This window comes from Pseudophryne corroboree, chromosome 1 (assembly GCF_028390025.1).
Source record: "Pseudophryne corroboree isolate aPseCor3 chromosome 1, aPseCor3.hap2, whole genome shotgun sequence".
NCBI classification, from domain to species: domain Eukaryota; kingdom Metazoa; phylum Chordata; class Amphibia; order Anura; family Myobatrachidae; genus Pseudophryne; species Pseudophryne corroboree.
In genome coordinates, this window is record NC_086444.1 from 1,024,806,604 (window position 1) to 1,024,878,692 (window position 72,089).

Consider the following 72,089-nt stretch of genomic DNA (forward strand, 5'->3'; position numbering starts at 1 on the left):
GATCTGAATGAATGAAATATTCTTATTAAATACTTTGTTCTTTACATAGTTGAATGTGCTGACAACAAAATCACACAAAAATTATCAATGGAAATCAAATTTATTAACCAATGGAGGTCTGGATTTGGAGTCACCCTCAAAATTAAAGTGGAAAAACACACTACAGGCTGATCCAACTTTGATGTAATGTCCTTAGGCACGTGGAGGCCACACACACTACTGAGCCTCATTTTGACTTGTTTTAAGGACATTAATAGAATAACAAAATAAGCCACTAATTCTGACATTTTAATTATGTATACATATTTACTAAGTAGGACAGTTTACAGGGGCAGTATATGCATGTTCTACCCATTTACACTCCACTCAACATGGTATATGGTACAGTACAGTGGAAATATTTTGCAGCTACCAGTACTTTTTGGGCTGACAGTACCAACACAAGAATCCAACTGTTGCCCCAAAACAAGTGAAACCCCTAGACACGTGCCACATATGACTAATGGTAAATTTGCCGCTGGTCATCACAAACCCTCAATGGTTGCACAGGAACCACTCCAACAGACAGCCACCTGCTGCATAAATTCCTTCATCCAGCAACTTGGTAGTCTTCTTCTGTATCTGCAGGTGCCAACAGACCAATCTCGCATTTGTTTTTTATAGAAATTGCTCGTCCACAACACCAAACTGAAACCAGGGTCTGATCCATCTCTACTTTTTACTGAGTCTTTTTCTGATTATGTACTGTCTCTTTTTCTGATTAAGTTGGTTAAATATATTTTAGTGTCAGTATTCTGAAGTCAGATTGTGGAAAGACAGAAATATGAACTTTGGGTGTCCCTACATCCTAGGGATAATATACCGAATTTCAACCTTGGCCCCATAATATCCACTAGGATTTGGAGAGTCGACAATTAGTACGAGAAGAAGCAATATATGATGAAAGGGTATATAATTGCATATGATTCTAAGAGGAAAAGAGAAGCCAATGAGAGTTTGCTAGGTCTGAATGGCAAGCTAACAGCAGCATATCAGACGAACAAAGGAAGAGAAATGGAGCAGAACAAGCAGGTTTGGCAGAACATCAAAAAAGCTCATGAGAGTCTAATAGATGAAAAAATAACTTTTGTGGCCTCCGCCATTGCTGCTCTGCTCTTTGTTCCGCCCTGGCGGTTTATGTACGCCACTGCTGTTATGTTGTCCGACTGAATCAAGACGGGCAGACCGCGAAGAAGATGTTCCGCTTGCAGAAGGCCGTTGTAAATGGCCCTCAATTCCAGAATGTTTATGTGCAGACAAGCTTCCTGGCTTGACCATTTTCCCTGGAAATTTTCCCCCTGTGTGACTGCTCCCCAGCCTCGGAGACTTGCATCCGTGGTCACCAGGATCCAATCCTGGATCCCGAATCTGCGTCCCTCTAGGAGGTGAGAACTGTACAGCCACCACAGGAGAGAGATTCTGGTCCTGGAAGATAGGATTATTTTCCGGTGCATGTGCAGGAGAGACCCGGACCACTTGTCCAACAGGTCCCACTGAAACACCATGGCATGGAACCTGCCAAACTGAATGGCCTCGTAGGCCGCCACCATCTTCCCCAGCAACCGAGTGCATTGATGAATCGACACTCTTGCTGGTTTGAGAATCTGTTTGACCATGTTCTGTAATTCTGAAAGGCTCTCTGTAATTCTGTGTCCAGAATCATACCCAAGAATGACAGCCATGTTGTCGGAACCAACTGTGATTTTGGCAAGTTTAGGAGCCAACCATGTTGTTTCAGAATTGTCAGGGAGAGCGTAGCGTTTTTCAGTAATTGCTCCTTGGATCTCGCCTTTATCAGGAGATCGTCCAAGTACGGGATAATTGTGATTCCTTGCTTGCGCAGGAGAACCATCATTTCCGCCATTACTTTGGTAAAAATCCTCGGAGCCGTGGACAGACCAAACGGCAACGTCTGAAATTGGTAATGACAATCCTGAACAGCAAACTTCAGGTAAGCCTGATGTGGAGGATATATGCGGACATGTAAGTAGGCATCCTTTATGTCGACCGACACCATAAAACCCCCCTCCTCTAGACTGGAGATCACTGCTCGGAGAGATTCCATCTTGAATTTGAATTTTGTTAAGTAGAAATTGAGGGATTTTAGGTTCAGAATCGGTCTGACCGAGCCATCCGGCTTCGGGACCACGAACAGGCTCGAATAAAAGCCTTCTCCCTGCTGTGACGGGGGTACCGTGACAATGACTGCATCTGATAGTGGGGCGTTTTCTTTTATTGTGCAGGGACATAAGGTAGAAATTATGACTTACCCGCGGTAGCCATAGATACCAGGTCAGCAAGGCCGTCACCAAACAAGACACCACCTTTATACGGCAGAGACTCCATAGACTTCTTAGAGTCAGCATCAGCATTCCATTGATGAATCCACAATGCCCTCCTAGCCGAGACTGCCATGGCATTGGCCCTTGATCCCAAAAGGCCAATATCCCTCACAGCTTCCTTTAGGTAGGCTGCAGCGTCCTTGATATAACCCAGTGTCAAAAGAATGCTATCCCTATCCAGGGAATCTATATCAGATGACAAGTTATCTGCCCACTTCTCAATAGCGCTACTCACCCATGCCGATGCAACGGCAGGTCTGAGCAGCATACCCGTAGTGACATAAATGGATTTCAATGTATTTTCCTGCTTACGATCCGCAGGATCCTTCAGGGCTGCCGTGTCAGGAGACGGAAGCGCCACCTTTTTGGAGAGACGCAATAGAGCCTTGTCCACAGTGGGAGTTGACTCCCACTATTCCCTTTCCCCAGAGGGGAACGCATATGCCACCGGAATTCTCTCGGGAATCTGTAACTTTTTGTCAGGATTTTCCCAAGCCTTTTCAAAAAGAGTGTTCAGTTCATGAGAGGGAGGAAACGTTACCTCAGGTTTCTTTCCTTTATACATACAGACCCTTTTCTCAGGAACAGCAGGGTCTTCCGTTATATGTAATACGTCTTTTATCGCCACAATCATGTACTGAATGCTCTTAGCCAGTTTAGGATTCAACCTGGCATCACTATAGTTGACACTGGAGTCAGAGTCCGTGTCGGTATCTGTATCCGCTATCTGGGTAAATGAATGCTTCTGTGACCCCGAGGGGGTCTGGACTCGTGACAATGCATCCTCCATGGATTTTCTCCATGCCTGGTTCTGAGACTCAGATTTATCTAATCTCTTATTCAATCGAGCCACAGTTGCATTCAAAACACTAAAAAAATGTACCCGCTCAGCAGTCGGCGATGCCGACAAGGTCACTCCCACCGTCTTTTGTGTCCCCACTCCATCCTCCTCCTGGGAAGAGCACTCAGCCTCAGACATGTCGACACACGTGTACCGACACCCACAACCACACTGGGGCTATAGGGGACAGACCCACAGCAAAGCCTGTTAGAGAAACACAGAGGGAGTTTTGCCAGCTCACAACCCAGTGCCTATCCCAGTTATGAAACGTTTCATATAATGCCTCAGACCTGTTAGCGCTTTTAATATTAATAAAACAGCACCAAATTACTGTGCCCCCCCCCTCCCCGTTTTGCACCCTGTTACTTGTACAGCAGTGTAGGAGGTCAGGACCAGTGTCTCTGCAGCTCTGTGAAGAGAAAATGGCGCTGATTAGAGCTGTGAGGCTAAGCCAAGCCCCCTCAATGGCGCGCTTCAGCCCCCCTATTTTCCAAATATTTATACTGGTGGGGTTCTGGTTTTAGTGCCCAAGCACTTTATACCTCTTTTGCCAGTCCATTTGTGAGGTTTTATGCTGGCCAGAGCCCCCCCCCCCCCCCCCCCCCTGCGCCCTGCACCCTGTAGTGCCGCTGTGTGTGTGGGAGCATGGCGTGCAACACGCCCGCTGCGTGGTACCTCAAAGCCGTCACTGAAGTCTTCTGATCTTCTACTCACCCATCTTCTAACTTCTGGCTCTGCAAGGGGGGTGACGGCGCGGCTCCGGGAACGAGCATCTAGGCGTACCTAGCAATCAGACCCTTTGGAGCTATTGGTGCCCAGTAGCATAAGAAGCAGAGCCATGAAACTCACAGAAGTAGGTCTGTTTCTCCCCCTCAGTCCCACGAAGTAGGGAGCCTGTTGCCAGCAGGTCTCCCTGAAAATAAAAAAACCTAACATAAAGTCTTTTTCAGAGAAAGTCAGGAGAGCTCCTCAGTGTGCATCCAGTCTCACTGGGCACAGAATCTAACTGGAGTCTGGAGGAGGGGCATAGAGGAAGGAGCTAGTTCACACCCATTCAAAGTCTTAAAGTGCCCATGTCTCCTGCGGATCCCGTCTATACCCCATGGTTCTTGAAGCGTCCCCAGCATCCTCTAGGACGTATGAGAAATGAAAGCTGAGGATTCAGCGGGATCCTGCCACAATAGGGCAGTGAGTACTAAGAGCAGTGGGACTGCTTAAGGTGCATATTGTGGGAACATACCATGGGCAATAACTGAATAGCTCTGGGGTCTTAACCCAGGAGCAAGAAGCTCACGATAAGTTTCACGGATAATTGACTTCCTCCCAGTGTGCATAATGGTAGCACTGCAGGACAGATAAAAGGGTATTTCAAACACCTGTACCGGGCTCGGATGTTCAGAGTGACCCTGAGCCTTGATGGCCGCAGTGTCAACTGTCTAAATGTGAATTAGAGGTTGCACTGGCTGGTTGACTGGGTGGTGCAATATTAAACAAAAACAAACAAGCAAAGGTAACCCTTCCCAATTTCTCCTGTTCCTTAATCTGCGTCTGCTGTGGCGGCATAATTATGTGCGACTTTGAACTGCAGCGGCACTTTCCTGTCCCTGCTGTGTGGCCATCTAGGAGGAGCAGGAGGAGGCATGATGGGCATGTGCAAAAGCGCAGTGTGGTATGGTCTGCAGCCAACCAAGCAGCAGCATTCAACAACACCCACTGTACAGCAGCACTGCAGACACCCTCCCCACCCCTAAAGCAGTCACAGCACAGCAACAGACATGGTACCAGGCCAGCAGTGCCTGCAGGGGGGAACTCCCAGAGGCAATGGAGACACCTGCCTCAGGGCTCCAAGCCCTGCATGTACAGCAGCACCTGTGTGGTTTATAGCAGGACTGCTGTTTCAACAGAGCTCTGCGACGCATCTGCTGCTGCTGCTGCTGCAGAGTTAATCAGCTCTGTCCCAGGAGCCCTGCTAACTCCGGCAAAAGGGGACAGGGCGGCTCCTACCTAGTACCGCTTAGCCTGCACTGCAGCAAGCAATGGTGCACCCACTGCTGCTGCTGGACTGTGAGATGGGACCCACTCTTGAATGCTGATTTTGCATGCTGCAGGAGGCTGAATCTTGTGAGTCTGACCTTGACCTACCGGCCGTTGTCACACAGTGGGCCCAGGTCCCTGTAGACCGAATGAGAGCGCTATATCATTTTGTCATTAGTGTGCATATATATATATATATATATATATATAGCGTCCAGTGTGGTGTCCGGCACTCTCATGTAAAGAGACGACTTGCTGCGGTGCCTTCCTCATGAAGAAAATAATTCCCATCAGATAGAAAAGCGAGATAAACAGGCGGCACTCGTCAGGCTGAATGAACGTGGTAAATTTATTGGCTAAAGGCCGACATGTTTCGGAGATAGCTTCTCCGTCCTCAGGGCCAGAAAAACCATATATATATACACTGCTCAAAAAAATAAAGGGAACACTGAAATAACACATCCTAGATCTGAATGAATGAAATATTCTTATTAAATACTTTGTTCTTTACATAGTTGAATGTGCTGACAACAAAATCACACAAAAATTATCAATGAAAATCAAATTTATTAACCAATGGAGGTCTGGATTTGGAGTCACCCTCAAAATTAAAGTGGAAAAACACACTACAGGCTGATCCAACTTTGATGTAATGTCCTTAGGCACGTGGAGGCCACACACACTACTGAGCCTCATTTTGACTTGTTTTAAGGACATTAATAGAATAACAAAATAAGCCACTAATTCTGACATTTTAATTATGTATACATATTTACTAAGTAGGACAGTTTACAGGGGCAGTATATGCATGTTCTACCCATTTACACTCCACTCAACATGGTATATGGTACAGTACAGTGGAAATATTTTGCAGCTACCAGTACTTTTTGGGCTGACAGTACCAACACAAGAATCCAACTGTTGCCCCAAAACAAGTGAAACCCCTAGACACGTGCCACATATGACTAATGGTAAATTTGCCGCTGGTCATCACAAACCCTCAATGGTTGCACAGGAACCACTCCAACAGACAGCCACCTGCTGCATAAATTCCTTCATCCAGCAACTTGGTAGTCTTCTTCTGTATCTGCTGGTGCCAACAGACCAATCTCGCATTTGTTTTTTATAGAAATTGCTCGTCCACAACACCAAACTGAAACCAGGGTCTGATCCATCTCTACTTTTTTTACTGAGTCTTTTTCTGATTATGTACTGTCTCTTTTTCTGATTAAGTTGGTTAAATATATTTTAGTGTCAGTATTCTGAAGTCAGATTGTGGAAAGACAGAAATATGAACTTTGGGTGTCCCTACATCCTAGGGATAATATACCGAATTTCAACCTTGGCCCCATAATATCCACTAGGATTTGGAGAGTCGACAATTAGTACGAGAAGAAGCAATATATGATGAAAGGGTATATAATTGCATATGATTCTAAGAGGAAAAGAGAAGCCAATGAGAGTTTGCTAGGTCTGAATGGCAAGCTAACAGCAGCATATCAGACGAACAAAGGAAGAGAAATGGAGCAGAACAAGCAGGTTTGGCAGAACATCAAAAAAGCTCATGAGAGTCTAATAGATGAAAAAATAGCACTCAAGCTGCATTACCAAAAGATCCATTACTTTCCGTAACAAGTCAGGCAAATTAACGGTGAGCCTGATACCTGTCAAGATCGGGCTACAGTCGTAGCAAGAAAAGAGAGACAAATACACATTGTAAAATATGCATCTGATCTTTCCGAAAGTTTACAGTAAATAGATGAAGGGCACATGATTAATCAAGGTAGACTATATGAAGTGCCCTTTAATTGCGTAGAACTACAAAGTAATAAACACAGATTGAAAATACAAAGTCCTGCGGAACAGGTGCGCATTTTGGCAGGTTGACCCTTCCTGGCAGATAGCAATAAGTAATCATTGGTTTGGAACAGTCATTTGAAACTACTCCAAGTGTTCCAGTTTAAAAATGTATTCTCTGTAATGGATGTTTTTGTAAAGAATCTACAGGGCATTATGTGTTTACAACTGGGGCAACAACATGTATGATTAAGATACAAGAATACTCACAGACAGGCTCCAAGCCAGGCTCCCCACAAGCATGCTTGACACAAGAAATCGTTAGAGAAGTAACTTTATTGCAAACTCACTTTATTGCAAACTCATTCAGCCATAATCTATAATATCAATCGTGCTTATGAATAAAAATGTGGGAATGATATGTAAAAAGTATGACTGCCCTAGATGTAGGACACTATATATAAATTTTTTGGTGAGCCATATCCATCATAATTTGGGAAAGCAAAATATCTTGCCTGGAAACCAGATGCAAACAAATGCTTGTTTGTTATTTTGTTTTTGACCTTTACATTACAACACCTCCCCACTTGATTCTAGCAGACTGCCCCACTCTCCCACTGCCAGGAAATCTGCCCTGGCTGCCAAGACTGACGGAAGGTATATACGTTGCATGTTCTTGCCACTGGATTGCACTAGACTTAAGGTAGATGTGTCCACTTACATCTTTGCTATTTTGCTAAATTTGGCACAACATGCAAAACATGGCTAAGCTTTTTTCACGGGTAGCAAGTGGATGGATTTAAAAATTTTTGTTTGCCATAATAGAATATGTATAAAGTAACATATTAAAGAAGCAAATTAAGAAAAATGATGTATTCCTACGATAGGAGGATGCAATGTCCTATCTCTTCAGGGGGTATATTTACTAAGATGTGACTTGCAAAAGCAGCAGCCACTCTGGCTCTGCATGTTAAAGTAGCAAATTTAATACACAATACTTTTCACACTGTGTTTTGCTTTAATAGTGTTTAAGTTTTATATATCCTACTAAAACCTGCAGAGAAGAGACAGCTTGCTAGTAAATTTACCACCAGAAGTAATAAGCATGTGGTATACCCAATGTGACATGACAGGCCCCCACAGCAGACACTGTCCATTTGCAGTAGTTCTCAAACTCTCTCCTCAGGACCCCACACGGTTCACGTTTTCCATGTCACCCAGCAGCTGCACTGTGTATCCCCAACTGTCACATTTAAAAAATCTACAGGTGACCTGCAAAACATGGACCGTGTGGGGTCCTGAGGACCGAGTTTGAGAACATGTGCATTAGAGCATGCAGGGGGAGTTTTTGAGTACCCACAAACCCCCTGATGGACCAAGATTTTTTTTGTGTTTTTTTTATGGAGACAGCTCTGTCTCTAAAGTGACTTGTGGTATCCCACAATCGCCAGGTGCCCATTCATCGGCTTGCTGGCACCGCTCAGGCTGCTACAGCGTAATTAACTTCTGCCGGACAATTCACAAGGCTCATCTAGGGAGATGAGAACATGCACAGCCTGAAGTGACAGGTAGAGAGAGGGCAGATAGTGACAGTTTCAGCTGAGGCAGAGCTGGATAAGCATGTGCTGGTTGATCTGCATGAGAGAAAGAGCGCCAAGACTTTTTAAAAGTGGCAATCATTTACAAGGCATGGTTTTGCTTTGTACATGATTGCCGCTATATAAAATCATCCAAGTTTGGCCGAGAAACCACCCAATTCGGACTTCATAACTTCCAGCCCATGGTATATTACTGTAGGTGCAGTGGTCCTTTAATATTGACTCAATAAACCTCCTGTGTTTTAGCGAGAATCACTGTGTGTTACCCCCAGAAAAATAAATTGTTATGCCAAGTATTTTTTAGTGCAACTAAAGCAAGTGTATGAGGATTATTTATCTTAATATAGGAAATGGGGGGGAACCAATATTTATCTTGCCTCCGGGCAACTGTGGTGAACTTACGCCACTGAGCGGCCTTCAGCTCTTCTGCATTGTTCGGTCTCATGTCTCTCATCTTGATTATACTTTTCAGAGGGCCGACATTTCTGTATTTAAAATCCTTATTTTATTGATTTTATGTAATATTCTAATTTTCTGAGATTTTGGATTTGGGGTTATGTTAAGCTGTAAACCACAATCATCAAACTTATAACAAATAAAGGCTTGAAATATCTCACTTTGCATGTAATGAGTCTATATAATATATTAGTTTCACCTTTTAAGTTGAATTACTGAAATAAATGATATTTATGCACAATATTCTACTTTTCTGAGTTTCACCTGTATCAATCCTGTTATACCAGCCTTTGCTAACTGGGAGTTGCAGTGTTAGGGCTGTATTTCTGGAAACATTTTCTAAAAGTGACTTAATAGAAAAATGGTTTAGCAATTATTTTAACCTCATCTGTTTAGCGAGGCATGCTTACATTTATGGAACTATGGGAAGAAATAATTTGTACAGAATAAGATAAGTGCTACAACAAGAGTTCACACAAACACTACAGAATGCTTGAAAGTCTCCTTGAGGTAGTGTGAAACAGAACAGTAATAGAACTGAAGGGCACTACATCATCAGAACAGTTTTATTATATATGTACAGTACTTCTAAATGTTTTTTCAAGGTCATAACACTTAATGTTACATAAGCTTGCATAAATAAACTGCCAGGTTAAATCTTTCAGAAAGTTTTATTGATTTGAAACCCTGTTCTTTATGAATCCATTTTTGTCAGTGTTGCATTGCATACTTGTTTCTGCCTTTCTCCGGAAAACAAGAACCCAGATCATGTTACACTACAGACTAAGGGGCCTATTTATCACCATCCGCATCCAGCATGCAGTTGGCTTGTGATAAAATCTCCCAAACTCGCACTGCGATAATTGATTACATCCCAGGGATGTATCAATTATCGCATGCAGGGACAGATCTTGTGAGCAAGCTCTGTTCCTGCGATGACACTCTGCAGCATCATCGGGGTATTTTTTGTAAAAAAAAAGTACCCTGATGTCCTGCTGCGCATGCGCCGCTGCCGGCATCGCTGCCGCCCGGTCGACTCCCCCCACCCATCACCGTGGACCCTCCCCCACAGGATAAAATACTTACCAGTCCAGGGAGCCAGTCCACACTGCTCCTGCTGGGCTGCCGGGCGCCGGATCCTATGTGCTATGGTGACCCCTGTTGCTGTAAAGTGCGCTGCCGCTTTGCAGCGTCACTTTACTGCACCGGGGTCACAGCGCAACATATGAGGGACCCATTTTGTCAGTGTTGCATTGCATACTTGTTTCTGCCTTTCTCCGGAAAACAAGAACCCAGATCATGTTACACTACAGACTAAGGGGCCTATTTATCACCATCCGCATCCAGCATGCAGTTGGCTTGTGATAAAATCTCCCAAACTCGCACTGCGATAATTGATTACATCCCAGGGATGTATCAATTATCGCATGCAGGGACAGATCTTGTGAGCAAGCTCTGTTCCTGCGATGACACTCTGCAGCATCATCGGGGTATTTTTTGTAAAAAAAAAGTACCCTGATGTCCTGCTGCGCATGCGCCGCTGCCGGCATCGCTGCCGCCCGGTCGACTCCCCCCACCCATCACCGTGGACCCTCCCCCACAGGATAAAATACTTACCAGTCCAGGGAGCCAGTCCACACTGCTCCTGCTGGGCTGCCGGGCGCCGGATCCTATGTGCTATGGTGACCCCTGTTGCTGTAAAGTGCGCTGCCGCTTTGCAGCGTCACTTTACTGCACCGGGGTCACAGCGCAACATATGGGGGACCCGATGCCCGGCAGCGCTCACTAGAGTAGCGGACACAGGCTTCCTGGACTGGTAAGTATGGTTTTTTTTTTTACTTTTTATTTTTTACACTTTGATCACCTTGTGTGTCTATCGGACACACATAGCTGATCACTGGAGCCTTGTCCCCGCTCAGCTTTCTCTGCCAGGGTCAGAGAAAGCTGGGCAAATGCCTGCCTATCGCAGTGCTACCCTGTGATCTCACCAGCCTGAGCTGGCAAAATTATCACATGGCACAGTGTGGTACTTTTTCACATATTTTTTTTAAGTAAATTCGTCCACATCTCATTTCCCATTATAACTATGGGAATGCGATGTGGATTACTAAAAAAATAACGAATTAAAGAGTTTGGAGTAGCTTTTCATGAAAACTGCACTAAATGCCCTTTAATACATTGTAGTGATACTAAAATAATTTGAAAAGGGTGTGAAAACACAATTTTTCACTTTATTATAGTAAAAATAATGTTAATATATTGGCCCCTAAGGCAGTTGTTTTTGTGGCATAGATAAAAATGCACTTACTCAACAGGCATCAAGCTTGGACTGGGTATTACATGGCTTACACAGAAGCAGAGGCATTGCTATTGTGGTGTGAACTCAGAACTGTCCATAAGAATTATGGTCCCTCAGACAATTTTTGATCACAAGCCATCGGCAAACGCACCTGTGGCAAGCAGCTTAAATTGTGACCATACTTGCAATACTGTAGTATGTACCGTAATACGGTTACTTGAGCTGCCACCACAACATGCAGTTTATGGGACAGAACAGAGCTGCTGCACATTCCCACTTCTGCCAAGTTTGCTGTGTGTGTGGATCTGAGAACCCAGTCAGTGCACTAAACCAGAGAGTAGCTGCCAAGAAGAAGGGACAGTACCTTACCATGAGGCGGGAAGAATTTGTGCTTGCAAAGTGCTACAGGTTCTATTATGTATCTGTATTTTTAAATGATGGTATGTTTAACATTTTCCTGACCACTTATGTTATTTATATATTACATATATGTTTGATACAGCCTATAATATAGACCATTTATATATTCAGTGCATAAAAAGAACAATGTGTACTGTCGAAGTTGGAAAAAGAAGACAATACAAACTACACACAGACTGGTGCTTCTCGGTGGTAGCATAAGGACGCAATTGACGTGTATGGATGCACCATGCCTCTTTACTATACATCATGCATAGAGTCGCACGGCGTGCGTGTTGCAGCGTGGTGGGTGTATATATGGTAAAAGGCGCAATTACTGAGAAATGCCATAAAGACGCACACAAACACATATTTCATACAACACATAAATTACACATAGACAAAACATGTCCAACACCAGACTGGTATTAAATCGTATTTATATAATAGAGTGTAAAATCAGATATATATGTATTATTGGGATGGAACAAGTTAATTATATCATGCTTAGTGTCAGAATGATCAGGAGAATGTGTGGATTAATTTGATAGCTATGAGTAAATTGTAGCACATTGCAACGATTAGTTATTATTAAATGTATGAAATCTAAAGTCACTCTTATGGGAACAAAGAAATTCCTGAAGAAAGCATGTGTGCAGAAAACCAGTGGCTAACCTCTATAACTGCATCTTCAAACTGGACATTGCTTGCATATGAACTGACCAATAACACACAAGGAATGAGAGACCTCCCTCTCCTGGGCCAATGGAAGGAAACCGAAACCAACAACCTGTTAACTCCCACTTTTTGATATAGGCAGTTTTGTAAGGCATAGTTAGTTGCTGTTGCTTGCTGAGAAGGGATGGAGGAAAGTTCTATGGGACAGGGTGACGTATGTTGGCTGTATCTGCTTCTTATGTAATGATAACTCTGTACCACCTACTTAGGCATATTTATGTTATACTGAATGATATACTGTACATATGTTATTTTGTATGCATAACTTTTATTAATAAATACATATATATATCTTAACGTTGGACCTCAGTATACCATGTGTGTAACATAGTAACATAGTAACATATTATCTAAGGTTGAAAAAAGACAATTGTCCATCGGGTTCAACCTATTTGTGGTCTCCTATGCACAATTATTTTGTATAAAATTTTGACTGAAGTTGCTGACTGACGTTCCGATTAACCCCTCTTTTTTATAATAACCATAGTGCGTGACTATGCCCCGTAACCCTGGATATCCTTATCCATTATGAATTTATCTAACCCATTCTTAAAGGTGTTGACTGAGTTGGCCATTACAACTCCCTCAGGCAGGGAATTCCAAACACGTATCGTCCTTACCGTAAAAAAGCCTTTACGCCGTATTGTGTGGAATCTCCTCTCCTCTAACCTGAGCGAGTGTCCACGAGTTCTCTGTGTTGATCTAACCAAAAACAGGTCCTGCGCAAGATCTGTATATTGTCCCCTTATATATTTGTAAATGTTGATCATGTCCCTCTTAATCTCCTCTTTTCCAGTGTAAACATGCCTAGTCTTGCAAGCCTTTCCTCGCATTCCAGCGTCTCCGTACCCTTAATTAGTTTGGTCGCCCGCCTTTGAACCTTTTCTAGCTCTAGGATATCCTTTTTGTAGTAAGGTGCCCAGAATTGTACACAGTATTCAAGGTGTGGCCTCACAAGTGATTTATATAACGGGAGTATAATACTCTCGTCTCTAGCATCAATTCCCCGTTTTATGCATGCTAATATCTTATTAGCCTTCTTTGCTGCAGTCCTACTTTGGGTACTACTGCTTAGTTTGCTATCTATGAGGACACCTAAGTCCTTTTCCAGTACAGAATCCCCTAATTTTACCCCATTTAGTAGGTAGGTGTTATTTTTGTTCTTGTGTGTGTGCTTGCTTTCTCTTAAGGGACATAGTGCTGCGATGTTCAGCGCACTTTTATTGTATATGGTAATAAGATGCGCCTTGCATCCGCAGTATATATTAACGCTGGCATTTAAATGTTTATTTAATATAATGGAAATTCACAGTTGGGTGCTCGTCCGGGATATCATGTACTTAATGATGTGCAGTATAGACATGATGTGGTCTACCAGCTAAGGATGGATGCTTCTAAATGCTGATGAACCACATCTGTTTTTATTTTGCGTTATCAGTAAGGCGCTGATATGAATCAAGGGACAATAGATTTCTTTGCTGCATGTGAGTGTGACAAAAATGCTCAATATTAGAAATGTTACAGCGTACTCTTTATTGTTGCTAACAAGGTTCAATAAGTCATATTGTATTTGATTCAGATTGGATTGTTTATCTGTTAAGTAAATTTAAAGAGCGTTTAAAAGTTGGTGCATGCATCTAATTCGCATAGTACGTATATAGCTGTGTTAGCATGCTGCGTCCTATTACATAGTGCTAACACAGGCCTGAAGTAACAAAGCTTCGTTCGCGCTGAGAAAAGCAGCGTGTGGAAACATTGTTACCATGCAGTGGGAATTGTCCTTCAGGATAATTATAATTTGGGATTTATTTGTGACAAAGGATAGAGTGTTTGTGTTCTGGCCGCATAGTTTGGACACCATTTTGTGTCCAAGCACATGGCTTGGGGGGGAGGAGCAGTGGCCATTTTAGGTTTAATGTAGTACTACACAATCTGCATTGGTCTTAAGCCCACCTAGCTAGCAGCTGACTTTCAGCTGTTCCTGATAGCCATTGTTAAGCAATCTGTTTCCTTTGTCACAAATAAACAATATGTACATATATATATATATATTAGAGATGAGCGCCTGAAATTTTTCGGGTTTTGTGTTTTGGTTTTGGGTTCGGTTCCGCGGCCGTGTTTTGGGTTCGAACGCGTTTTGGCAAAACCTCACCGAATTTTTTTTGTCGGATTCGGGTGTGTTTTGGATTCGGGTGTTTTTTTCAAAAAACACTAAAAAACAGCTTAAATCATAGAATTTGGGGGTCATTTTGATCCCAAAGTATTATTAACCTCAAAAACCATAATTTACACTCATTTTCAGTCTATTCTGAATACCTCACACCTCACAATATTATTTTTAGTCCTAAAATTTGCACCGAGGTCGCTGTGTGAGTAAGATAAGCGACCCTAGTGGCCGACACAAACACCGGGCCCATCTAGGAGTGGCACTGCAGTGTCACGCAGGATGTCCCTTCCAAAAAACCCTCCCCAAACAGCACATGACGCAAAGAAAAAAAGAGGCGCAATGTGGTAGCTGTGTGAGTAAGATTAGCGACCCTAGTGGCCGACACAAACACCGGGCCCATCTAGGAGTGGCACTGCAGTGTCACGCAGGATGGCCCTTCCAAAAAACCCTCCCCAAACAGCACATGACGCAAAGAAAAAAAGAGGCGCAATGAGGTAGCTGTGTGAGTAAGATTAGCGACCCTAGTGGCCGACACAAACACCGGGCCCATCTAGGAGTGGCACTGCAGTGTCACGCAGGATGTCCCTTCCAAAAAACCCTCCCCAAACAGCACATGACGCAAAGAAAAAAAGAGGCGCAATGAGGTAGCTGTGTGAGTAAGATTAGCGACCCTAGTGGCCGACACAAACACCGGGCCCATCTAGGAGTGGCACTGCAGTGTCACGCAGGATGTCCCTTCCAAAAAACCCTCCCCAAACAGCACATGACGCAAAGAAAAAAAGAGGCGCAATGAGGTAGCTGACTGTGTGAGTAAGATTAGCGACCCTAGTGGCCGACACAAACACCGGGCCCATTTAGGAGTGGCACTGCAGTGTCACGCAGGATGTCCCTTCCAAAAAACCCTCCCCAATCAGCACATGATGCAAAGAAAAAGAAAAGAAAAAAGAGGTGCAAGATGGAATTGTCCTTGGGCCCTCCCACCCACCCTTATGTTGTATAAACAAAACAGGACATGCACACTTTAACCAACCCATCATTTCAGTGACAGGGTCTGCCACACGACTGTGACTGATATGACGGGTTGGTTTGGACCCCCCCAAAAAAGAAGCAATTAATCTCTCCTTGCACAAACTGGCTCTACAGAGGCAAGATGTCCACCTCATCATCACCCTCCGATATATCACCGTGTACATCCCCCTCCTCACAGATTATCAATTCGTCCCCACTGGAATCCACCATCTCAGCTCCCTGTGTACTTTGTGGAGGCAATTGCTGCTGGTCAATGTCTCCGCGGAGGAATTGATTATAATTCATTTTAATGAACATCATCTTCTCCACATTTTCTGGATGTAACCTCGTACGCCGATTGCTGACAAGGTGAGCGGCGGCACTAAACACTCTTTCGGAGTACACACTTGTGGGAGGGCAACTTAGGTAGAATAAAGCCAGTTTGTGCAAGGGCCTCCAAATTGCCTCTTTTTCCTGCCAGTATAAGTACGGACTGTGTGACGTGCCTACTTGGATGCGGTCACTCATATAATCCTCCACCATTCTATCAATGTTGAGAGAATCATATGCAGTGACAGTAGACGACATGTCCGTAATCGTTGTCAGGTCCTTCAGTCCGGACCAGATGTCAGCATCAGCAGTCGCTCCAGACTGCCCTGCATCACCGCCAGCGGGTGGGCTCGGAATTCTGAGCCTTTTCCTCGCACCCCCAGTTGCGGGAGAATGTGAAGGAGGAGATGTTGACAGGTCGCGTTCCGCTTGACTTGACAATTTTGTCACCAGCAGGTCTTTCAACCCCAGCAGACTTGTGTCTGCCGGAAAGAGAGATCCAAGGTAGGCTTTAAATCTAGGATCGAGCACGGTGGCCAAAATGTAGTGCTCTGATCTCAACAGATTGACGACCCGTGAATCCTTGTTAAGCGAATTAAGGGCTCCATCCACAAGTCCCACATGCCTAGCGGAATCGCTCCGTGTTAGCTCCTCCTTCAATGTCTCCAGCTTCTTCTGCAAAAGCCTGATGAGGGGAATGACCTGACTCAGGCTGGCAGTGTCTGAACTGACTTCACGTGTGGCAAGTTCAAAGGGCATCAGAACCTTGCACAACGTTGAAATCATTCTCCACTGCGCTTGAGACAGGTGCATTCCACCTACTATATCGTGCTCAATTGTATAGGCTTGAATGGCCTTTTGCTGCTCCTCCAACCTCTGAAGCATATAGAGGGTTGAATTCCACCTCGTTACCACTTCTTGCTTCAGATGATGGCAGGGCAGGTTCAGTAGTTTTTGGTGGTGCTCCAGTCTTCTGTACGTGGTGCCTGTACGCCGAAAGTGTCCCGCAATTCTTCTGGCCACCGACAGCATCTCTTGCACGCCCCTGTCGTTTTTTAAAAAATTCTGCACCACCAAATTCAAGGTATGTGCAAAACATGGGACGTGCTGGAATTTGCCCATATTTAATGCACACACAATATTGCTGGCGTTGTCCGATGCCACAAATCCACAGGAGAGTCCAATTGGGGTAAGCCATTCCGCGATGATCTTCCTCAGTTGCCGTAAGAGGTTTTCAGCTGTGTGCGTATTCTGGAAAGCGGTGATACAAAGCGTAGCCTGCCTAGGAAAGAGTTGGCGTTTGCGAGATGCTGCTACTGGTGCCGCCGCTGCTGTTCTTGCGGCGGGAGTCCATACATCTACCCAGTGGGCTATCACAGTCATATAGTCCTGACCCTGCCCTGCTCCACTTGTCCACATGTCCGTGGTTAAGTGGACATTGGGTACAACTGCATTTTTTAGGACACTGGTGAGTCTTTTTCTGACGTCCGTGTACATTCTCGGTATCGCCTGCCTAGAGAAGTGGAACCTAGATGGTATTTGGTAACGGGGGCACACTGCCTCAATAAATTGTCTAGTTCCCTGTGAACTAACGGCGGATACCGGACGCACGTCTAACACCAACATAGTTGTCAAGGCCTCAGTTATCCGCTTTGCAGTAGGATGACTGCTGTGATATTTCATCTTCCTCGCAAAGGACTGTTGAACAGTCAATTGCTTACTGGAAGTAGTACAAGTGGGCTTACGACTTCCCCTCTGGGATGACCATCGACTCCCAGCGGCAACAACAGCAGCGCCAGCAGCAGTAGGCGTTACACGCAAGGATGCATCGGAGGAATCCCAGGCAGGAGAGGACTCGTCAGAATTGCCAGTGACATGGCCTGCAGGACTATTGGCATTCCTGGGGAAGGAGGAAATTGACACTGAGGGAGTTGGTGGGGTGGTTTGCGTGAGCTTGGTTACAAGAGGAAGGGATTTACTGGTCAGTGGACTGCTTCCGCTGTCACCCAAAGTTTTTGAACTTGTCACTGACTTATTATGAATGCGCTGCAGGTGACGTATAAGGGAGGATGTTCCGAGGTGGTTAACATCCTTACCCCTACTTATTACAGCTTGACAAAGGGAACACACGGCTTGACACCTGTTGTCCGCATTTCTGGTGAAATACCTCCACACCGAAGAGCTGATTTTTTTGGTATTTTCACCTGGCATGTCAACGGCCATATTCCCCCCACGGACAACAGGTGTCTCCCCGGGTGCCTGACTTAAACAAACCACCTCACCATCAGAATCCTCCTGGTCAATTTCCTCCCCAGCGCCAGCAACACCCATATCCTCCTCATCCTGGTGTACTTCAACACTGACATCTTCAATCTGACTATCAGGAACTGGACTGCGGGTGCTCCTTCCAGCACTTGCAGGGGGCGTGCAAATGGTGGAAGGCGCATGCTCTTCACGTCCAGTGTTGGGAAGGTCAGGCATCGCAACCGACACAATTGGACTCTCCTTGTGGATTTGGGATTTCGAAGAATGCACAGTTCTTTGCTGTGCTGCTTTTGCCAGCTTGAGTCTTTTCATTTTTCTAGCGAGAGGCTGAGTGCTTCCATCCTCATGTGAAGCTGAACCACTAGCCATGAACATAGGCCAGGGCCTCAGCCGTTCCTTGCCACTCCGTGTCGTAAATGGCATATTGGCAAGTTTACGCTTCTCCTCCGACAATTTTATTTTAGGTTTTGGAGTCCTTTTTTTTCTGATATTTGGTGTTTTGGATTTGACATGCTCTGTACTATGACATTGGGCATCGGCCTTGGCAGACGACGTTGCTGGCATTTCATTGTCTCGGCCATGACTAGTGGCAGCAGCTTCAGCACGAGGTGGAAGTGGATCTTGATCTTTCCCTAATTTTGGAACCTCAACATTTTTGTTCTCCATATTTTAATAGGCACAACTAAAAGGCACCTCAGGTAAACAATGGAGATGGATACTAGTATACAATTATGGACTGCCTGCCGAGTGCAGACACAGAGGTAGCCACAGCCGTGAACTACCGTACTGTACTGTGTCTGCTGCTAATATAGACTGGTTGATAAAGAGATAGTATACTCGTAACTAGTATGTATGTATAAAGAAAGAAAGAAAAACCACGGTTAGGTGGTATATACAATTATGGACGGGCTGCCGAGTGCCGACACAGAGGTAGCCACAGCCGTGAACTACCGCACTGTACTGTGTCTGCTGCTAATATATAGACTGGTTGATAAAGAGATAGTATACTCGTAACTAGTATGTATGTATAAAGAAAGAAAAAAAAACCACGGTTAGGTGGTATATACAATTATGGACGGGCTGCCGAGTGCCGACACAGAGGTAGCCACAGCCGTGAACTACCGCACTGTACTGTGTCTGCTGCTAATATAGACTGGTTGATAAAGAGATAGTATACTCGTAACTAGTATGTATGTATAAAGAAAGAAAAAAAAACCACGGTTAGGTGGTATATACAATTATGGACGGGCTGCCGAGTGCCGACACAGAGGTAGCCACAGCCGTGAACTACCGCACTGTACTGTGTCTGCTGCTAATATATAGACTGGTTGATAAAGAGATAGTATACTCGTAACTAGTATGTATGTATAAAGAAAGAGAAAAAAAACCACGGTTAGGTGGTATATACAATTATGGACGGGCTGCCGAGTGCCGACACAGAGGTAGCCACAGCCGTGAACTACCGCACTGTACTGTGTTTGCTGCTAATATATAGACTGGTTGATAAAGAGATAGTATACTCGTAACTAGTATGTATGTATAAAGAAAGAAAAAAAAACCACGGTTAGGTGGTATATACAATTATGGACGGGCTGCCGAGTGCCGACACAGAGGTAGCCACAGCCGTGAACTACCGCACTGTACTGTGTCTGCTGCTAATATAGACTGGTTGATAAAGAGATAGTATACTCGTAACTAGTATGTATGTATAAAGAAAGAAAAAAAAAACACGGTTAGGTGGTATATACAATTATGGACGGGCTGCCGAGTGCCGACACAGAGGTAGCCACAGCCGTGAACTACCGCACTGTACTGTGTCTGCTGCTAATATAGACTGGTTGATAAAGAGATAGTATACTCGTAACTAGTATGACTATAAAGAAAGAAAAAAAAACCACGGTTAGGTGGTATATACAATTATGGACGGGCTGCCGAGTGCCGACACAGAGGTAGCCACAGCCGTGAACTACCGCACTGTACTGTGTCTGCTGCTAATATAGACTGGTTGATAAAGAGATAGTATACTCGTAACTAGTAGGTATGTATAAAGAAAGAAAAAAAAACCACGGTTAGGTGGTATATACAATTATGGACGGGCTGCCGAGTGCCGACACAGAGGTAGCCACAGCCGCGAACTACCGCACTGTACTGTGTCTGCTGCTAATATATAGACTGGTTGATAAAGAGATAGTATACTCGTAACTAGTATGTATGTATAAAGAAAGAAAAAAAAACCACGGTTAGGTGGTATATACAATTATGGACGGGCTGCCGAGTGCCGACACAGAGGTAGCCACAGCCGTGAACTACCGCACTGTACTGTGTCTGCTGCTAATATATAGACTGGTTGATAAAGAGATAGTATACTCGTAACTAGTATGTATGTATAAAGAAAGAAAGAAAAACCACGGTTAGGTGGTATATACAATTATGGACGGGCTGCCGAGTGCCGACACAGAGGTAGCCACAGCCGTGAACTACCGCACTGTACTGTGTCTGCTGCTAATATAGACTGGTTGATAAAGAGATAGTATACTCGTAACTAGTATGTATGTATAAAGAAAGAAAAAAAAACCACGGTTAGGTGGTATATACAATTATGGACGGGCTGCCGAGTGCCGACACAGAGGTAGCCACAGCCGTGAACTACCGCACTGTACTGTGTCTGCTGCTAATATATAGACTGGTTGATAAAGAGATAGTATACTCGTAACTAGTATGTATGTATAAAGAAAGAAAAAAAAACCACGGTTAGGTGGTATATACAATTATGGACGGGCTGCCGAGTGCCGACACAGAGGTAGCCACAGCCGTGAACTACCGCACTGTACTGTGTCTGCTGCTAATATAGACTGGTTGATAAAGAGATAGTATACTACTAATATTATATATACTGGTGGTCAGGTCACTGGTCACTAGTCACACTGGCAGTGGCACTCCTGCAGCAAAAGTGTGCACTGTTTAATTTTAATATAATATTATGTACTCCTGGCTCCTGCTATAACCTATAACTGGCACTGCAGTGCTCCCCAGTCTCCCCCACAATTATAAGCTGTGTGAGCTGAGCACAGTCAGATATATATATACATTGATGCAGCACACTGGGCTGAGCAGTGCACACAGATATGGTATGTGACTGAGTCACTGTGTGTATCGTTTTTTTCAGGCAGAGAACGGATATATTAAATAAAACAAACAACTGCACTGTCTGGTGGTCACTGTGGTCGTCAGTCACTAAACTCTGCACTCTCTTCTACAGTATCACAGCCTCAGGTCAAACTCTCTCTCTCTCTCTCAACCCTAATCTAAATGGAGAGGACGCCAGCCACGTCCTCTCCCTATCAATCTCAATGCACGTGTGAAAATGGCGGCGACGCGCGGCTCCTTATATAGAATCCGAGTCTCGCGAGAATCCGACAGCGTCATGATGACGTTCGGGCGCGCTCGGGTTAACCGAGCAAGGCGGGAGGATCCGAGTCTGCTCGGACCCGTGAAAAAAACATGAAGTTCGTGCGGGTTCGGATTCAGAGAAACCGAACCCGCTCATCTCTAATATATATATATATATATATATATGTACAAATCCATCACCATTTAAAAGCTATTTTAAATGAATTTAACTAACCCATGCCATAGTCAATTATAAATAATGTTTCAATTAGACCTAGTGAGATTAATAGTGAGATAAATACTTAGCTTGATGTAAAAATTACACACAGATGAGAGTTTTTCCATGATTTGTTTTAGACTTGGAAGATACTGAGTGTGTATAATGAAACCCTCTGCTTGTTACAAGATCTAAACAATTGAAATGTTAATTAACTTGTTCAACGACTCTGGAACGGGGTAGAAAATGTGGACATCTGTTGAGATGCAAATTAGGCTGCTGTGGAAACATTCATTCAGTATATGTGTATAAAAATATATGCTGTGTGAGGGTTTCAGAGAGTATAATAAATTAATGTGTATGTATATATATATATATATATATATATGATATATATTATTCTATGGATATATGTATATTTATATCATTGTATGTTCTGCAAGATAGCTATCCAATCTGAATCACAGCATTTAAATTATAGTCAATAGCCATATTGAATTGAAGTGTAATACCTCTAGGGAGATGTTATCAATCACTGGTAAAATGATTCTTTTTTTGTACAGAAAATATTGTGAATTCGTGAGGGGTGGAAAGTAAGTGTGAGTGGATTGAACCCCAGAATTCGGGATCCCGTAGGTTGACACTCAGCTGGGAGATGCTGCGGTGGCATAGTGGCTCACAACCACATGTTAAATATAGGATGAGGTATAGTAAACCATCCAGGTGTGGAGTTAGCTCATTTATAAAACACTCCAGGTGACGGAGACATAGCCTACTGATAAAAATATAATTGTCTTCATAATCGTAAGGCACACAAATAACAAGTATTTGTGAGTCATGCGATTTGACCGCATCTCTGCTTATGTGATACGCGTCACAACATGATACGGTTTTTGCATCATTTTGCGCACATAGCGTCATCATACACACTGTGTTAGCATACGCAGAGGTGATTGAGTAAAGAGTTAAGAACTTCACTGATCTCCCAGGAAGATTCTTGATGGACATTCATTGGATGGTGTGGTGTCACTTCCCACATGGAATTCCAGTGGATAGAAACCCAAAAGAGCAGGCCTGTAACCTCCAATGAAAAAGGCGGGGTATTAATTTATTGCTGTTAATACTTCATACTTCCAGTGCTGAGGGGTCTGGTAGGGTCCTCACTGGGTACGCGGGGCGACCACTACTGGAGTGGACCATGGTACTGTCCAGAGGAGATGGAGCAGGTGAAAAGCGCTCAGAGGTCTTTTCACCGTCGTCTTGCATTGGCCACTTAGTGCTTATGTTTAAAAAGTCCACAATGGGAGCTAAGTGTGCACGCAAGAGGCATTGAGGAGCCAGGGTTCAGGCTGAGGAGAAGGGGCCGAAAAGGTGCGCTGGTTATGTGTAAGGACAGGGCCGAAAGGGTCTACTGGTTATGTGTAAGGACAGGGGCCGAAAGGGTCCGCTGGTTATGTGTAGGAAGGACAGGGGCCGAAAAGGGTCTACTGGTTAAGTAAGTTCCGGTGGAAGTCTGCTAGATGGGATGATCGATAAGTTGTTTCCCCCCAGGAATTCTAGTGGAACAAAACCCAAGTAACATTGACAGGAAGTATGTTCCTTACACGGATGCTTTTTTTTTGTAATGATTGGGTAATAATGACGATGAATGAATCAATGTTATTTTCCAGTGATTGGTAGTTTTGATCCTAAGGTATTGCAGGTAGTATGAAAACAAATATGTTTAACCAAAGTCATATAAGAACGAAAACATAATAGCTGATTAAATTCGTAGCAACAAAGAGGAAGTAAAAAAAGAGAAAGCAAGTACATCACCACCGCCATAGTGGATGTAGAAGCAGTTACAGCCAGTAAACGAACTATAAAAATAAAAATATGAAAAATATTAATGTAACCTATAATATGTACTAATGAATGTCAAAAGTTTTATTCAGGAGGAGATGGTGACCCGACTCTGGTTTCAGCCATTTCTCATGCACTCAAAGGAGTAATATCCAACCGGTAAAAGAGGAGCTATAGCCTGCAGGGGAAGTGGCTGAGACCAGTGGAACTGGTAAGTATGGAGCCATTCATGTACATATATAGTAAGACCCAAAAATAAAATAAAAATCAGGAAAGTAATAACACAATTGGAGAATATCCTGTCCGCACATTAGTATTTCCTGGTAGGAAAGCGGACAGAAGAGGGGGTAACCCCAAGGGTGCTTCTTTTTAACTACCACATAAGAAGTATTCATTTCTAGGAATGCCCTAGTCTAGAAGAGCTCGGTAAATGTTTGTTGGACCATGTACAGACCCTTAATATGGGATAAGAAGGATTAAATGAATACTTTGCATGACCTAGAAGCTTTTTTTTTGTAGTACTATGAAATTATGAAATTCTCTATTAGGAAAAGATCACAGGTAAACACCAATTCTGCAAATGGGAGTAACGAGAGAAGTGCAACATTACCCTTTGACAAAACCTGCTGAAGTTACGAGTGGGCCTTTATGATGCTAAACCTTGGCTCCTGACTAACTTAATCGACAGAGATTTTGTTGTGTTAATTGAAATGTGTAATACATATATTGTACTCCCGTTCAGGAAGTACAAGGTATGTTAGATACTCCTCAAAGACTAATGTTGCATTCCACTGGTCTAGATTCTTGTCCATTACAGGTAGAGGAAATTATCTCGCAGATACCAGGATCCCTATGAACTTAGGATGGACACAGTGCCGTTTCTAGCGGCGGGCGAGCCGTGCAACCGCACGGGGCGCCCGCCGCGGCACTTTGTTACTCCTTCTCGCCTCTGCCGAGCGCTCCTGCTCGGGGGGCGGAGTTTCGCGGAATGACGACGCAACGCGTCATTCCGCGAAACTCCGCCCCCCGAGCAGGAGCGCTCGGCAGAGGCGAGAAGGAGATAAGCATGAAGGAGGAGGCGGCCGGCGCGAGGGACGTGAGGCGGCGGGACCGAAGAGCGGGAAGACGTAAGTATTCTCTCTCTCTCTCCCCCCCTCTCCCCCTTCCTTCCCCTCAACTTGAAACCTGCCTGCCTGCGTACTGTGTAATATGGGGGCACCTGCCTGCGTACTGTGTAATATGGGGGCATCTGCCTGCGTACTGTGTAAAATGAGGATATCTGCCTGCCGTGCTGTGTAAAATGGGGGCACCTGCCTGCGTACTGTGTAAAATGGGGATATCTGCCTGCCGTGCTGTGTAAAATGGGGATATCTGCCTGCCGTGCTGTGTAAAATGGGGATACCTGCCTGCCGCACTGTGTAAAATGGGGATACCTGCCTGCTGCACTTTGTAAAATGGGGGCACCTGCCTGCGTACTGTGTAAAATGGGGATGCCTGCCTACCGTACTGTGTAAAATGGGGATACCTGCCTTCCGTACTGTGTAAAATGGGGACACCTGCCTGCTGCGCTGTGTAAAATGGGGACACCTGCCTGCCGCGCTGTGTAATATGGGGACACTTGCCTGCTGTAATGTGTAAAAAGGGGACTTTTTTATTTTTATTTTTTCCCCCTTGTGGTGGGTGTGATGATATCAGATGAGGCCATGCCCACTTTAAAGAGACCACGCCCATTTTAATCAGGCCACACACCCTTGTCGGGAGCGCGCGCGCCTACGGCGCGCGCATTCTTTTTCTTTTTATGGCTATATGGGGGGGGGCACACTTTTTTTTTTTTAGAGCAATGGGGGGGGCGCATTTTGAAATCTCGCACTGGGAGCCAAATTGTCTAGAAACAGCCCTGGATGGACAGGACACTGGATTGATGGCTGAGGTAGTCCCAGTAGTGACACAGCAAGCACAAGCTTTAAGGGGGTAGACCAAGTAGTTAGTCAATTCCCCGTAGTGCCCAATCCGGCTGTCATTTTAATAAAATCCTCTCCACCTATAGCAACTTTACTGTCACCAACCTCTATTCTGTTTTCTTCACTGTTTCCTCTTCATCTTTGCGTTCACAAAGGGGGTACAATACATGGACCCGACTCTCCCAAAGTTTCATTGACAGCCTGAGCATTTTCTCCCAGGCCTTGCTTTGCTGCTTATTATCCTTTCAGCCTGATAGGAGATCGGTATTGATATGAAGTTATTACTGTGCTCCGATACATTTGTGTCTTCACTGGCAGATACTAAAAAAACTTTTGTTTCATCTCTTCCAGACAGGATACAAGGTCTCAAAGGATAAAATGCAGTTGTGTAGGACAAGGGTCAAATACTTAGGACGTAGTACTGGTACATGATTTGACAATTCATACACCACATGCCGTATTGGTCCTGCAAAATTCTGCCCAAACCTGGTATGTCTCATCAGCATGAGTTAGCTGTCACTGATGACACCAGTATATTACTGCATGTGCCTTGTAATGCACAAAGAGTGGAGGATGAGAATACTAGGGAAGGAAAATTTTGTATGGACACTGATATGCATGATAGTGTGGAATATCTGAATCAGACCTTTACTAGAAGACCAGACATAAGTGACAGCCCGTTAGTGAACGCAGACCTGATATTTCCCCCCCCCCCTAGACTGACGGTAATTACCACAGATAGACAAACATGTCACAGGATATGCTGTTGTAGATGACCGAGGTATTATAGAAGCTGAAACCTTTGGGCAGACCGCATGCAGCATTGGTCGCTGAGCTGGTCTCACTGACCAGGGCATGCGAGTTGGCAGAAGATATGTCAGCCAATATATATACCGACTCTAGAGATGGTTTTTGAGTAATACTCATGGTACTCTACATTTCAAACACACAACAATTAAATTGAGATGCAAATTTGTGTTCCCTACAGGAAAAGGCGGTCTGGAAGGAGAAGCGATATGGTCAGGAGTCCTCAGGAGTCTGGAGAGATGGGCAAGGTAAGCCAGTAGCCCCCAGGGCGTATCTCCCAAGCCCAGCAGAGGCAGCACATGGTCTGACTCACCTAGGGTAAGGAAGGTATGTGCAAATTGGTAAGAGCTTACTGGCGTGTACCAGGGTTCTCTTCTCAGGCAAGCAGGAAAGCAGGAAAGCAATAACCTGTCTTACTTGCATGAGGAAGAACATTGGTAAGGTAGTTCCAACAGAACCATCCCATACTCTTCCTGCAGACTGACCTTTTCAGGTAATACAAATTGACTTTGTACACTTAACATCCTGTAGGAATTTGAAATATGTATTGGTGTGCACTGATGTTTTTTCAAACTGGGTAGAGGAATTTCCTGCCGCCATAAATACTGCTGTGTTTACCGCAAATAAAATTGTGCAGGAATTTGTGTGTAGATATGGTATTCCTAAGATTTAGAAACAAAGTGATAGCTGAAACTGGACTATTGTGATCATAGACACTGCCACTAGTGTTATGTAGCATCGGAACCACTCCCAGATCCCCACTTAACGAATCACCCTCTTTGAAATTTTTGTTTTGTTTTTTGTTTTTTTTGGAAGACAACCTCATGTCATGAGTTATCCGCACCATGATCTGAAATACACCAATGAGGTACAGTACCTTATCGAGATGAGCCAGCATTTAAAAACTTAGCAAAAGAACTTGAAACTGTTGATTCCTGATATGCCAACTACTAACTGTCTTGATTGTGAACCAAGAGACTGTGTGATTATTCTTATGCTCAGGTTGCCTAAAAGACAGGTGGGAAGGACCATACCAAGTTTTGTTGACAGCACAATTTCAGTCAAAGTAGCCGAGAGAGAGACTTACGTCCACGATTCCCATCACAAGAAAGTCGTTAGTCCGGAAGGAACTCGTAAAGGGAGTGAATCGCAGAAATATCACTCGAGAATCTGTTCCGTGAAGACTGAGAGGCGGCACTGTTGAACACTACCTGAGCATACTAAAGGATTACAAAAAGACCAGTCGTAGTAATGGATTTGCTATAAGCAAGATTTGTTTTGTTCTATCTTTCTTTTTCTTTTGACAAACATTTTTTTTTCCAGGACATTCTATTTTTGTGAGGTTTCATGAGGAGCCGAGTGTGGGACTGGAACTGGTTCTGGAGAAAGGAGTGATGTCTTTATAGGATCCCAGGATCAGCCTATCACTTTGTTTAAAGCTAGAGAAAATCAAAGGTCTAGTAGTTACGGAGTTACGAGGCAATGTGATGGGCTATTTTCTGAGGAATACTGTATTTTGCAGTTACTGCGACCCTATAATTGAAGATGAGTGCATCCAGAGATGTCAGTTAAGCAATAATGTTGAATTTAACAGACATCCTATGAGTGATTATCATTCATTAGTGGGTAAGGTTTTAAATGAAACGGAATATAAAATGTGCTCAAAGGTACCTCTAAGACAAAATAACGCAAGATTAGTGCCATATTCTTTAGAGTTATCGGAGGTACTTGAATTACATGGAGGGGGGGGGGACCGGTTGACAAGGAATATAATATAACTAGACCCCCTAGTCTTAAGTTCCACCAGTACCATAAATAAATCCCTGGTATGTTTAAATCTCACCAATTTCAGGAAATCAGGAAATTGGGAGGTAATCAGGAACAATCAGACAATGGCATATTCACACAGAGCAGATAAAGAGCTAATTAATACCATGACTGTACAAAAGATTGTTATATGTGGAAGAAAAGTATATGAGTGGCTCTCCCCGAACTCCGAAGGTTTATATTATTTAGGAAGGACACTACCTGAAATAATAACCCTTGTTCAATGATGATACAGACCTAGCATACGATCCAGAAATGGAAACAATGTTCAGGGAATGATAGGAATATATAGTATGGAAATTTTATATGTCTCTTTCACGACTTGTTTGTGTTTTCTCCCTCTACCCAGCAAAACCTCTATCGAATCCGAACATCAGTGTACAAAGACGTAGGTACATGTATGTATGCAACGATCGTTCAGATCAGACATCATAGGCTATAGCACTGTCCCAGCATACTCTATATGTTGAATGTCATCCCACATCCAACCAGTGGTCTCATGACCGCCGAGCGCATATAGAGGATGTCCCGTCCTCTCCCCTGTCTTCCCCAACTATAGTCAATGTCTGATTTGCGAAATGAATACATACGTGTGTCTAGGTCACCAATTTTTAGTGTGACAGTTATTGTTTACTGTCAAAGGGTGGACTGTCGAAGTCAGAAAGAGAAGACAATACAAACTACACACAGATTGACGCTTCTCGTGGTAGCGTAAGGACGCAATTGATGTGTATGGATGCACCATGCTTCTTTACCGTACATCATGCATAAAGTCGCACGGTGTGCGTGTTACAGCATGGTGGGTGTATTTACGATAACAGGCGCAATCACTGAGAAACACCATAAAGATGCACACAAACACATATTTCATACAACACATAAATTACACATAGACAAAACATGTCCAACACCAGACTGGAATTAAATTGTAGCACATTGCAACGATTAGTTATTATTAAATGTATGAAATCTAAAGTCACTCTTATGGGAACAAAGAACTTCCTAAAGAAAGCATGTGTGCAGAAAATCAGTGGCTAACCCCTATAACTGCATCTTCAAACTGGACATTGCTTGCATATGAACTGACCAATAACACACAAGGAATGAGAGACCTCCCTCTCCTGGGCCAATGGAAGGAAACCGAAACCAACAACCTGTTAACTCCCATTTTTTGATATAGGCAGTTTTGTAAGGCATAGTTAGTTAGTTGCTGTTGCTTGCTGAGAAGGGATGGAAGAAAGTTCTATGGGACAGGGTGACGTATGTTGGCTGTATCTGCTTCTTATGTAACGATAACTCTGTACCACCTACTTAGGCATATTTATGTTATACTGAATGATATACTGTACATATGTTATTTTGTATGCATAACTTTTAATATCACATACATATATATCTCTTACTGTTGGACCTTAGTATACCATGTGTGTGTGTGTGTACTTGCTTTCTCTTAAGGGACATAGTGCTGCGACGTTCAGCGCACTTTTATTGTATATGGTAATAAGATGCGCCTTGCATCCGCAGTATATATTAACGCTGGCATTTCAATGTTTATTTAATATAATGGAAATTCACAGTACATATATGTCTAGGGTCGGTACTATGTTCTTCTACCACTCCTCCAGATTCCTGCTCTTGCTCCAATGCTCCGCATAGTAGAAGACTGTGGAATGCATTTTAAAGCCCCTCTCTAGAAATCCTGCATTTGCCACTGCAAGCCCACCACTCCTTGAGAGAAGTATAAAAACTGTTATATCTCCTATGACTGCAGGGGATGAGGGTTTACAGACAAAAGATTGTACTTCTTGGCTTTCACATAACAAGCAGCATCTTGGTTTGTACCTAAGCTTACTTTGAGGTGGCTAGAATTTGAAGTTTCAGTAGTCTTAATTTGGCCTCACAAATGGAGTAGATTCCTTCACAAACATTGTCAGGATTTGGGTAAAAATAATTCAGAATAAGATAAGTGCTACAACAAGAGTTCACACAAACACTAGAGAAAGCTTTAAAGTCTCCTTGAGGTAGTGTGAAAAAGAACAGTAATAGAACTGAAGGGCACTACATCATCAGAACAGTTTTATTATATATGTACAGTACTTCTAAATGTTTTTTCAAGGTCATAACACTTAATGTTACATAAATTTGCATAAATAAACTGCCAGGTTAAATCTTTTAGAAAGTTTTATTTGAAACCCTGTTCTTTATGAATCCATTTTTGTTAGTGTTGCATTGCATACTTGTTTCTGCCTTTCTCCGGAAAACAAGAAGCTAGATTGCGTTAGACTACAGACTAAGGGGCCTATTTATCACCTGGATACGGATGACAGGTGATAAAATTGCCCAAACTCGTACTGCGATAATTGATTACATCGCAGGGCTGTATCAATTATCACGTGCAGGGACAGAGCTTGCGGTCAAGCTCTGTCCCTGTGATGATACTCCGCAGCATCATTGGGGTATTTTTTGTGAAAAATACCCCAATGTCCTGCTGCGCATGTGCCCCCCCCCCGCCAAAATCGCAACTGCCGCCGCTCAGATGACCCCCCCATCGTGCCATGGACCGCCCCCAAGAAGATCAATATACTCACCAGTCCAGAGAGCCGGTCCGCGCTGCTACTGCTGGGCTGCCCGGCGCCGGATCCTGTGCGCTGAGGTGAGCCCCGGTGCTGTAAAGTGTGCTGACACTTTGCAGCATCACCTTACTGCACTGGGGTCACATTGCAGCACATGGGGGACCTGGCTCCTGGCAGCGCTCACCGGAGCAGCGGACACTGGCTTCCTGGACATGTGAGTATGGGTTTTTTTTTTTTTACTTTTTACACTGTGATCAGCTTGTGTGTCCATCGGACACACATAGCTGATCACTCTGCTGGGTCCCCGCCCAGGGGCAGAGAAAGCTGGGCAAATGCCACATTATTGCAGTGCTGCCCTGTGAGCTCGCCAACCTGAGCTGTCGAGATTATCCAGGGCACACTACTGTATTTTTTCACATTTTTTTTGTGTAAATTTGGCCACATCACATTTCCCATTATAAGTGAATAGATGGATTTTTAGGTGCACTATCAATAGCAGCTGGTTAAGGGAAGGTCAGTTCCCTAAATGGAAATGGAAAAATAATGTATATACACCAGTGCTGGCTATCCTATGAACAAAACGGACATATAGAATGGCTTATAAATTATATATCAACATATTTATTAATTAAATTAAAATCACATATATATATGTAGCTCAATAAAAACAGGATGTGGAATTCACGTTGATCTGTGCTTAATAGATTATGTTGCCACAGTTATGTGAGAGCTGACTAGGACTGATGATAGATATTCCTGTATGCTGGATGGAAAATACTGTATACCGGAAGGTAAATGATGAAAACAATGTCCCATTCAGGGTGTGAGTTTTACCGGTAAGCCAGTTGTGGATGACGCAGTCCCCTTATTCCTTGGCTCAGGAAGAGTTCATCTTTTTCAGCGGGGATCCAAGTGGCCTGAAGTTGCAAATCCAGAACAAAAGGTAAAAGGTCCAATAGATGTCAGCATGTGATATAAAGCCAAGTGGCAGGTAACAATAAGCACGTGGTGGACTGGAGCTCAATGCGTTTCTCTGGTATAACCAGCTTCCTCAGGAGCATATAGCAAATGGCCATCTTGGCTTCTTTTTATACCCTATTGAGTGGTTTGATTGATATCACCTGTCCATATCAATCAGGCACTAACATGTATCAACAAGCCGTTCTAAATTTATTTAAAAAGTATATATATATACATAGGAGAGAATCCTATATGGTCCCAATGCTAACACATTGACAATGATGTCAATATCACAGTAAAAACAATCATTAAAAAAAAAAAGTCAAAAGTAATCAAGTCTGCGATCATGTGATCGGTCCGGTCATATGATCGGACTACAACCACATCATATCCAATAGGCAAAGGGTATACAATCTCAACACTATGAACATCCTATCTCGGATGATGTTACATAGGCAAATCCTTGCAGTGTATTATGGGATTTGTAGTATGGAGTGCTCATTTGATATCCAACACATTTGTCTATATATATCTCAATGATTCCTCCATTATCATACAAGGATCAGCGTCCTACAATATGCATCATATGTGTCCACACTAGGGAAATTATTATCATGAGGATCTGCAACGGTGTACGATTCACGGAGTTCCGCTCACGTGATTAGAAGGGTCACGTGACCGGGCTCTGGCCGAACAAGCAGAAGAACCAATGGTGATGCGCCCTACACTGCAGCTGAACTTTTCTATCCTACCGGAGGTTACATAGACTCTCCGTGGTCGCCAGTTGCATTCTGGTCTTTGTAGTAGGAAAACACACTATGCATATCTTATATAATTTCTCTAACCCTCATTAAAGGAATCATTGGTACAGACAAAGATTTCATATATATATATATATATATATATATACTGCTCAAAAAAATAAAGGGAACACTTAAACAACACAATGTAACTCCAAGTCAATCACACTTCTGTGAAATCAAACTGTCCACTTAGGAAGCAACACTGATTGACAATCAATTTCACATGCTGTTGTACAAATGGAATAGACAACTGGTGGAAATTATAGGCAATTAGCAAGACACCACCAATAAAGGCGTTGTTCTGCAGGTGGTGACCACAGACCACTTCTCAGCTCCTATGCTTTCTGGCTGATGTTTTGGTCACTTTTGAAAGCTGGCGGTACTTTCACTCTAGTGGTAGCATGAGACGGAGTCTACAACCCACACAAGTGGCTCAGGTAGTGCAGCTCATCAAGGATGGCACATCAATGCGAGCTGTGGCAAGAAGGTTTGCTGTGTCTGTCAGCGTAGTGTCCAGAGCATGGAGGCGCTACCAGGAGACATACCAGTACATCAGGAGACATGGAGGAGGCCGTAGAAGGGCAACAACCCAGCAGCAGGACCGCTACCTCCACCTTTGTGCAAGGAGGAACAGGAGGAGCACTGCCAGAGCCCTGCAAAATGACCTCCAGCAAGCCACAAACGTGCACGTGTCTACTCAAATGATCAGAAACAGACTCTATGAGGGTGGTATGAGGGCCCAACGTCCACAGGTGGGGCTTGTGCTTACAGCCCAACACCGTGCAGGACGTTTGTCAGAGAACACCAAGATTGGCAAATTCGCCACTGGCGCCCTGTGCTCTTCACAGATGAAAGCAGGTTCTCACTGAGCACATGTGACAGACGTGACAGAGTCTGGAGACGCCAAGGAGAACGTTCTGCTGCCTGCAACATCCTCCAGCATGACCAGTTTGGCAGTGGGTCAGTAATGGTGTGGGGTGGCATTTCTTTGGGGGGCCGCACAGCCCTCCATGTGCTCGCCAGAGGTAGCCTGACTGCCATTAGGTACCGAGATGAGATCCTCAGGCTCAGACCCCTTGTGAGACCATATGCTGGTGCGGTTGGCCCTGGGTTCCTCCTAATGCAAGACAATGCTAGACCTCATGTGGCTGGAGTGTGTCAGCAGTTCCTGCAAGACGAAGGCATTGATGCTATGGACTGGCCCGCCAGTTCCCCAGACCTGAATCCAATTGAGCACATCTGGGACATCATGTCTCGCTCCATCCACCAACGCCACATTGCACCACAGACTGTCCAGGAGTTGGCGGATGCTTTAGTCCAGGTCTGGGAGGAGATCCCTCAGGAGACCATCCGCATCTCATCAGGATCATGCCCAGGCATTGTAGGGCGGTCATACAGGCATGTGGAGGCCACACACTACTGAGCCTCATTTTGACTTGTTTTAAGTACATTACATCAAAGTTGGATCAGCCTGTAGTGTGTTCTCCCACTTTAATTATGAGTGTGACTCCAAATCCAGACCTCCATGGGTTAATAAATTTGATTTCCATTGATAATTTTTGTGTGATTTTGTTGTCAGCACATTCAACTACTGTATGTAAAGAACAAAGTATTTAATAAGAATATTTCATTCATTCAGATCTAGGATGTGTTATTTTAGTGTTCCCTTAATTTTTTTGAGCAGTGTATATATGTATATGTGTATATATATATATATATATATATATATATATTAGTGATGTGCACCGGACATTTTTCGGGTTTTGTGTTTTGGTTTTGGATTCGGTTCCACGGCCGTGTTTTGGATTCGGACGCGTTTTGGCAAAACCTCCCTGAAATTTTTTTGTCGGATTCGGGTGTTTTCTTACAAAAAACCCTCAAAAACAGCTTCAATCATAGAATTTGGGGGTCATTTTGATCCTATAGTATTATTAACCTCAATAACCATAATTTCCACTCATTTCCAGTCTATTCTGAACACCTCACACCTCACAATATTATTTTTAGTCCTAAAATTTGCACCAAGGTCGCTGAATGACTAAGTGGCCGACACAAACACCTGGCCTATCTAGGAGTGGCACTGCAGTGTCAGACAGGATGGCACTTCAAAAAATAGTCCCCAAACAGCACATGATGCAAAGAAAAAAAGAGGTGCACCAAGGTCGCTGAATGACTAAGTTAAGCTACCCAAGTGGCCGACACAAACACCTGACCCATCTAGGAGTGTCACTGCAGTGTCAGAGAGGATGGCAGATTTAAAAAATAGTCCCCAAACAGCACATGATGCAAAGAAAAAAAGAGGTGCAATGAGGTAGCTATGTGGCTCAGCTAAGCAACCCAACTGGCCGACACAAACACCTGGCCCATCTAGGAGTGTCACTGCAGTGTCAGAGAGGATGGCAGATTTAAAAAATAGTCCCCAAACAGCACATGATGCAAAGAAAAAAAGAGGTGCAATGAGGTAGCTGTGTGGCTCAGCTAAGCAACCCAACTGGCCGACACAAACACCTGGCCCATCTAGGAGTGGCACTGCAGTGTCAGACAGGATGGCAGATTTAAAAAATAGTTCCCAAACAGCACATGATGCAAAGCTAAATTAAAGAAAAAAGAGGTGCAAGATGGAATTGTCCTTGGGCCCTCCCACCCACCCTTATGTTGTATAAACAGGACATGCACACTTTAACAAACCCATCATTTCAGCGACAGGATCTGCCACACGACTGTGACTGAAATGACAGGTTGGTTTGGGCCCCCACCAAAAAAGAAGCAATCAATCTCTCCTTGCACAAACTGGCTCTACAGAGGCAAGATGTCTACCTCCTCCTCATCGTCCGATTCCTCACCCCTTTCACTGTGTACATCCCCCTCCTCACAGATTATTAATTCGTCCCCACTGGAATCCACCATCTCAGGTCCCTGTGTACTTTCTGGAGGCAATTGATGGTGAATGTCTCCACGGAGGAATTGATTATAATTCATTTTGATGAACATCATCTTCTCCACATTTTCTGGAAGTAACCTCGTACGCCGATTGTGACAAGGTGAGCGGCTGCACTAAACATTCTTTCGGAGTACACACTGGAGGGGGGCAACTTAGGTAAAATAAAGCCAGTTTGTGCAAGGGCCTCCAAATTGCCTCTTTTTCCTGCCAGTATACGTACGGACTGTCTGACGTGCCTACATGGATGCGGACACTCATATAATCCTCTACCATTCTTTCAATGGTGACAGAATCATATGCAGTGACAGTAGACGACATGTCAGTAATCATTGGCAGGTCCTTCAGTCCGGACCAGATGTCAGCACTCGCTCCAGACTGCCCTGCATCACCGCCAGCGGGTGTGCTCGGAATTCTTAGCCTTTTCCTTGCAGCCCCAGTTGCGGGAGAATGTGAAGGAGGAGCGGTTGACGGGTCACGTTCCGCTTGACTTGACAATTTTCTCACCAGCTGGTCTTTGAACCTCTGCAGACTTGTGTCTGCCAGAAAGAGAGATACAACGTAGGTTTTAAATCTAGGATCGAGCACGGTGGCCAAAATGTAGTGCTCTGATTTCAACAGATTGACCACCTGTGAATCCTGGTTAAGCGAATTAAGGGCTCCATCCACAAGTCCCACATGCCTAGCGGAATAGCTCTGTTTTAGCTCCTCCTTCAATCTCTCCAACTTCTTCTGCAAAAGCCTGATGAGGGGAATGACCTGACTCAGGCTGGCAGTGTCTGAACTGACTTCACGTGTGGCAGGTTCAAAGGGTTGCAGAACCTTGCACAACGTTGAAATCATTCTCCACTGCGCTTGAGTCAGGTGCATTCCCCCTCCTTTGCCTATATCGTAGGTAGCTGTATAGGCTTGAATGGCCTTTTGCTGCTCCTCCATCCTCTGAAGCATATAGAGGGTTGAATTCCACCTTGTTACCACCTCTTGCTTCAGATGATGGCGGGGTAGGTTCAGGAGTGTTTGCTGGTGCTCCAGTCTTCGGCACGCGGTGGCTGAATGCCGAAAGTGGCCCGCAATTCTTCGGGCCACCGACAGCATCTCTTGCACGCCCCTGTCATTTTTTAAATAATTCTGCACCACCAAATTCAATGTATGTGCAAAACATGGGACGTGCTGGAATTTGCCCACATGTAATGCACGCACAATATTGGTGGCGTTGTCCGATGTCACAAATCCCCAGGACAGTCCAATTGGGGTAAGCCATTCTGCGATGATGTTCCTCAGTTTCCGTAAGAGGTTGTCAGCTGTGTGCCTCTTATGGAAAGCGGTGATACAAAGCGTAGCCCGCCTAGGAATGAGTTGGCGTTTGCGAGATGCTGTTACTGGTGCTGCTGCTGCTGCTCTTGCTGCGGGAGGCAATACATCTACCCAGTGGGCTGTCACAGTCATATAGTCCTTAGGCTGCCCTGATCCACTTGTCCACATGTCCGTGGTTAAGTGGACATTGGGTACAACTGCATTTTTTAGGACACTGGTGACTCTTTTTCTGAGGTCTGTGTACATTCTCGGTATCGCCTGCCTTGAGAAATGGAACCTAGATGGTATTTGGTACCGGGGACACAGTACCTCAAGCAAATCTCTAGTTTCCTGTGAATTAACGGTGGATACCAGAAACACGTTTAACACCGCCCAGGCTGCCAAGGCCTGAGTTATCCACTTTGCAGCAGGATGACTGCTGTGATATTTCATCTTCCTCGCAAAGGACTGTTGGACAGTCAATTGCTTACTGGAAGTAGTACAAGTGGTCTTCCGACTTTCCCTCTGGTATGACGATCGACTCCCAGCAGCAACAACAGCAGCGCCAGCAGCAGTAGGCGTTACACTCAAGGATGCATCGGAGGAATCCCAGGCAGGAGAGGACTCATCAGACTTGACAGTGACATGGCCTGCAGGACTATTGGCGTTCCTGGAGGAGGATATTGACACTGAGGGAGTTGGTGGTGTGGTTTGCAGGAGCTTGGTTACAAGAGGAAGGGATTTAGTTGTCAGTGGACTGCTTCCGCTGTCACCCAAAGTTTTTGAACTTGTCAACGACTTCTGATGAATGTGCTCCAGGTGACGTATAAGGGAGGATGTTCCTAGGTGGTTAACGTCCTTACCCCTACTTATTACAGCTTGACAAAGGCAACACACGGCTTGACAAATGTTGTCCACATTTCTGTTAAAATAATTCCACACCGAAGAGGTGATTTTTTTTGTAATTTGACCAGGCATGTCAATGGTTATATTCGTTCCACGGACAACAGGTGTCTCCCCGGGTGCCTGACTTAAACAAACCACCTCACCATCAGAATCCTCCTTGTCAATTTCCTCCTCAGCGCTAGCAACACCCATATCCTCATCCTGGTGTACTTCAACAGTGATATCTTCAATTTGACAATCAGGAACTGGACTGCGGGTGCTCCTTCCAGCACTTGCAGGTGGCGTGCAAATGGTGGAAGGCGCCACCTGTTCCCGTCCAGTGTTGGGAAGCTCAGGCATCGCAACCGACACAATTGGACTCTCCTTGGGGATTTGTGATTTAGAAGAATGCACAGTTCTTTGCTGTGCTTTTGCCAGCTTAAGTCTTTTCATTTTTCTAGTGGGAGGATGAGTGCTTCCATCCTCATGTGAAGCTGACCCACTAGTCATGAGGAACATAGGAGTGGGCCTCAGCCGTTCCTTGCCACTCCGTGTCGTAAATGGCATATTGGCAAGTTTACGCTTCTCCTCAGATGCTTTTAATAAAGATTTTTGGGTCATTTTACTGAACTTTTGTTTTTTGGATTTTACATGCTCTCTACTATGACATTGGGCATCGGCCTTGGCAGACGACGTTGATGGCATTTCATCGTCTCGGCCATGACTAGTGGCAGCAGCTTCAGCACGAGGTGGAAGTGGATCTTGATCTTTCCCTATTTTACCCTCCACATTTTTGTTCTCCATTTTTTAATGTGTGGAATTATATGCCAGTAATATATCAATAGCAATGGCCTACTGTACCGTACTGCTATATATTATATACTGGTGGTCAGCAAAATTATGCATTGTCCTCCTACTACTGCGCACAACAACTAAAATGCACCACAGGTATGGATGGATAGTATACTTGACGACACAGAGGTAGGTAGAGCAGTGGCCTACTGTATAATATATATACTGTATTATATATAGTATGTGGAGTAGTTCAGGCGGCATTCAACAGTCTGACATCTGTTAGTAAAGCTAATCAAATCACAGCGGGCCCTAACATTACTCACCTGCTAATGTTAGGGCCCGCTGTGATTTGATTTTGTTGGGTATATATGTTTGTATGTTAGAGCACATTTGGTAACTTGGCCCTGAGGACGGAGGTTGCTCCGAAACATGTCGGCTTTTTGCTAATAAATCACATGCTTTACTAACGGATGTCAGACTGTTGAGTGCCGCCTGAACTACTCCACATACTGCATATTGGGACCTATGTCCCATGAGGAGGGCACCGCAGAACTATAAATTCATTTGCATTGAGTGCCGGAGACCATTTGGACAACCATATATATATGTGTATATATATATATATATATATATATATATTGGTGTTTGAGGACCGGCACTCCTCCCTCACATACAGCACTGCTCTGGTTGGAGAGTTTCTCGTGAAATACATTTTTGATACTTACATTCTCCGAGTGCCACTGCTTTGCTATATTGCTCTGATAGATATATATATATACTAGGTGCTTCATCGCGCCCTACAGGCGCTCTTCACACCGTCGCAAGGGGCTACACCCCCTTAACCCTTGCATGCCTTTCTAGGGTTCAATATTTGTATTATATGGAGTATTGCATGCATTCCTTTGTTAGTGGTTAAATATTGCACAATGAAAGGGCGTGCGGTGGTGAAGGAGGCGCAGCCCCTTGCGACGGCGTGAACAGCACCTGCAGGGCACGATGTACAGAATGTAGCGGGTGAGGGGGGAACTGCAGACGGGGGAGGGTGTCCGTAGATGCTGCGGGTGGAGGGGGGGCGGATGCGGGGGGGACCCTGGATGGGGAAGGGTTGGGAGGTGCTGTGGGTGGGGGAGGGGCAGGGGTGCCACAGGTGGGGGAGCCATGGGTGGTGTAGGAGGTGTGGAGGCACAGCGTGTGGGGGAGGGGTGGAGTGCCGCATGTGGTGGAGGGGAAGGTGCGGAGGTGTGGTGCATTGGGGAGGGGTCTGGAGGCGCTGCGGGTACTGTACCTGCCAAAAAGGTAGTTGGAGGGTATGCAGAAAAGGGGTGACGGGGCCAGGACAGGGGTGACAGGGTCAGAACAGGGGTGACGGGGCCAGGACAGGGGTGACGGGGTCGGGACAGGGATGACGGGGCCAGGACAGGGGCGATGGGGCCAGGACAGAACTGACAGGGACAGGATAAAGGTGACAGGGCCAGGGTAGGGGCGGCAGAACCAGGACAGGGGTGACAGGGCCAGGATAGGGTTGACAGGGCCAGCATAAGGGTGACAGGGCCAGGATAAGGGTGAAAGGGCCAGGATAAGGGTGAAAGGGCCAGGATAAGGGTGACAGGGCAAGGCCAGGGGTGACAGGGACATGACAGAACACAGGGCATGGGAGAGATTGGTATTAGGGACAAAACAGTGGTGACAGACAGATGTGTCTTACCGGAGTCACTGCTGCTGGCTGCTGCCGTTCCACTCCAACCTTTTGGGATCTGCTGCTGGTGGAGACTTGGCATGGCTGACTCTCCCAGGCTGGAGTCCTGCTTCCTCTGCCCGTCCGCATCCCACCCCCCCCCACACTCCTCAGTCACACACTGCGGACCTCGCGCGGCTGCCGGGCACTGTGGTAAGGGGAGACTGGGAGTGACTGGTTAGCCCCCAGGAGACGCTGCGGCTGGAGGGAGGAGGAGGTCATAGCATGCACGCGGCGCAGACCTCGCGGCTGCCGGGCACTGTGGTAAGGGGAGACTGGGAGTGACTAGTTAGCCCCCAGGAGACGCTGCAGCTGGAGGGAAGAGGGGGTCGGAGCCTGCAAGCAGCGCGGACTTCTGCAGCGCTGCCCGCCAGCTAAAGTGTGTGAAGGAGCTGGACGGCAGCGCTGCAGCTAGCGGTGGGGTTGCCGGGGCTGGAGATTACAGAGGCAGTACGGAAACTGCACAGCGGCAGGTGCCCCACAAAACTGCAGCTAAGAAGCGTGGAGTGTGCCAGAAAGTGACGCTCCTCCGTGCCAGAGAGCCCCTGCTGAGTATGCTGATGTGGGAGGTCAAGCACACAGTGAGCCGGTGCCCGTCTGTCTGTACGGCATACCTCCTCACACACCCCCATACCTCCCAACTATCCCGATTTTCGCGGGACAGTACCATTTTTTTGGTTCTATCCCACTGTCCCACCCGCGGGCCCCAGTGTCCCGTGGTGGGAGGGGGGGGAAAGGTTGGGAAGATCCTGTACTCGCTGTTCTGCTTAGCAGAGCAGCGGTGAATAGAAGCTGTACGCATGTGCACAGCGTCTACTTAGTGGAGACAGAGGGAGAGGGGGCATCAGGGGGTACGGATTACAGGGAGGGGGGGTCCGGCAGCCAGCAAAGCCGGATTAAGGGGGGGCCCAGGGGGTATGTACCGCGGTGTCCCAGTTCTGAAGCTCCCCCTTCCTGCCAGCAACAGCAGCAGCATTGTGCTACTGTCAGCACACGCTGCTGCGTGTTGGCAGGTCTGTGGTGTTGCAGGGAGACAGCAGCCTCCCTGCTTTCTTCTGCCTGTGCGGGTGTGTAGGGGGGAGCGACCACCCACTCTGAATTTACCCCTAGCTGAGGGGCCAAACTTCCAAAAAAAAAATAATCCTGGAATTTGCATAAGGGTGCATGGCCACACGGTCCGCGATTAGACCACACCCCCAAACCCACAGCAGGCACAGCAATGAGATAGGGCTCCCCTGTCTCAAGTGCCCTGGGCCCACCAGACTCATAATCTACCCCTGGGGGCATGCCAGCAGCTCACAGAGCGCTGGGCATGCCCCCTCACTGATGAAACCGGGAAGCCACGCCCCCTTTTCGTTGCCCGCGCCCCATTTTTGCTGCGCGTGTGTCCCTCCTTCTGCCTGAAGAAAGCTGTGAGGTATGCACCCTTGTCTGCCTGAAGAAAGCTGGGAGGTATGCACCCCTGCCTGTGCCATGCCCATACCATCTGCTTCTGCTCCTAGTCTCCTATAGATTTGCCCAGATCTGTGACTCATTTGACTAACTCTGCCCAGTGTTGTGACTCCGCCCAGCGTTAGCAAATGAGGCACAAAGTCACAGATCTGGGCTATTATATAGGAGATATATATATATATATATATATATATATATAGTATATAAATAAATATATATAAATATTAGAGATGTGCACCGGAAATTTTTCGGGTTTTGTGTTTTGGTTTTGGATTCAGTTCCGCGGCCGTGTTTTGGATTCGGACGCGTTTTAGCAAAACCTCCCTGAAATTTTTTTGTCGGATTCGGGTGTTTTTTTTTTTTTTTAAACCCCTCAAAAACAGCTTAAATAATAGAATTTGGGGTTAATTTTGATCCTATGGTATTATTAACCTCAATAACCATAATTTCCACTGATTTCCAGTCTATTCTGAACACCTCACACCTCACAATACTATTTTTAGTCCTAAAATTTGCACCGTAGTCGCTGGATGACTAAGCAAAGCGACCCAAGAGGGCGGCACAAACACCTGAACCATCTAGGAGTGGCACTGCAGTGTAAGACAGGTTGGCACTTAAAAAAATTGGCCCCAAACAGCACATGATGCAAAGAAAAGAGAAAAAGAGGTGCACTAAGCGACACAAACACTAAGCGACACTAAGCTAAGCGACACAAACACCTCAATATCACAGGAATTATTTGTTCTAATCAATGGTATTATTGGTCCAAATCACTGGAAGAAAACTGACAAAATCACTGGAATTATTCGTTCTAATCAATGGTATTATTGGTCCAAATCACTGGAAGAAAACTGACAAAATCACTGGAATTATTCGTTCTAATCAATGGTATTATTGGTCCAAATCACTGGAAGAAAACTGACAAAATCACTGGAATTATTCGTTCTAATCAATGGTATTATTGGTCCAAATCACTGGAAGAAAATGACAAAATCACAGGAATTATTCGTTCTAATCAATGGTATTATTGGTCCAAATCACTGGAAGAAAATGACAAAATCACTGGAATTATTTGTTCTAATCAATGGTATTATTGGTCCAAATCACTGGAAGAAAATGACAAAATCACAGGAATTATTCGTTCTAATCAATGGTATTATCGGTCCAAATCACTGGAAGAAAATGACAAAATCACTGGAATTATTCGTTCTAATCAATGGTATTATTGGTCCAAATCACTGGAAGAAAATAGAATGGATGGATACTTGCAATGACACAGAGCTTCAAGATACAGCAATGGCCTACTGTACACAACTATATACTGTTGGGTCACCAAAATGCTGCACTGTAATACTATATATACTGCTCACAAAAATGCAGCACAGATATGGAATGGATACTTGCAGTGACACAGAGCTGCAAGATACAGCAATGGCATACTGTACTGTACTACTATAAGTATAATTAATTATATACTGGTGGTCCCCAGTCCCCACAATAAAGCACACTGAGCACAGGTATTTGCAGCACACTGAGCACAGATATAGAGCGTTTTCAGGCAGAGAACGTAGATATTTTAAGCACACTGAGCACAGATTATTTGCATCACACTGAGCACAGATATTTGCAACACACTGAGCACAGATTACGGAGCTTTTCAGGGAGAGAACACAGCCACGTCCTCTCCGTTCAATCTCCAATGCACGAGTGAAAATGGCGGCGGCGCGCGGCTCTTTATATAGAATACGAATCTCGCGAGAATCCGACAGCGGGATGATGACGTTCGGCCTCGTTCAGGTTAACCGAGCAAGGCGGGACGATCCGAGGCTGCCTCGGAACCGTGTAAAGTAGGTGAAGTTCGGGGGGGGGTTTGGATCTCGAGTTACCGAACCCGCTCATCTCTAATATATATATACACACACAGACACACACAGACACACACACACACACACACACAAATATATATATATATATATATATATATATATATATAAAAACCAAGAACCTAAACTTTAAGTACAGCCAGCCTTACTTTTTTTTACTTTGCTGGCAGGCTGCTGTCACACATAGGAGAGCGAGAGTTCCTCTCTCTTTGTCTGTCCTCCAAGCAGCACAACCCCTCACTCCAGAGGCCGTCCTCCTTGTTCCCTGCAGCCTGTGCGCCCAGCCAATGGCTGAGCCGCAAGTTTCTGCTTCATAGATGATTGGGCAGCTGAGCCGTCGCTCAGCTGCCCTGCCTGTAGTCCCTGTAGCTCAGCTCCCTCTACGTGGTGTCACTGGCGAGCGGCACCGCGCCGGTGTTTAGTAATTGCAGACGGGAGCTGGGAGCCAGGAGAGACGGGACAGCCATTGCCCAGCTGCCTGCCCTGCTTGTGGTGCGGCCGCACAAGCGTCTTCCTTAATCCGGCTCTGTCTACGCCACTGGGTACTTGGGGTGTGCTGCTGGTTAACCTGGGTCGGTAATTGGTAGCTGTTTTAAGAGCTGCCATTAAAAATTGTGATGCCCAGCATATATATAACAGACAAGGTCACCCTTATCTCCCACTCCCAACCCCTCCCCCTCCTTCATCCTCATGTTGGACACAAAGTATCAATAAGCCCTGGTGCCTGGAGATAACACATGCTATGATGCCCCTTTGATATAATTCACTTAACTTGTGCTCTCTGTCATTCAGCAACATTACACTTCATTTTAAATCACACTTTTCTTAGCAGTCGTACCTAGCACCTCTCACATTGACAGAAGCATATGTGAACCTTCATTTACAAATTAATTTATTTAACACACACTACTGTATGTAATGTGCAGCCACACAACCTATCCCCTGCAGCCATATACTACACAGATATGCAAAGCTGCAATGTTGCTTATTTTGTCTCTGACAATTACAATTAGATTAATATATTTAGAATTTGCAGGCTTCCTTTGCAGGAGTATACAGCTGCATGTGTAAAGTCAGTGGCGGAACTTGTGGTGGTGGGCCCAGGTGCAAAATTATAATTTGGGTCCCCCCCCCCCTCCACTCCAACCCAAATTCACAATATGCCACATGCAGGGCCGGTTCTTGCCCTTGTGGTGCCCCGGGCAAAAATAGGGGTGTGGCTTCATATGGGGGCGTGGTCAGTTACGCCCCCATTTGTGCCCCTGTAGCGCAGCTGGAAGAAAAATAAAAATAAAATAAAAGTATACTTACAATCCCCGCTCCTGATTCCAGACCTCCTCCTCCGCCGGCTCCGCTCTTCTCCAGTCCTCGGATCTATGGGAGAGACGTCATTACGTCTCTCCCATAGCACAGCATAGACACTAGAGGTCAATTATGACCCCTAGTGTCTGTGCCACTATGCAGTGCGGTGCGCGATGATGTCATCGCGCACCGCACAGCAAAGGTCCTCTCCATGAAGAGAAACTAGACGCATAGCGTCTAGTTTCCCTTCATGGAGAGGACCTTTGCTCTGCGGTGCGCGATGACGTCATCGCGCACCGCACAGCACAGGTCCTCTCCATGAAGGGAAACTAGACGCGTAGCGTCTGGTTCCCTTCAAAGCGGGGGGCACAGTGGCGGATCTTGCCATGGTGCGGCGCCGTCCGGATGGCGACGGCGCCCTCCGGAAGGCGGCGCCCCGGGCAAAAGTACTGCTTGCCCGTGGCAAGATCCGCCACTGGCCACATGGCAATTGGTGACAGTGAGTGGTAGAGGATGACAGTGTAAGACAGGGGGAGGCAGAAGTTAACATTTGCCCTCATTCCGAGTTGTTCGCTCGCTAGCTGCTTTTAGCAGCATTGCACAGGCTAAGCCGCCGCCCTCTGGGAGTGTATCTTAGCATAGCAGAATTGCGAACGAAAGATTCGCAAAATTGCGATTAGCAATTTCATAACAGTTTCTGAGTAGCTCAACACTTACTCTGCCACTGCGATCAGTTCAGTCAGTTTCGTTCCTGGTTTGACGTCACAAACACACCCAGCGTTCGCCCAGGCACTCCCCTGTTTCTCCAGCCACTCCCACTTTTTTCCCAGAAACGGCAGCGTTTTTTCACACATACCCATAAAACGGCCAGTTTCCGCCCAGAAACACCCACTTCCTGTCAATCACAGTACGATCACCAGGATGATGAAAAATCCTCGTTATTCGTGAGTAAAATACCTAACTTTTGAGTAAAATAACTAAGCGCATGCGCTCTGCGAACATTGCGCATGCGCAGTAAGCGACTAATTGCAATATAGCGAAATTCGGGCGAACAACTCGGAATGACCACCATAGAGAGGCAGAGGGTCACAACAGAAAGCAAGAGGAGGCAGAGGGTGACAATGGAGGGCAGGGGAAGGCAGAGGGTCAGAAGTAGAGGCAGTGGGTGGCAGGGGTAGAAGCACAATGTCCTGCACGGTGCAGAGAACAGGGGGCATGTACCTTGGTGAGAGCATGAACATAGCGGCCCTGCTCTGTCTGGCACTGCCTAACTTTAATTCACAGACAGCAGTGAATCAGAAAAAATGTACAGTTGTCTGTTAATTAGAGGCAGTCGGGCACACACATGGTCAGCCCTGCCTACCTAACGTAAGGGACAGGTCTATTAGGCAGTGGGGCCAACCCTGCTCTCTGCACCGAGCCATTCATCTGACACTGATCAAAATGGTCTGCAGGGGAAGGGGAATGCATAACTCAGTGCTGGTCTGTGTAGCAGTAACAACAAACAAAATGAGAAAGCGCTATTCACTTTGGTATTAAAAATATTTTCTTTACTGATATAAAAAATCACAATGGTATAAATACAAACATTTAAATACTGGCCAGTATAATAATTATAAAACAATTAATAACATGATTCCTAAATCATCACAAAATATTATGTTTCTATTAGTCACCCTTAATTAATAAATCCTATCACTGCTTACACTGGATGTACTTTCCCATATATTGATATTATACTTTTATCTAGATATGCATAAACTAGTCTGCACCTCTAATCAGATAATTGAGAATATAAGAAAATCCAGATAAGTTTCACAATGGGTTAATCAACAATTAGTAGGTTAAGCATGCATGCATTCCGTTAAAAGACTGAAGAATGGGTTAGCATGTTTCCAGTTCCAACTGCACGATGGGTTAGTTTGTACCCAGTTAGTCCATTATGCATAGATTTGTTAATTAAAGGCAGTGTGTAAGAAGGATTTCTTCTTTTCATCTACTGTAATCCCACACACAGAACCAAACCTCCAACCACTTTCCTTTTGTGGGAGGTATGAACCAGAATTAGTCGACAGTGTTAGATTCAGTCCAGAAAGAAATATATTAGGCAGATGCTCTCAATTAAGCCACAACCGTTGGCCAGCCACTTCTCACACAATCAGTTTGGTTAGTTGGGTGAAGCACATATAGGGGGTAATTCCAAGATGATCGCAGCAGGACATTTTTTAGCAGTTGGGAAAAACCATGTGCACTGCAGGGGGGGCAGATATAACATGTGCAGAGAGAGTTAGATTTGGGTGTGGTGTGTTCAATCTGCAATCTAAATTGCAGTGTAAAAATAAAGCAGACAGTATTTACCCTGCACAGAAACAAAATAACCCACCCAAATCTAACTCTCTCTGCACATGTTATATCTGCCCCCCCCCTGCAGTACACATGGTTTTGCCCAACTGCTAAAAAATTTCCTGCTGCGATCAACTTGGAATTACCCCCATAATAAGGTGAATTGCTATAATGTGATGCGTTTCCACAAGGACTAGAGTGCATGTAGCAGAAGCACTCAATATCAGCTTTATCCTTGATGGCTGTTAAAGGTGCCAGCCTGATTGATAAAAGCGCTCCTTCCCCTGTGCACTGGGGTAAGGAGAAAACAGTTCACCAGCCGGTAATGAGGGTTTATGAGCCACACGAATAATTGTAGCAAATGATGGAGAGTATTTGGTATGGGTACTTCCAGACTGAGAGAGTTCAAAAGGAGGTTTGGATCATAAGCCCGCTGACTGCACATGCTCAGTGGGCAAAATTGGAAATGAGGCTTGAATCGCGAGCGCAGTGCGCATGCGCGAACCGGAAAAACCGGTATTTAAGGATCTGAGGTGACGGACAGCTATTTTACACACTGATGAAGCCGCTGAAACAGACTCTGAGGCGGAGAAACGCGTTTGTGGGCATATCAGAGGAGTTGTGAGTCAGGAGAGTACTCTCCATCATTTGCTACAATTATTCGTGTGGCTCATAAACCCTCATTACCGGCTGGTGAACTGTTTTCTCCTTACCCCAGTGCACAGGGGAAGGAGCGCTTTTATCAATCAGGCTGGCACCTTTAACAGCCATCAAGGATAAAGCTGATATTGAGTGCTTCTGCTACATGCACTCTAGTCCTTGTGGAAACGCATCACATTATAGCAATTCACCTTATTATATGTGCTTCACCCAACTAACCAAACTTATTGTGTGAGAAGTGGCTAGCCAACGGTTGTGGCTTAATTGAGAGCATCTACCTAATATATTTCTTTCTGGACTGAATCTAACACTGTCGACTAATTCTGGTTCATACCTCCCACAAAAGGAAAGTGGTTGGAGGTTTGGTTCTGTGTGTGGGATTACAGTAGATGAAAAGAAGAAATCCTTCTTACACACTGCCTTTAATTAACAAATCTATGCATAATGGACTAACTGGGTACAAACTAACCCATCGTGCAGTTGGAACTGGAAACATGCTAACCCATTCTTCAGTCTTTTAACGGAATGCATGCATGCTTAACCTACTAATTGTTGATTAATCCATTGTGAAACTTATCTGGATTTTCTTATATTCTCAATTATCTGATTAGAGGTGCAGACTAGTTTATGCATATCTAGATAAAAGTATAATATCAATATATGGGAAAGTACATCCAGTGTAAGCAGTGATAGGATTTATTAATTAAGGGTGACTAATAGAAACATAATATTTTGTGATGATTTAGGAATCATGTTATTAATTGTTTTATAATTATTATACTGGCCGGTATTTAAATGTTTGTATTTATACCATTGTGATTTTTTATATCAGTAAAGAAAATATTTTTAATACCAAAGTGAATAGCGCTTTCTCATTTTGTTTGTTGTATTCTGTTGTGGAGGGGTTAGGATCATCCCTCAGAGTGTAGCTGCTTTCACTTTGGGTAGTGACAGCGCCAGGTGCAAATTTGTATTTCTGTGTAGCAGTAGGTGCAATGCACCTACAGTACCAATGGTAGTGCTGTATCTATAGTATTATAGTATATAATACGATTACTAGTGCTGCCACCACAACATGCAATTGCTACACATGGCCAATGTTAGCAGCTTCTTCTACCAAGTTTGTTATGTGTGGATATCTGAGCCTTCAGTCAGTGCACTGGACCAGAGAGTAGCTGCCTGGACCAAGAGACAGGTGCCTTACCATGAGGTGGGAGAATGTGTCCTGAGAAAGTGCAGGTCGGACTCCAACTGGTTCTATTATGTTTGTGTATTTATTTATTTATTTATTTATCATGGGATGTTTAACCTTTTCCTGACAACTTACTTGATTTATATTTGTGAAATATGTTTGATACAGCCTATGCTATAGACCAGTGGTCTCCAACCTTACTTGGGGTGTGAGCTACTTTCGGAAAATAAAACCTCTGAAGGAGCTACCCCCTCCCCCAATGCGTGTGCATTCCTGCAAAAGTGGGTGTGGTCTCACAAAAGTGGGTGTGGTCTCACAACAAGTAATGCCCCCCCGCGTAGTGCCAGATACACAAATAATGTCCCTCAGCAGTGCCAGATATTCAAATAATGCCTCACAGCAGTACCAGATGCACAAATAATGCCCCCAGCAGTGCCAGATACACAAATACTGCCCCCCAGCAGTGCCAGATACAATGCCCCCACCAGTGCCGGATACAATTCCCCCCACAGTGCCATTTAAAATGCCCCCCCGCAGCACCATATAAATTGCCCACCCCCCATAGTGTCCGATACAGTACCCCACACAGTGCTAATCCTTGCTGGCTTCTTCTACTGCTGTCGGTCCTGCTCCCCTTGTATGAGGGAAGGAAGGGGAGGGTGACAGAGTATCCGGCGGCGGCGGGCATTTAATATATGGTGCCGGTAAGTGAGCCAATCAAAACTCGCGGTCCGGCAGCCAATCAGGTGCCGCCACTGCCGGTCCACGAGCTCTGATTGGCTGACGGCCGGCACCATATTAAAAATGAAGGGAGAAGGAGTGCCAGTGACTGCCCAAGCCCGTGCGCACTGTGAGCTACCGAAAATACAACGGCGAGCTACCGGTAGCTCGCGAGCTACAGGTTGGAGATCACTGCTATAGACCATCTATTGTGTTAAATATTAATACTATATTCCATATAGTATCCAGTGTATAAAAAGACCAATGTGTACATTAATGTCTAACGTCGGCAATAGGTTCTTCTACTGCTCCCACAGACTCCTGCACTTGCTTCAATGTTCCGCAGCGTGGGAGATTGTGGCTTGCCTTTGGAAATCCCCCCTCCAGAATTCCTGCATTTGCCCCTGTGTCTGTCTGCAATTTGAGAAGTGATAGTTTTGAGTCCCAGGTATGACAGTATTTTGAAATGTGCATGTTAAATAAAGGATGATGTGATCACTTGGCACTTCTAGCAAATGCCAGAAGTGCTGATGGCTTAATGGGCCGGTCTGGCATATAAGCCTAGCTGAGCGGCTTTGCTTGGCTGCCTGGCACTCAGAGAAGGGGCTGGCTGAACAGCTCTGCCTCTCAGTACTCTGCTTGGCACCCCAACATACAGAAAAATGGCCCTGTTAGCCGTCAGCCTGTCCCCTTGTCAAAGTCAGAAAAATATCTCTATGCACGCTACCATATTTGCACCTCACACAGGTCCGTGCTGCGCATGCGTACGCTCTCCCGTACGTGCGCATACTCACAGTCGCGGGCACCCGCAGGCGCACGGTATGCGTATTTACGGTAGAGTTTATGTGATCGTAGCGTGCGACTCAATCGTTACATATTTTCACTATATAATGTATTTTGTAGATCATGGTCCCTTTGATAGATTCTGAAAGTTTGGTTAATATAGAATGTTCGTGAACAGAGAAATCCCTCTTTGTTTGATACGAAGGGTCAGACAGGAGTAATACAGTGGTGTTTAGTACCCATCGGAAGAGTATTTAATTAGTAATATTCCGGTGTTGGTTTGAAGCGGATTAATCGCTCGTGCGAATAGTTATGGACATAAGAAGTTTATGAACATTTACTGTATTTGCACTTACTTATCCATGCGGCGGGAAACCCAGTTTCCCTCCCACCTGAGCTGTTGGAAATAGTCACGGCCCACCTGTATGAATCAACCTATGACCTTTTGTTATGATGCGAGGAGGAATTCCTGTGTCCAATGAACAATGAGATTGTAGGGACCATTGAATTGTATTGTGTGTGGGGCATAAATAGACAAGCCGATCACATCCAGCTCTCACTCTTCAACGGTTATCATTGCTGAGAATCGGGAGCTGGATGTCCAGAGGCGCATGCGATCGTTTCCTTTGTGCGTAAGTTTTTCTCCGCAACTATATTGATCTTCTTGTTATTGTGGGCCAATTTCTCTCTCTCTCTTCTCCTCTTTCTCTCTTATTTACCCTTAAAACGTAATTGTATTGTATTTCCTGTGTAGTTATCTGGTTAGGTAGTCTATGTTATATTGTAGTGTATGATTTGTATTTGTATTAATTCTTTTGCAAGTATATCATTCATAATATATATATTAGGCGTTGGACCCTAAGCCCAGGTATCTGTGTATTTCTTATAGTGTTAAGTATTCTCAGAGCGTCGGTGACGCTCAAACAGCTTTTGAGTTAATAAGGTTACACTGTGTTGCATCTACACCCTATCTCTACACTAAGGTTTTACAGCATATTACATTGTTTATGGTTTAGATTTAAAGGTTTAACATTGTGAGCGTCAGCGCCGCTGGTGATCTCCTCGTGGTCCCGAGCGTCCGCTACGCTATAGCGAATCATTACGTTAGTCAGCAGCCAATAGCGTGCCTGCCTGTGATCTCTTGGCCGTGAGCGAACGTGACGCTTGAGCGTCTCGACTACGGCTAAGCGATTGTTACGCAACGAGCGTACCCTTACGGTACTTCATACGTAAATAGCGTACAGTGTTCTTAGACCTCACAAAGGGTTTTATATACGATAAATATTCAGCTTTATCAATTGGCGGCTCGCCCGTCCTTCACATATCTGCACTAGGTAATTTCAGCAGACATTATCCAGCAGCAAAGGGCGGGAGATCATATTCCTCGTAGTGCTGTTTGGATAAGCGTCTGCTTCGCTTAGTAAAGGGTGCTGAAGGAATCCGGGACCGGAGATAAGAACAAAACGATAGTGTCCTTTTAAAACTGTTTATTTCTGTCTTGCGTACACACGCACGCATATCTGCATTTCTTTTCATTCGTGTATTTTCATATATCACTCTCCTGTTTGCCATTGTATAATTGATAAACGTACTAAGAGAGATTTGTCGCTATTTCATAGTTAAAGTGTAAAAGTAAAGGTAATACAGTTAAGGTATAGAAATACACGCAACTCTACCTAAAGGTATAAAGAGAGATTGGTGTGGTGCTTGGTAGATGGTCAAGGATCATCTACATTGATAAAACGTGTTAGTTGTGTTACGGTAGACAAAGACTGGTGTACACGTGTCTCTAACAAAGGGAGAGACTCGCGTACGCAAAGGCCGACGCACGCAGCGTAAATTACGCAACGGAGCGTTTGGGTACGCCCACGTAACTCAAACAACACGCGATAAATAACGCAACAGGCGATAAATAGCGAAAATTCATTTTAACATTCGAAATTTAAATTAATAGATCCTTCTCCTAATTTGTAACACATCTGGTCTAAAGAGAAATTTCTGCGCAGAAATAGAAATAGAAACAAAAGTGTACATGTGATGAGTGAGTGTTCTTACATACAATTTTGAGGTTGAACCAAAAGAAATCATCGAGTTCTCGTGAGGTACATACGTGTAAGTGACATGCACGGTGGCTAGGGAGGCATCCTTGGTTAAACATAAAATTTGAGCATTAGAGTATAGCAGACCAGGAGGTCATACTGTAGCAGACCAGGAGGTCATAGCAGACCAGCAGGTTCAGGTACAGCAGACAAGGAAGTCCGCTATACAGTCCACAGGCACAACACCTAAAAGGGTTGGTGCAACACCCATATAGGCCATACAAGCTCTTGCTGAAGGAATTCGCAGCCGCAATTTTCGATTCCACTGGTCGCTCCGTACATAAGATTAGTTGCTTATGTGCTGAACGATTGTACCGCACGTAATTGTGTGCATTAGTAAACCTGACCGGTACTATTTGTGTACGAAGGTCATAAACGCTATTTGTACATTCTGACGTGATTTGTGTAATTTTTTATTTTTACAAAGGGAAGTTCGCTGGTCACTCAGGAATTGTCCAACAATCTCACCTTTACTGGAAAGAGTAAGTGTTCTGCGGATATCCCTCGCATGTTCCAGTAAACAAAGGTTAAATAGGTGCCCTGGGTCGAGTACGCCAGCACCATATCGGTGTGATCAGGTCGTATTGGTCGGCGTGGGCAGAGTGAGTAAGGTGCTCGGTAAACCTTACCGTCAACCTATCGTGAATATCTTGGTTTTTTGTAAGGGTCCGTAACACCTGCAAATTATGGGGGCCAGTTGTTCAGGAAGGGGGCGATCAACCTCGGTTCGAGTTGATTCCATAAACCGACCAGTCGGGTCGGCAAGGTACGTAATGTGTGAAAAGTACGGAAGTCACACAGAAGCTTTATGTGATGAATGGGAGAGAATGACAATACATGACGGGGAGAAATTCCCAAGAGTAGGTAGCTTCAGCACAGAAGTGTTAACGAATTTAAGGAGAAGGATATGTCTCATTAAATCAGCAAAGAGACGAATCAAGCATTATGATTATTTGCAGTTGTGGCAACAGGAGGGTGACATACAGAGAGGATTGGCTCAGGCGGCGGGATCTGGCTCGATCAGAAAACTGATAGCCACGGCCCCACCGCCACCATACATATCAGGAGAGAAATTGGTTGCGGAGAATGACGCACTAAGGTGTAACACACAAACACTTAGCAACTGTGTAAATGTTAAAGATAATGTTAACCAATTAACCAATGCAAGTATTAACCCGTGCAAGTTGTACCCTGTTTTGAACTTTCCTCAGGAGTGTGATCAAGAGGACGAATTGGCAACAATTTCAGCGCTCTCTCTAGCAGCCACCATAGCAGAGACCACAGTAGGCACAGCTCCACCCCCGAGATTAGTAACAAAGGCCCCTAGCGGAGGGATAGGTGAGGTCGTATCAACGGGTAAGTACGGCACCATACACTATGCTGAAACTATTTCACCACAGCCTGTAGAATCTACACAGAATGAGGTTGTTAGAGTTAATCCTGTTAAGGTAATAGTAGTTCCAAATGGGAAAACAGACACTTCAGGAGTCACTCCTGTTAGGAACATTGCCATGTATAGCCCATTTTCCCGAATGGAATTAAGGACCATAGTGTCTGAATTCCCTGACCCTAGAAAAGACTTAGTTGCCAGCCAAAAATACATCAGAGACCTAGGTAACACGGTAGAGCCCAACAACAAAGACTGGCAGATATTGCTGAGAGCAGGTATACTGGAAGAGAACTTCAAGCTTATAAAACAGAACTGGTACAGCATAGAATGGTTCTTAATTACCTCACAGCAGTGACAGGCGGATATTGTGTCACACTGGCAACACAATACGGCGTGAAATGTTGCACATATATTACGAATAGCACCGAGGACCCGGTCGAGGTCATAGACCAAAAGATGGACGATATTCTCCAACTGAAGTGGGAATTTCGCAGGAGACACAATCTCACTCTTGCTGCTGTAGGTAATGAGCTGACTGGTTGGGTGTCATGGTTGAACCCGCGAAATTGGTTCTCTGGTTTAGGAGACTGGGCTCAAGGAGTCATAATGGATGTTGGGAAGTTTCTCCTATGTATCTTAGGTGTTATCATAACGATTGGCTTGATATTTAGATGCGGTCAGGCTTTAATGAAGTGCAATCGTCGTACTAGGGTAATGAGTTTAAGGAGTGAGGAAACTGTAATTCCAATGGACTTGATTTATGACCCAACAGTAGAAACAATGATGTGATGAAAATGCGATTTCTACGGTCCGTTTCTTTCACCTGTTTTTCCGTTTTCTCCAAGGTAAAAAGACCCACTTGGACGAGGAGTTTGATGAGCCGATATACAGACAACAGATGGACTAAAGAAGAAGTTTTGACAACCTGATACACAGATTTTTGATGAACTATGCCATGGATCCCCAGTTTCCCTAGAAATTTTAAAATTACGCTAGCCCAACACTTTTGTAAATCTATGGACATTGACAGCTTTTGCTCGCACCTTATGGGCAAAAGCACAAAGAAGACTGCATTCAACAGACACCAAACAAGACCTCAATCGACGAATGTACATTTACTTGACATAGAATACCACCGCATTTACCGTAATTATGTATTTTCTTCATTTCTACAACCCTCAGGTAATGACACACATAGTCGATAGGGAATACAGGCACAGATATCAGCAATCACATATCTCCCCCATTCATGTATCATCAACTGAAATGTGCTCCCCTATTTTGTTACAACCAAAGCCGAAAAGAGCTCAGTAAAGTTTGACAGCCCATCCACAGACCCGTATCACGGGATAAGAAGGAATTCAAATGTATACTTCGCAATACCTCGAAGCTTGATTTAAAACACGTACGGCACGATGATACATGACCCTCAAGCACGGATTCATACACACATGCTTCTGCTATCTCACTAGGTCATACCCTTTTCCTACCTTCTCCTCTCCTCCCCTACCCAACCATGTAAATGTATTAACCCCTGACATATATTTTTCTCTTTTTGAAATGTTTTAGAAGGTGGCAGTTATTGTTGACTGCCAAAGGGTGGACTGTCAAAGTCAGAAAAATATCTCTATGCACGCTACCATATTTGCACCTCACACAGGTCCGTGCTGCGCATGCGTACGCTCTCCCGTACGTGCGCATACTCACAGTCGCGGGCACCCGCAGGCGCACGGTATGCGTATTTACGGTAGAGTTTATGTGATCGTAGCGTGCGACTCAATCGTTACATATTTTCACTATATAATGTATTTTGTAGATCATGGTCCCTTTGATAGATTCTGAAAGTTTGGTTAATATAGAATGTTCGTGAACAGAGAAATCCCTCTTTGTTTGATACGAAGGGTCAGACAGGAGTAATACAGTGGTGTTTAGTACCCATCGGAAGAGTATTTAATTAGTAATATTCCGGTGTTGGTTTGAAGCGGATTAATCGCTCGTGCGAATAGTTATGGACATAAGATGTTTATGAACATTTACTGTATTTGCACTTACTTATCCATGCGGCGGGAAACCCAGTTTCCCTCCCACCTGAGCTGTTGGAAATAGTCACGGCCCACCTGTATGAATCAACCTATGACCTTTTGTTATGATGCGAGGAGGAATTCCTGTGTCCAATGAACAATGAGATTGTAGGGACCATTGAATTGTATTGTGTGTGGGGCATAAATAGACAAGCCGATCACATCCAGCTCTCACTCTTCAACGGTTATCATTGCTGAGAATCGGGAGCTGGATGTCCAGAGGCGCATGCGATCGTTTCCTTTGTGCGTAAGTTTTTCTCCGCAACTATATTGATCTTCTTGTTATTGTGGGCCAATTTCTCTCTCTCTCTTCTCCTCTTTCTCTCTTATTTACCCTTAAAACGTAATTGTATTGTATTTCCTGTGTAGTTATCTGGTTAGGTAGTCTATGTTATATTGTAGTGTATGATTTGTATTTGTATTAATTCTTTTGCAAGTATATCATTCATAATATATATATTAGGCGTTGGACCCTAAGCCCAGGTATCTGTGTATTTCTTATAGTGTTAAGTATTCTCAGAGCGTCGGTGACGCTCAAACAGCTTTTGAGTTAATAAGGTTACACTGTGTTGCATCTACACCCTATCTCTACACTAAGGTTTTACAGCATATTACATTGTTTATGGTTTAGATTTAAAGGTTTAACATTGTGAGCGTCAGCGCCGCTGGTGATCTCCTCGTGGTCCCGAGCGTCCGCTACGCTATAGCGAATCATTACGTTAGTCAGCAGCCAATAGCGTGCCTGCCTGTGATCTCTTGGCCGTGAGCGAACGTGACGCTTGAGCGTCTCGACTACGGCTAAGCGATTGTTACGCAACGAGCGTACCCTTACGGTACTTCATACGTAAATAGCGTACAGTGTTCTTAGACCTCACAAAGGGTTTTATATACGATAAATATTCAGCTTTATCACCCTTGTCGCGCATATGCACCTAGAGTGCGCTGGCCTTTCAGACCCCAGTCCATCCCTGGATGTGACTAAAAGTTCTTAGGAACATGAATTGGAGATAGCCACACAGATGGGGAGTTGACCAGGGACATATTGATGATCAAAAAGGAGGAAGCTAGCTACAAGTCAGACTGATTTAACCAGAAAATTGACAGGCACCATGGCATATGTCACACCACCCTAGTTAATGCATATCCCTGTTACAATTCATAAGGCTAAAGTAGACAAGCAATCTCATCTGGATATGTTTACAGCAATACTGTAGGGACATCAACTTTTTAAATTGGAATTAAGTATGAAAAATGGTACAATGCTTACAGAATATAAAAATATTAATTAAAAAAAGGTTGAAAAATAAATATCCAAACAAAAAAAAACAAGGCAAACATCTTAACCAGGGATAACTAAGATTGCCAGTGCCTGGCTTAGAAGATTGGGCCTTCCACTTGGACCAAAACTGCACTGAATGAACACCAGGGAGAAGGTAATCTTTAATCAAGCTCCAGTGACCTTGGGAAGGACACATAGTAAAATGAACAAGAGACTGCATAGGATAGAGAGAGTATAAGCACCCTGTTTGTTATGAAGCCAAGCTGGCTGGAACTGGTTTTATGTTGATAGGGGTGAATAGGGGGTTAAGGCTGTCAATCATTTATTTAGCCAATGGAATTTGTTTGGTAGGCGGGTTGTTTGAGGTTATATAGGGCAGGGCTGAGGAATTCAAATTCCTCTTGCCATTTTGGGATCCCTGGATGTGGTATTGTATTGTATCATTTAAACAGGTTTTCAATTTGTCATTATATTTGGATAGAAAGTCAATTCTCCCTTTATATTCCTTGGTATTATTAATATAATTCTTTTAATTTGCTGGACTGAATAATTTTCCAGCTGAATTGAAAGTTAAATTAGTTTTCCTGTCAGGATTTGTTACATTGTTCTATTTTACCTCAGCATGCCCCGTCCCCGTCGTAGTGCTCCCCCTCCTCGCCGTTTGGTCGAAGCGGCCAGGCCGCTCGCAGCAGCAGCTGCTTCTCCGGCGGTGAGGGGAGCCCGGTGCTTCACTGTGCGCGGGTCACGTCGCGCAGTCGCGGGCGCCGGAGCTCCGTCAGCCGCGGCTGCGGCTGGCGCTCCGCTGCTCCGCCGCCGTCCCCGTCTCCTTCGGTGCTGCGGGCATGGCTGGCAAGTGCGGCCGCCAGCCCCGCAGGCACCCCCCGCCGGCCATCCTCAATAAGGGCTAGCGAGTCGGGGGTCTCGGCGGCATCGGCGATAAGCCCCGCCCCCGACTCCGTTTTAGTCACAAATGCTGCCTTGCAGTCTTCCCCCACAGCTTCAGGAGCTGGGGGAGTGATTGCAGGCAATAACAGGGATCAGTCCCCAGTTGGCATGCAAGGGGGAATAAATATGTTAGGCTCTCCCACAGAGGTGGGTGTTGATAATGTTAGGAGGCATTGAGTGAATGCTAGTGACATGACTAATCAACCTAGTGGGGTGATGATGGGTATTGATGCAACAAGGGCATTATACAGAATGCTGGCCCCTATTCATTATCAAGCTTTAGGCAGTGTGCAGCCCCCGCAGGTAGCTTGGTCACCGTATTTTAATCAAGGGGATCAGCAGTTAATGCATTTGCCTGTCATGGGACAGCAGCAATTTTTTAACCCTCAATTGCCTCAGGATGTAAGTCAATTTTATCAGCCGCATAGTATTCCAAATTTTGCCCATTTTGCGTCGGCTCCACAGTTATATAATCAATTTGGGCAATTAGTTCAAACAATACCGGGCCAATTTGTAAACTCTACGGTTTCAAATTCATCCGTTCAGGCAGGGATTAATGCAGTTTTGTTAAGCCCGCAGGTTCTACCTTCTCATACAGAATCCGTAGACGCGTCGGTGATAGTGGATCCACAAGCAACGGGTCAAGATGCGGTGGGCGCACCGTCTAACGAGGGAGAAGCGAGTGCAAGAGATCTGGAGGCAGGTCCTTCCACGTCAGGAACGGGTGAGAAAAGCGTAGAAGTGCAGAATAGCGCGAATTTATCTCATTCAGAAGATTCATCGGATTCGTCTAGCTCGCTAGAAAATCCGCGTAAATTTATGCGAACATTTGTTCAGCATCTCAGAGGGAAGCGTAAAGGTTCAAAGGGAGCGCAAAGTGTAGCATCCTGCTCGGCTCCCGATGCGTCAGGAGATAGTGTCCATTGCGCTAATACGGCAATATTGAGGGGGGTTAGGTCTAAAGTGAAAGAAAGAATTAAGAAGGGCCGTTTTGTGGACATCTTTGCAATCACGCATGACGCCAAGAAAGCTTTGAATACGGCAAAAGCTGGTGGGCCGGCAGCCGAGGAAGCAAGGAGGAGTTATTCTAATTGGCTTTCAGGAATGCATGTATTTGCAGCTTGTTATATAGAGTCTCGTCCATCTGAATTTTTGAACGTGTTAAAGTACTTTCATCTAGTGCATAATATGTACTTGACGGCTAGGCATAATGTTTGGCGTCAGTATGACGAATTGTTTAAGAAAAAGCAAGATGGTCAAAAAATTTTAAGTTTAGGTTTCAAAGACGTGGAAGTCTGGTTAGAGGTGACCCAAGGCAGTAGGACAGCCACAGATGTGGCGGGACACAGGCAGCCCTTATAGGTCAGATCCGGTGTTAGCACAGCGGGAAGAGGGAAATGTTATGCGTTTAATAACGCACAATGTAGTAGAGGAGCAACATGTCGTTACAGACACGCCTGTTTGCTGTGCGGAGGAGTACACGCAGCAAAGGATTGCAATAGGCCCACAGGTCAGTCAACAGGTAGAGGGGAGCATAGAGCAGTTCCTAGGTAAGGCGGAGTCACCAGTAAATTTAGAAGTTTTAGAGCGTTGGTGGGCCGCTATCCTCTTAGGGAGGAGGCGGTTTTCTTGTTAAGAGGTTTTAAGTTTGGTTTCAATTTGCCAGTAATTAGGCCGGTTTTAGTTTCAGCCAGGAGAAACCGTAAGTCAGCTAGAGAGCTGCCAGAGGTGGTAAGGGCTAAGATTGCGTCTGAGGTTGGTTTGGGTCGGATGTGTGGCCCTTTCAGGAGTCCACCTTTGGCTGATTTTTGCGTTTCTCCATTGGGCGTAGTTCCGAAAAAGGAGCCGGGAAAATTTCGGATTATTCAGCACCTTTCTTACCCAGAAGGGGGCTCAATAAACGAAGCGTTAGATCCTTTATTTTGTAGTGTAAAGTATCAATCGTTTGAGGATGCTATTGCTTTGGTACAAAGTTTTGGTTTTGGGGCTCTATTGGCGAAAGTGGACATAGAATCTGCTTTTAGATTGCTGCCACTGCATCACGATTCATTTAAGTACATGGGTTTCAAGCTGGATGGTCAATTTTTTGTGGATAGGTGTTTGCCTATGGGCTGTTCAGTATCATGTTCTTACTTTGAATGTTTTAGTTCATTTTTACAGTGGCGCATAGAAGCGGGAACTGGGCAGACGGGAGTTGCCCATTATTTGGATGATTTTTTGTTGGTTGGTCCTGCTGATAGCTCAGAGTGTCTGGAATTGCTTTTTTCAGTTCAATCATTATTTACAGTCATGGGGGTTCCTATAGCAAAGGATAAAACTGAAGGACCGGTGACGCATTTATCCTACCTAGGTATAGAAATAGATACTGAAGCAGGACTTTGTAGATTGCCTCCGGAGAAAGTGAATCATTTAAAGAATTTGTTGGAGAATTTTATTTCGGCAAAAAAGATGTCTTTGAAGCAAGTCCAGTCGCTTTTAGGTTTATTAAATTTTTCTTGTAGGGTCATGCCGATGGGAAGGGTTTTTAGTCGTAGGTTAGAAAGAGCTACCACAGGGGTTAAGAGGTCGCATCATATGATTCGTATCTCAGCAGATTTGAAAGAGGATTGTAGGATTTGGCTTCTTTTCTTGCAAGATTTTAACGGGGTTCACATTTGGTTACATGAGGAGATTAATAATAGGGAGATTCAACTTTTCACTGAAGCTTCGGGATCATTAGGTTTTGGTGCATATTGTGAGGGTGAGTGGTGCGCTGAGACTTGGCCAGAGGAATGGCGGGTAATAGGTCTTACTAACAGTATGCTTTTGCTGGAGCTTTTTCCGATAATAGTAGTGTTAGAGATATGGGGTGAGAAGCTTAGTAATCAAAGAATCGTTTTTTGGTGCGACAACTTAGGGGTAGTTCAGGCGATAAATAGCCAGAGGACTTCATGCTTGCATGCGTTGAGGTTGTTGAGGCATTTAACTTTAAGATGTCTACAGAAAAACATTGAATTGAATGCTAAGCATGTGCCCGGGGTTGAGAATGAGATAGCTGATTCTTTGTCTCGTTTTCAATGGGATAGATTTAGGAGATTAGCTCCATCAGCCAAGGCGAATGGTTTGTCATGTCCTGATTTTGTATGGCAGATCATCAAGCCGGCATGAAGGCGTTGGCGTTGAAAGCATTGGCCCCTGGAACATTGAGAGCTTATTCTGCAGCTTGGGGTGATTGGCAAGAGTACTTGGCCTCCAGTGGTAGGGGTAAGAGTTGGCAGGATGCGATTCTAGAGTTCGTATGGTCATGGCACGAGAGGGGTCGTTCCAAGGCGGCTATGTCAAGTGCGTTAGCAGGAATATCTCACTTTTCGCGCTTAGAAGGTTTAGTAGATCCTACTAAATCATTTATTCTTGCAAGGGCAATGAGAGGGTGGGCTAAGGAGCAGTTAAGATTTGGCGATAATCGTAGACCAATTGATATAGGTCTTTTGAAGGATTTGATAACTGCGGTTTCAGGTATTGCCTTAGGAGATTATGAAATCAATCTTTTTAGTTTAGCATTTGCATTAGCATTTTTCGGGGCTTTAAGGGTAGGGGAATTAGTGGCAGAGAATAAAAGGTCAATAGTGATGGGTATTATGGCAAAGAATGTTGTGATTAAGAGGGATATGCTGCTGGTGAAAATTCAGCGCTCAAAAATGGATCAGCTAGGAAAAGGTAAATGGATCTCTGTTCCTGCGCATTCGGAGCCGAGTATTTGCCCAGTAAAATTGGCAGAGATTTATTGCCAAAATCGTCCAAGTGGGGGGATACATTGGTTGGTTCATAGGGATCTTATTCCGTTATCTAGATTTCAGTTTACCAGCGTTTAAAAAAAATGTTTGATAGCTTTGGACCTTCCATTAGAACAGTATGGGACACATTCGTTTAGAATAGGAGCAGCGACTTGTGCAGCAGCGGCAGGTTCTTCGGGCGAAGAAATCAAGCGTTTAGGGCGTTGGAAGTCAGATGCTTAGATGGGTTACATTAGGGGCGATAAGTTGCGTTAAATAGAAGCTTCCTGCGAGTTTGTTATTTGGGAATCTCAGGGCCTTAAGCTACCCGCCGTTAAAGGGGGTTTGGAGTTCTTTTCACCTTTTTTCCTCGCAAAATGATTGAGGTTTGGTGTTGTTCACCTCCATCTGGGTCACCCAAATAACTAATTTTTTCCTTTCCCTGCAGTTTGAATGGAATTTATTATTATTAAAAAATTATTTTGTTTTCACCTTTTATTACAGGTTTTTTCACATTATCAAGCCGGGTGTGGATTGTAGGTCATTCTTATGTCTATTGGGCCGGTAGGCATCAAGCGGCTAAGTCATTCCCTTTTGATATTAGGTGGATAGGTATATATTGTGAAGGGAAATGGGGTGCCCCAGATTGTTTAGTTGTGCATTTAGGTGGTAATGATTTGGGTACCTGTAAAGGTATTGAATTAATTAATGAAATAAAGAGATATTTTAAGTTGGTTATGGAGCGTTGGCCGCTGGTTAAGTTGTTATGGTCAGAGATTGTACCACGTAGATTTTGGAGGGGCACTCAAGGCAGAGCAGCTTTGGATAGAGTGAGGAGAAAGGTTAATGCTGCGATTTCCAGATATGTCTTTCGTCTAGGAGGTCAGGTGGTAAAGCACCCGGAGTTACGTTACGAGTCAGTGGAATTGTATAGATTAGACGGGGTGCATTTGTCTAAGATTGGGTTGGAGCTATTTGTCACAGCTTTGGTGGATGGTTTGAAGGTAGTATGAGGCGCTGGTTTTTTAATGGTGGCGGTATCGAAGTCTGGAAGCCTTCGAGTTTTGCGGAAAGCAGTGCTCATCGGCGGCTCAATTTAGCGCAGCAGAGCTTGGCTAGCATTTCCCCTTTGAGAAAAGGTGAGTCGGTCACTACCTCAGGGGAGGACCAGGTCACCATCTTAAGGAGGGACCAGCACTGTGCTAGTTAAGGGGAGATAGTTCTACCCAAGACGGATTGCGCAAGGGGCGTAAACTCCGCCCCATTTGTTTAATGATTAAAAGTTTTTTAAGCCATGGCCGAGTTGGCACTGCTTTTTTCGCCACCAGTGATTAAGATTTCTAATTCCAGATTCGAATTTAAATAAACTTGGCTGTGACCTCCTATCCCAGTCTATACAGTTGTCCGTGTCTTTATTTATTGGTTGAATTATTTAAGTTATGGCGTAATAATAAAACATATGGGTGACTTAAAATGAACGAGAGACTGCATAGGATAGAGAGAGTATAAGCACCCTGTTTGTTATGAAGCCAAGCTGGCTGGAACTGGTTTTATGTTGATAGGGGTGAATAGGGGGTTAAGGCTGTCAATCATTTACTTAGCCAATGGAATTTGTTTGGTAGGCGGGTTGTTTGAGGTTATATAGGGCAGGGCTGAGGAATTCAAATTCCTCTTGCCATTTTGGGATCCCACCCACCCACCCGGCAAAATTATTTTGATTTAAATTCAATTAAATGTTTTTTCTAGTTGGAATAAAAATGTTATAGTTATTCCAGCAAGGCGAGGCGCAGCGGGTGGAAAGCAGTGCTCATCGGCGGCTCAATTTAGCGCAGCAGAGCTTGGCTAGCATTTCCCCTTTGAGAAAAGGCGAGTCGGTCACTACCTCAGGGGAGTACCAGGTCACCATCTTAAGGAGGGACCAGCACTGTGCTAGTTAAGGGGAGATGGTTCTACCCAAGACGGATTGCGAAAAGGGGCGGAAACTTCGCCCCATTTGTTTAATGATTAAAAGTTTTTTAAGCCATGGCCGAGTTGGCACTGCTTTTTTCGCCACCAGTGATTAAGATTTCTAATTCCAGATTCGAATTTAAATAAACTTGGCTGTGACCTCCTTTCCCATTCTATACAGTTGTCCGTGTCTTTATTTATTGGTTGAATTATTTAAGTTATGGCGTAATAATAAAACATATGGGTGACTTATTGTAATACCTCGGTTTTACTGCACATATACCAGACCATCTTCTCTTCCTAAATGTATTACATGTCTTTACATTGTGCCCACCTAATTCCATGTTCATTAGAAATGTGTTACTGTAGGTATGTAGTTAGAATTATCGCTGTTTAGAAGGGTAAAGCATCTGCATCATGTTTATACTTGTAAAGCCAAGGTTTCGATGTTTGACATTACGCTATCTCACTCTCTAACTTCTGAATGTCTTTCAAGCAGTCCCAACCCATGTGTTAAAATTTAAATCAGCAGATATCAAATCTGGATGTTAAATCTGAAGATGTCACGGCAATATGCTACTGTTGTCTGAGTTTGATGTTTGGATGTTTCGGAACCCATGGCAGAAGTAATGGCACTTGGAGCGGGTGTGGATCATTAGATCGACAGTGTCTAGGTCGACAATGTTTAGGTCGACCACTATAGGTCGACAGTCACTAGGTCGACAGGGTTTGAAGGTCGACAGGGTTTCTAGGTCGACATGTTCTGGTTGACATGAGTTTTCCATGTTTTTTTGGTGTCGTTTTCTCCGTACAGTGACCAGGAAGCCCAATTAGAGCACCGTGTCCCCTCACATGGCTCACTTCGCTCACCATGCTTCGGGCAAGGCAGGTTACTATTCCCAATCATAGTCCACGTGGATTGTTAAGTATGACAAAGTTTAAAAAAATATTTTTTTTTTTTTGGAAAACTCATGTCGACCTTTTGACCTGTCAACCTAGAACATGTTGACCTAGAAACCCTGTCAACCTTGAAAACATGTCAACCTAGTGACTGTCGACCTATAGTGGTTGACCTAAACATTGTCGACCTAGACACTGTCGCTCTTCAGACCGGATCCCCTTGGAGCTGTGTTATGTAGGAAGCTTTGTGGTCTGATGTAGTTCCTGCTCATAGGATATAGGAAAGTCTTTAAACCAGAGGAGAGTTGGGAGAATCACCAGGGCAAGCACAGGTTATTGGCTAGACCCAGCACAGTTGCAGTGGAGTCTTACCCCACTGGTGGTCTTCTCCAGGGATCCCTGCAAGGGAATTTGGGTTTTGTTGCACCTGGCAGGCCGGTCGCAGCACCCTGACTGTGTCACCTGGGCTGGAACTGGAATAATATCACTGGAGATATAGATCTGGAACTGGACTGGAGTGCTGACCAGGCTGTAATCAGAATGATGACACTTCTTAAATAGAACTGGTACCGGACAGGACTGGAACCAGACTGAAGGAGTGCTTACCGGGCTGGAACCAGAATGATGACACTTCTTGACTAGAACCAGACTGGAGTGAAACCGGAATGAAGGAGTGCTTACTGGGCTGGAACCGGAATGATACTTCTGGACTAGAACCAGACTGAAGTGAAACTGGACTGGAGTGAAACCAGACTAGAACCGAACTGGAATAGAGCCAGACTGGAACCGTACTGGAGTAGAACCGGACTGCAACCAGACTGGAATGGAGCCGTACTGGAACCGGACTAGAGTGAAACTGGACAGGAATGGAGCCGGACTGGAAATGGGATGGAATGCGGAGACACAAAGTATAGCAGGTTCTAAGGTAATACGTATGAACACAGAGGAGCACAGCTACAATGCTCACACACTGAGTTGTGTGACTTATGGAACTGGCAAACTGAGCCACGGAGAGCAGCAAGCTTTATACTCCTGGGTGACACTGTATTGGCTGGAAGCATCAGCTGACACTATGGCTGTATGGAATTGGTCAGAGACTGGTCAGCTGACACTAAGCAAGATGGTGTCATCCATGCTGCTGCAGGAGCATCGCACACAGAAGACCCAGCCACAAACCCTGTGACTACTGCAGACGTGAGAATCAGAGCATGCCGGACCCTCAAAAGTGACCTGACAGGTAGGAAACGGGGACTGACCTTAGCAGTATTCCCTGGGGTCATGACAACTGTAGCTAGTGGTGTTCCCTATTAGTTAATCACTCATTCTACTACTGCTATACCGTGAGTTCCTGATTCTCCCCTCATTTATAATGTTGTGGTATGCATTATGAGGTCTTGGAAGTATAAGTTATCATGCTGCATATATGGGATGTGTTCAGCATGCCAGTGGTCGGGATGTTGGCAGTTGAAATCCTGGAGTCAGAATGCCTTCATGCGGCCAGGAGACTGGTGCTGGAATCCCGACATCAGTCGAAATACTGATGTTGGAATACCAACAGCTGGCATCCCAATCGTAAGTATGCCGGGGACTGCTAGGGTTAGGCGGTGGGGGGAGATGTTTTAGGTTTAGGCACCACTGGGGAAGGTTAGGCTGCAGAGGGGAGAGGGTTAGGGTTAGCGTGCGGGAAGGTGTGGTTAGGTTTAGGCACCACTGGGGAGGGTTATAGTTAGACTGTGGAGGGAAGGGGAAACATTGTGAGGTGGGGGGGGGGGGGGGGGTTAGGGTAAGACTGCTGGGAGATGGGGTTGAGTTTAGACACCACTGGTGAGGGTAAGCGAGAGGCTGCTGGGGTCCTGCTGTGCTGCTGTTCTGATGCAGGTGGGGTGGGGGGGAACCATGCCCAGAGCAAACATTTCCTTTGGTGCCCCCCTTCAAGACTAAAAACAGGGACAGTGCACTCCAAAGGTGCACGACATACATATAGGGGTATGGCTTCATGGGAAGGGGCATGGCTACAGAACCAATTCACATTACACAACACAGTAGTGTCTGTCAGTCACATTACACCACACAGTAGTACCCCTTATACACACCAGGAAGAGCCGCTTATACACATTGTGCCAGGCAGAGCCCTTTTTATACACGTTATGCCAGACAGAGCCTCTTTTATTCAGGTTATGCAAGACAGAGCCCCTTATACACATTGCACCAGGGAGAGCCCCTTACACACAGTGTGCCAAGTAGATCCTCTTATACACATTGCGCCAGGTAGAGCCTCTTATACACATTGCTCCAGGTCGAGCCCGTTATACACACTGCGCCAGGTAGCCCATTATAAACATTGCACCAGGTAGCCCATTATAAACATTGCACTAGGTAGCCCATTATACACATTGCACCAGGTAGCCCCTTATATACATTGCACCAGGTAGCCCATTATAGCATTGCACCAGGTGAGAAAGAGAGAGAGAGTGTGTGTGTGTCACACGCAGGCTCCTGTCCCTCGGCTCTTCCTGCCCAACGTCAAGTGAGTAGCTGTGGGTGGCGGGAAGTGGGCAGACGGGGGGGAGGGATGTAGGCAGCGGGAGGTGGCCAGGGTGGGTGACGAACACCACAATGTTGGGTGCGGTCAGCAGCCGGGCGCTGGCGGTGTGGCTGCCCACCCTGCTAGCCCCGCTGTACTTAAAACCGCCATGGGGAGGGAGGAGGACTGCTGTGATGCTCCTCTGGTTTGGGGACGGACGGACTGCTGTGCCCCCCCTAGCAGGTACCACCCATAGATTTGCCTCATGTGCCTAGTCGGAAATCACCCCCAAATATCCGCTTCCTTTCAATCAACTTGCGTGCGCTTAGCGATCAAAAAAGATTGATTCTTTCACAGTTTGGCCTTGCACGTGTGCACTATGATTTGTACGCATGTGCAGCCGATTGATAATTGCCTGGCTTGCAAATTTACACAAGGTCAGGTCTGAATTAGGCCCAGAGAGTGTGTCTTACAGCTGCTTTTTCACATTTTAAATATGTCCCTTTTAAAATTTTATATATATCTCCTATATAATAGCCCAGATCTGTGACTTTGTGCCTCATTTGCTAACGCTGGGTGGAGTCACAACACTGGGCGGAGTTAGTCAAATGAGTCACAGATCTGGGCAAAACTATATGAGACTAGGAGCAGAAGCAGATGGTATGGGCATGGCACAGGCAGGGGTGCATACCTCCCAGCTTTCTTCAGGCAGACAGGGGTGCATACCTCACAGCTTTCTTCAGGCAGGAGGGACACACGCGCAGCAAAAATGGGGCGTGGGCAACGAAATGGGGGCGTGGCTTCCCGTTTTCGTCAGTGAGGGGGCATGCCCAGTGCTCTGTGAGCTGCTGGCATGCCCCCAGGGGCAGATTATGAGTCCGTCGGGCCAAGGGCACTTGAGACAGGGGGCCCTATCTCATTGTTGTGCCTGCTGTGGGTTTGGGGGCGTGGCCTAATCGCGGACCGTGTGGTCACGCCCCCTTATGCAAATTCCAGGATTTTTTTTTTTTGGGGGGGGGGGAGTTTGGACTCTCAGCTAGGGGTAAAGTCAGAGTGGGTGGTCGCTCCCCCCTACACACCCACACAGGCAGAAGAAAGCAGGGAGGCTGCTGCCTCCCTGCAACACCACATACCTGCCAACACGCAGCAGCGTGTGCTGACTGTAGCACAATGCTGCTGCTGTTGCTGGCAGGACGGGGGAGCTTCAGAACTGGGACACCGCGGTACATACCCCCTGGCCCCCCCCTTAATCCGGCTCTGCTGCCGGACCCCCCCCCCCGTAATCCGTACCCCATGATGCCCCCTCTCTCTCGGTTCCCACTAAGTAGACGCTGTGCGCATGCGCACAGCTTCTATTCACCGCTGCTCTGCTAAGCAGAACAGCGAGTACAGGAGCTTCCAAACCTTCCCACCCCACCACCACGGGACACTGGGGCCCGCGGGTGGGACAGCGGGACAGACCCAAAAAATTGTACTGTCCCGCGGGATAGTTGGGAGGTATGGGGGTGTGTGAGGGGGTATGCCGTACAGACAGACGGGCACCGGCTCACTGTGTGCTTGACCCCCCACATCAGCATACTCAGCAGGGGCTCTCTGGCGCGGAGGAGCGTCACTTTCTGGCACACTCCACGCTTCTTAGCTGCAGTTTTGTGGGGCACCTGCCGCTGTGCAGGTTCCGTACTGCCTCTGTTATCTCCAGCCCCGGCAACCCCACCGCTAGCTGCAGAGCTGCCGCCCAGCTCCTTCACACACTTTAGCTGGCGGGCAGCGCTGCAGAAGTCCGCGCTGTTTGCAGGCTCCGACCCCCTCCTCCCTCCAGCCGCAGCGTCTCCTGGGGGCTAACCAGTCACTCCCAGTCTCTCCTTACCACAGTGCCCGGCAGCCACGCGAGGTCCGCGGTGTGTGACTGAGGGGTGGGGGTGAAGGGGGGAGATGCGGACGGGCAGAGGAAGCAGGACACCAGCCTGAGAGAGTCAGCCATGCCAAGTCTCCACCAGAAGCAGATCCCAAAAGGTTGGAGTGGAACGGCAGCAGCCAGCAGCAGTGACTCCGGTAAGACACATCTGTCTGTCACCACTGTTTTGTCCCTAATACCAATCTCTCCCGTGCCCTGTGTTCTGTCATGTCCCTGTCACCCCTGGCCTTGCCCTGTCACCCCTGGCCTTGCCCTGTCACCCTTATCCTGGCCCTTTCACCCTTATCCTGGCCCTTTCACCCTTATCCTGGCCCTGTCACCCTTATCCTGGCCCTGTTACCATTATCCTGGCACTGTCACCCCTGTGCTTGCCCTGTCACCCTATCCTGGCCCTGTCACCCCTTTCCTGGTCCTGCCGCCCTACCCTGGCCCTGTCACCCCTATCCTGTCCCTGTCAGTTCTGTCCTGGCCCCGTCACCCCTGTCCTGGCCCCGTCACCCCTGTCCTGGCCCCGTCACCCCTGTTCTGACCCTGTCACCCCTTTCCTGGACCCGTCACCCCTGTTCTGACCCTGTCACCCCTGTCCTGGCCCTGTTACTGCATACCCTCCAACTACCTTTTTGGCAGGTACAGTACCCGCAGCGCCTCCAGACCCCTTCCCAATGCACCACATCTCCGCACCTTCCCCTCCACCACATGCGGCACTCCACCCCACCCCCACATGCTGTGCCTCCACACCTCCTACACCACCCACGGCTCCCACTCCCCCCCTCCACCACCCACAGAACCTCCAGACCCCCTCCACCTTCCACCCCCCATATATGTCTCCCCCCACACCTGTCCTTCCTCCACCCGCAGCATCTGCAGACACCCTCCTCCATCCGCGGTCCCCCCCTCCCCCACCCACGGCACCCCCGCACCTGCCCCTCCACCACCTGCAGCGCCTCCAGACCCCCTTTTCCATCCGCCGCACCACCCGCACCTGCCCCTCCCCCACCCACGGCACCTCCGGACCCCCTACCCCACCCCCGGCGCCCCCGCCCTTCCCATCCCACAGCACCTGCGGAACCCTTCACTCATTCGCAACAGCAACATCCCCGCACCTGCCCCTCCCCCACCCGTGGCCCCCCTGCCCCTCCCCCACCTGCAGTGCCTCCGGACCCCTCCCCCATCTGCAGCCCCCACTCCTCTGCCCCTCTCCCACCCGCAGCACCTCCCGACCCTTCCCCATCCGGGGCCCCCCCCCCCCCGCATCCGCCCCCCTCCACCCGCAGCATCTACAGACACCCTCCCCCGTCCGCAGTCCCTCCCGCACCCGCTACATTCTGTACATCATGCCCTGCAGGTGCTGTTCACGCCTTCGCAAGGGGCTGCGCCTCCTTCACCACCGCACGCCCTTTCATTGTGCAATATTTAACACTAACAATGGAATGCAGGTAATACTCCATATAATACAAATATTGAACCCTAGAAAGGCATGCAAGGGTTAAGGGGGCGTAGCCCCTTGCGACGGTGTGAAGAGCGCCTGTAGGGCGCGATGAAGCACCTAGTATATATATATATATATATATATATTGCACACAGTCACATCTACTTACAGATATGTTTCAAATCCCCTTGCGAGATTAGCTTCCTGTGGTGAGACTTGGAAGTTGATGTTGTTGGGCAGTTTATTTGGTGGTGTGGTGGCCCGCGTGCAGGTCTTACAGTTACTAAACTAGTGAAACCCAACAATGCATAGTTAATATCATGCTTCCTAATTCTGTGAATTGCAGGATACTTGTCCTGTAAAGTTGTTATACACACACTAATGTTGTTATTTACAAATGTTAGATGTGATCCTCTTCACTATAATGTCAGTCTATTTAGGCAATATCAAAAATGAAAAATATGTAAAATATACAATTGGAAATCCCACAACCCAGCTACTTTTCCTGTCCTTATTTATTATGTCTGGCATATGGCAAGCATGGATGGACTGGATTACTTACTACCTACATTACGGGCATCACAAATTTGAACACATTTGGGTCCCCTGGTATCACAGAGAGAGCCGTTGCTCATATTCTAGATTGGCCCCACCTTCATGATGGCTTGATCTTTCAGCCGGTTCTCTCTCTTGTCGCCCTCTGGTCCTCCACATTGGACAATGGGGTATGGGTCGTTGTGTCAACACAACTTAGGTCGACAGTCATTAGGTCAACCACTAAATGTCGACATGGGCATTAGGTCGACATGCACTAGGTTGACTTGGGCATTAGGTCGACTTGTACTAGGTTGACAGGTGAAAAGGTCAACATGACTTTTTGGACTTTTTTAGTGTCGTTTTCTTTGTAAAGTGACGGGGAACCCCATTTAGTGCACGGTGTCCCCTCGCATGGCGAGCAAAGCAAGGTGTCTCGCTCCGCAACCGCTGCACTCGGCACAGGTTACCGTTCCCAATTGTAGTCCATGTGGATCGTAAAGTATGAAAAAGTCCAAAAATGAAAAACAAATGTGAAAAACTCATGTCGACCTATTGACCTGTCGACCTAGTACATGTTGACCAAATGCCCATGTCGACCTAGTGCATGTCTACCTAAT